General features: G+C 35.9%; 1 protein-coding gene and 1 long non-coding RNA gene across 2 annotated transcripts; both read left to right on the plus strand.

Moving 5' to 3' along the window:
• Positions 1-16257: 16257 nt before the first annotated feature.
• LOC114416749 lies at positions 16258-32652 on the plus strand. Its single transcript, XR_003667566.1, has 4 exons — positions 16258-16676; positions 16900-16948; positions 19531-19598; positions 26718-32652. It is a non-coding gene; the product is annotated as an uncharacterized LOC114416749 (long non-coding RNA).
• A 928-nt stretch (positions 32653-33580) lies between these two features.
• Positions 33581-34150, plus strand: LOC114416047. Its single transcript, XM_028380927.1, has one exon. It carries the CDS (start codon positions 33581-33583, stop codon positions 34148-34150), a length of 570 nt encoding a protein of 189 aa, XP_028236728.1.
• The last annotated feature ends 37939 nt before the right edge of the window (positions 34151-72089 follow it).

The raw sequence follows: 72089 nt of genomic DNA on the forward strand, positions 1-72089 counted from the left end.
CATCTTTCTCCTTCACTCGCATTAGTGCTTTCTTTCTCTCTCCTCTGTTCATGTTGACACTCTTTCTTCATTCATGTGTTGCTCTCTCTCTCTCCCTCTCCCCTTGTTGTTGCTATCTATCTCTCCTATGTTCATGCGTCGTCGTCTCCTTTGTTGCTTCACATTGGTCGCCGCTCACCACAACTACTCGTGGCCACAGTCTTCCTTTTCCTACGTTGTATCTTACTTTTTTTGGCTTAAATATGTTTTTGGTCTTTGATATATACCCTATTGTTGCATCTGGTCCCTGATAAATTTTTCCTTTGAATTGAATCCCTAATATTTTGAAAGTTTTGTCTAAGGTCTATGATATTAATTGGGATCCGTTAACTGCTTACGTGGCCTTAATCGGACATGTTGGCATGTGACGTGTGTGTACTATTTGGCTGAGTAGGATTATGCGAAGAATTTTTTTAAAACAAAAGTAAAAATGACATCATGTCTTCTTCCTCCTCCTACAACCGCTTTCTTCCACCACCCTTCTTTTTCTTCACCATCTGCGAAACCCATTTTCCTACTTTGTCACTTTGTCTTCATCTCTCCGTAAATCACAAAGTACCAGAAAACCCACCACTGACCAAGATCGCGAACCCACTGCAATGGTGACAAAATTAGAAACACAAAAAATCTTGAAATTAGAATCAAAAACACAAAAACAAATATTGAAACCCACCACTAACCAATGCGCGAGATGCACACCTCGGTGTTGAACATCAGTGGCGGCACAAATCAAGTGGATTGACCATTGCACAAGATGCACACCTCTGTGTTAAACGTCGGCGGCGGCGCGAAGTTCTTGGAGGAACTGGTGATAATGGCCGAAGGGGGTGGTGGAGACCGTGACATCTTGGAAATTTCTACCCGGAATTTTGTAAGCGTTATATTTTGAATAAATAAATATATATATATATATATATATATATATATATGAGTATTATTCAGTGTATATATGTGTATATACTCCTGGTAGAAGTATGTACGTTGGGGGAAAGATACGCGGGTTAGTCTATAAATTATCGTTTTGCGTGCAACATAAAATTTAACAAAACCAACCTCTGAACCACGCTCGGGGTTTCATTTTGAGCGTTTTGATATATATATCGCTTACTTTCGAAAATGGGCTCCGACGGGTGCAGAGAAACGCGAGGGACTGGAACCAGAGAAGCGACATGCAAACCGAGGCAGGATTTTAACATTCAAAAGGTAAAAAATTTTCTCTCATTGTGGATGAGTATGAGTTACATCAAGAGAAAAAGTGGGCCCTTTTTTGCTCCACTCAAAAGGAGACATGTGGCATAGCTTTTAGGAAAAAGAAAGAGGAAGCCTTTTTAAAATAAAAAGCCACGTTCTCTCTCTCTTCACCCACTCAGAAAAATTTAGAAGCTCTCGTCACCTTCTCACGTTGCTTTTCTTCTTCCCTTCTCATCCACCGTCGTTGCCCATTAAAGCTCCAAACTTTGCTCACCATTTCTACTCCAAATCACAAAAAGAAGTCATTTTCGGAGTCGTGAAGCGCACCTCTACATTGTGGGACTTCAAATTTCAGGTTTGGGTAGACTTCTTCTCACATGATTTTCGTTGGTATTGGGTTTTTGGGAGATATGATGGGTAGTTCTACTAAGTTTATGCCTTATGGTAGTTATTTGTGAAGGAATTTGTTGAAAGCATGCTAAATTTGTCATGTTTGATATGAGCCAAAATTACCCATTATGTTTTAGGGTTTTATGATGATGCTTTGTGATGTTTGTGTGCTGAAATTGCTAATGGAAAACTGGTAGAGATGAAAGGGAAAATTAACTTAGGGTTAAATGTGAGAATGACAATGTTGTAGGTAGAAAAGTGTGAGGTTTTGAGGGTTTGAAAAGATAAATTGGGGTTAGTGGTAATTGAAGGCTAAAGTGAGTTAATCCTAGTTTAAAATTTCATTTAGGACTTGTGGGAAAGCTTGGGCTGAGCAAATGAGGAAAATGAGTGACCAAAGTGAAAGCAAGAGCCATTTCTAGGGTAAATTGGGTGTTGAGGGGTCAAATTTTGAATCGGTGGAGTTTTCATCGTAAAACCAGTTTGAGAAAGTTTAAATTAATGTTATAGACTTGTTTGAGATGGGAGCTTACTCCAAAATTACCCCATTCTCATTTTCACTTCTCAAACCTTGAAAATCCACTAAATTGAGGGGTTTTAGATACCTAGATTTTGAATTGCTTTGGTCTGAAGCTTGTTTTTGGTTTAGATATGAGTTATACATGATTTAGGACTTGTAGGATGCAATTTGAGCAAAATTGGATGAAGGCAAGAGGGATTTCGAAAATCTGCACTATTATGCAAAAAATTGTTGTTGAAATGTGCAACAGAATTTTGTGATTGCGCAGAAAATGCTTGTGTATTGCTGGATATGGGAAATGTAGTACATATTGGGTTCTGGACGTTTTCTAGCAGATCCCAACGGTCAAAATGTAGACCTATGTACTAGGGACCTCCAGTAAACTTTTCGAGTCGATCCAACGGTTAACGAATCAGAATGAAGAGAATGTTACTGGGGTATTTGAGTAGGGAAAGCTGTGGTATTGGAATGTGTTTTGGGCAGAGTTTTCTGCCTCATCCCTGTTTTCTTAGTTTAGGATAATTCATGATGTTTGGATATTGAATTGCTTGGATGTTGTGGAAGCTTGGAGGGGTTGATGGGGACCCGGTGCTGAGAGGAACGAGGATAAGGGCTACGTGGGGGTACGCGAGCTCAGTTGATGGTGGGCAACTGGGGATGGTGGGTTCATGTTTGATTTGTGGATGTGGGAGAGTTGATTTGCACCATCGCCCGATCGCCACCTAATACCACATATGACGGGTACCCCATAATCCTACAAGCTTGGAGTGAGAAAGTGTGGAAGAGTCAGTCTTCCTACTTTTATTTGTTGACCACAGAGTGGTACCTGGAGATATGTCGTGGGGGTCAGGAGACCTTGGGGACGTCAGGGGGTGCTATTGCCCAAAACCAAGCTTGACCAATCCCGACCCAACCCGGGCATAGTCAGTTAGTGAGAACCTGTGATGCACCTAAACAGGCGAGCTCCTGGCAGTCAACCAATAAAAAAACAAAGACCACAAAGCAAGGAGGCTTGTGTGGTGGCTGGCCAGCTATGGATTTTGAGCGATATCTGGAATATGGCCTCTGGTAATCGATTTCCAAGGCTGTGTAATCGATTACAAGGCTTAGAAATGGAGACAGGAAGTTGAGATGGCCTCTGGTAATCGATTACCAAGGGTGTGTAATCGATTACCAGGCTTAGAAATGAAGATAGGATGTTGAGGTGGCCTCTGGCAATCGATTACCAATGCTGTGTAATCGATTACACAGAGCAACAGGGCACTGGTAATCGATTACTAGATATGTGTAATCGATTACACAGTGTAAATTGCAGGTTTCCATGTTCTGAAGCTGTGTAACTCGAGTTTGGCCTTTGGTAATCGATTACCAACGGGTGTAATCGATTACCAGAGAAGAAAACCCTTGAGGCATACCTTTTAACTACATGTAGCGGTTATGGGACGCATTGTGTTGTTACCCGTAGTTAGATTTCTCGTGAAAGAGTCTACCCCCTTTCTTTTATTTCTTGTAGATTGTGATGGCAGCGCAATTAATCCATGATTGAGTGGAGATGGAGTGCCTAGAGAAAGTTTGGGAGACCCTCGAAGGCAATGCGAGGTGCCGATTCCGTGGCACGATTCGACTCACGGCTACTTCATTGGTACATCCAGAGGAACCCGCACGCACGCTTCAGCAAACTGTGGAGTGGATATTACCTACACCTACTCCATATCGACTAGTGGAGCCCGTCCAAGTGATAGAGGTGTCGTCATCTGAAGAAGACCCTGAGGAGGACCCAAAGGAGTTACCTCCTGAGTCTGCTGTGGATGCTCTTGACTTTCCAGAGGGTGATGAGGACCCACTTCCTGATGTGGATTCTTCAGAGGACGTCATGTCAGCATCTGAGGCAGACTCTACGGAGGAGAGCGGCCCTAGAAGGATAGCGACTAGTGGAGACTCTTCATCATAGCAGATGGCTCCTTAGACTAGGTTTACATACTTTTTGGGGGTGGGTGTATCTAGTACAGACTGTTAGGTTTACTCTTTTGATTTTTGGATGGGTAGACCTATTGTATAGGAATTTTGATGATTGTATATATGTGGCTGAAGCCACCACAGTTGATACCTTTGCTCTGGATGTCACTATGTATTTTGCAAACTCCCATATTTTGGACAGTTTTAGATGATGAATGTAATTATGTTTAATCTTGTTATTTGAAAAGAAAGTGTTAACAAACTTTATTTGAAAGACATTTCACTGACCGCATTTTATTTCATTATTTTTCACGTGACGACCTAAAATAATGGCTGACATATCTTTTCTTTTTGAAAGAGCAAAATATTTTAGAGGTTATGAGTGATCAGAAAGAAATGACTCCAAATAGAGTTGTGAACTGGCCATTCAGGACTCTATAGTGATAATTTTCCTTCTGAACTTAATTACTGTGAAAAAGAGAGAGAAATGAAAGAGAAAAAGAAAAAAAAAATTCCCATGGTTTTTGTTATTTAATTTATTACTATTAAACCAGTCATTATTTAGGGACGCCACAAAGACGACAAGTGAAACCAGGTGGGGCTCTGCATTCAGGGAGAGCTTGGTGGAGGGGACTGTAGATTAATTTCACAATCCCAACCTTTAGATTCAAAGCCTCCACCATGGCTACCACCATCATTGCCCTTGCTACCACGGTGGCTCCCATCATCATTATCGGGGGTGGAAGAGTGGGGAGGGCCTCAGAGGACATGGGCATCGGCCAAGACCTCTTCGTTTGCCTAGGATAGTCTGTACCACTCAATTTTGAGGGCCCTATTTTTATGTGCACGAGGGACGATGATCTTGAATCTATACTTCAATGTACACCTTCTTCTAGATGGGGTGGTAAGTAGTTTTTTTTCCTCCATCAGGTTTGGTTGGACAATGGTGTCGGTATTAAGGAGTTGTTATTAGTCATGCAACAGATTTGGTGTTCTTCCAAAATGGAATGATGGAGCTGTGGCTTGAGTGCAAAGGTTTGGAAGATGCAAGCCAGGTGTTGGCTTATTTTGTTGTGTCCAATGCACTTCTGTTGTAGTTGCTAGATTAAATGTTGAAGGCCTCTCTTGCAAGGTTTCTTCTTTTTACTATCATACATACTAGTTAGCCCTTGGATTTACGTAAATCTTCAAATTGAAATCCCTTTGTCACATTAGTCCCTGCGATTAACTTGGTTGTCAGTTAAAATCATAGCAACTTTAGAGCCCAGGGAACTCTAGGTTCATGCCCACCAAGATGCGACTGGAGAGGGCCAGGCCCACGACGGTGACGGAGAACAACTACCTGTGCAATTCCCAACAACAAGAAAGCGAGAAGAGAGTCAACAGAGAAAAGGGTTGTCCAAAGGGGAAAATTGGGAAAAGAAAGGAAAAAAAAGAAAAGATTAGGAGGGATTGAGTATAGTTTTCCCTGATTTTGAGATCCATTATTTTTGTTCTTCATTGGGCCCGTACTCCTATAGTAGGCCACCCTGTCTCGTGAGTCTTCATCCCAAATTTGGCACATGTTCACCAATAGTGGAAACTAAAGAACAACTTGGTAATTTACAACTTGCTTCACCTCAAGTCGCAAGCTGTTCAAAAACTTGACACATTTTGAACTTTTGCCATCTCTTCCTTGATAATGAGGAAAGTACCTCACCAACTCCTTAAACTTGGCTGCATATTTAGCCACAGTCATGTTCCCCTGCTAGAGTTCTCGGAATTCCATTTCTTTCTTGTTCCTAACATCTTCAGGAAAGTATTTCTCCAAAAATACCCTCTTGAAGGTTTCCTAGGTCATATTTGGCCTCCAAGCATTGGCGAGTGTTCTCCCACCAATACTCAGCTTCTACCACTAGAGTATATGTACCAAAAGCAACCTTTTGCCCCTTCGGACACACCATCACTTAGAAGATTTTCTCAATCTCCCTTATCCAATTCTGAGCACAATCAGGGTTGTACCCTCCAATGAAAGCAGGTGGATTGTTTTGTTGGAAGTGGTCCAACCCTTGATACTCAACAGCTCCAACAACTTCTCCCCTATTTTGATTCCCCATAGCCTGAGCTAAGGCTTGGAGAGCATCAACTATCGCACGATCATTACGTCCAACCATCACTCCCTATACACACCAGGAAGTCAGAACACGGAAAGAATACACAAGAAAAAAATAATAGAACAAAATCACACTTATCTGAAGTCCATACTTAGTTACTTTTGAGAGTTGATGCTTTGAGAAATTACTCCTCTTAAACAGTACTTTCTCAAGAAATTAACACTCACTTTCCATCCTTTGTATTCCTGATCGCTTACCATATCGTCATATTGCACTTCACAAATTATACAGATGGCTAGTCTGATAACTCATGACAAGGCATTGAAACTCATGGTATAGCAGACATCAAGGATATAAACATGTTATGACTACACCAATCAGATCTCTATAACTCATGGAAACCCAACAAGGTGAGTAAGTTCCAAACACAAACAACTAGAGTAACTATCAAACAATTAGGAGCTCAAACATTAGACATTTAACAATGCAACCTCAAAATGCATAGAGAAACATGGTAGACTAACAACTCACTGACCGAAAGGTTCGACTGGCTCTGATACGACTAATGTAACATCCCACCTTATCGCTATGATATCACTACTCTAAACTGTGTTAATTTCAATTTTTAAATGAAAACTCCACTAATTTGCTTATGAAAAATGTGATTAAATTTTTTTGTGATATGCGTTCACCAAACAACACACAAATACTTAAATGAATATATATAGATATATTAACTCAATGTACATCATTCACATGACGGAAGGTAAATTAGTTCATACATATAATTAAATTTGTAATTTACATCCTCAAATCAAAAAGAATTATAGAACTAGCTACGGAGGAGTTGGTTACTGTTGCAACCTACATCACGACAGGATGGCGAAAGAAAATAAATAAAATCACATTCGTCTCCTAAGGAGAAAACGAGTGGGATTCGCCACCAACGTTTATTTAAGAAAAACGTTAGAAAAAACCAAAAAGAGGTCTGCGGATTTTGAAAAGAAGGGTTCGGAAGTTGTTTACGCATAAGGAAGGTATTAGCACCCTACACGCCCGTCACAAGGGACGATAACCTTTAATTGAGTGCGCAAAACATGAATTCAAAATTATTTATTTTCCCCCTTTTGATTATTTTTTTTCCGAGTCGATAAGGGTGTTGCCCTTGCTCCTACGTATCCCCAGGTGCGATGAGGAAATCAGACCTACGTAGTTCTTTAAGTCTGAATGTTTGTGTGTTAAATTGATTTTATGTTTTTTGAAAGATTTATTTTAATTGAAAACAAAAGAGTCGTTAAGGCGTTGAACCTTGAAACAACGTTTTAAATATTGAAAAACAGAGAGAATTGTTAAGGCGTTGGACCTTGAAACGATCTCAAGTGATATTTGATGAAAAGAAGTTGGGTTGCAAATAGATTTTTTTCATTTTTGTTGTGTTTATTACCTTCCAGTCTCACTAAAAAACCAATTTTCATGACATTAGTGATCGACTAGAATTAAGCCTTACGAATAAAAGGAAATTACCAACGATAAGCGGAGAAGATAAATGCACATATAATGTCACAGAGGACCCATAAGGGTCCATAGATTACATCAATCTTAAGAAAAAAACTAACCGACTGTTGCATAGGGTACAAGGCTAGTAAGAGAAATGATGTAGGGAATGATCCACGGTTCGATTCGGTGGCGCCTCGACTTTTCTTTTTTGTTCTTCTTTTTTCTCCTTGTATTTTCCTTCTGCTCCTTCAAAAAACTCGCCCTTAAACCTTTCCCCCTGCATGGCTATTTATAGAAAAAGCCATTTGATGGAGGGAAAGCTCGCCTAGGTGAGTTGGAGCTCGCCTAGGCGAGCCAGTTGCTTAGGCTTGAAGGCATTAGCTCGCCCAGGCGAGCTGGAGCTCGCCCAGGTGTGCTGGGGGCTCGCCCAGGTGAGCTAGGTTCTTAAGGCTGAAGGTATTTCATGGCCCAGGCAAGCCATATGCTAGCCTAGGCGAGCTAGGGTCCAAAAAATTCTAGGAAATGACCATTTTTCTGCTTCCTTATGGTTTTTGTTTCTGGAACTGACAAACAACCATCAAAACCTGCGCGACCCCTTGGCCTTGCGCTATAACTGGTGCCAAACACTGTAGTTCGATTAGCAATGATCAAAACATCATATCTGAATGATAAAAACATTATAACCGAATGAAATTAGGGTATGACAATTACAAAAATACAACTTTCTCCCAAAATAATCCCAACGTCATCACGTCAGCTTGGTGACTCCAACAAAATAATCTCACTGCTCGTAATCTACCGTTGTCTATTTGCTCCGACGAACGAAGGTTCGCGATCATCACAGGCACCAACCATACGGTACAAAAATTGCAAGGGTGAATTTATTACAAAAGAAACCAACAATTATCAAATAACCATAATTAGTAAGAGAAACAATAACAAGTATCATGTTCATACACAATTATCAATCAATACAACATACACTTAATAACTATTAATCAAAATTTTCATAATTCAAATCAATCATGCTCAGTATGATGCATGCACCTGACCTCAACTCTCAATTGCAATGTGGTACCATTCATCAGGAAATAGTCTAAGCATGTCCACCCAACACTCTCACTTAGGAAAACTAGGCAACAAGTGTCGAGGTCACCATGTCGTGCACATGTAACTCCCCTCCCCCCTTGGTGATCAGCCTGAGTCTCAAGGAAGTTCCAAACTGAGTGACATGCCCCCAAGTACAAGTATTTCCCCTCATGAGAAACTACAAGTACTTACTGACAAATTTTATACTATTTCCATGCAATATGAAGTATGAAACATGAACATCATCAATGCACTGACCGTGGATAATTAGAGATTTGAAGCCATCCTCCTCCAGAGATGCTTAAAACTCTTTAACCACTTTATTTCTCCCACCAGGGATATCCATCATGGCCACTGCACCCCGCATGTACATACACAACATACATCATCACAATGACATTTTCAACATCAACAAGATCTCATCTCAATGTCATTATCAACATCAAGATCATCTCATCTCAATGACATTTTCAACATTAACATCATCTCATCTCATCTCATCTCAATGACATTACCAACATCAACATCATCTCATTTCAATATTATCATTAATAACAACAACATTCTCATATCAATATTATCACAAATAACAACATCATTCTTTATCAATATTATCATCAATAACAACATTACCTCATATAAAAATTACAATCAATAACAACATCATCAGTAATCACATCCCACAAATACATACATATAAATTTCATGTCTGAGATTCACACTTCCCAGGTCTTCAAATAACATAAGTCTAATACAACAACAATCTATAATATCATGAGACTAGTATTTTAGGGAAAAATTCTAAATTAAAGAGGAGAACTATGACTTACAAAACAAACTCGCATGCCCATTTAAAATTTAATAAAGGAGTAAATAGAAGAACAAATATGAAATTTTGGGCAGAGTCTTCTCTATAATTAAGATTTTTCCCAAAAATTCCAATCGTTACAACAACAACATCATTCATAATTTCATTCATGAATAACAAATATATCACATTCCATTAGTTGAAAACACAGTTTTTCTTGAAAACCAGCATGCAACATGGACAACCATACATCCCCATTGTTGGGTTCCCTTATCCTAACTATGGTATCAAAGCGGTAAATAAAAATAAACTTCCCTCACCTATTGTGAGCTCTCCATTAGCTCATCTCTACATTGCTCGGAGGCCTTTCTCGTTCCCGTTCGTCTGTCCAAATACATAGTTCTATATACCAAATCAAAGGAAATTTAGTATAGATTTCAAAAACAAAGTTAATAATAACATTTGGGATCAATTACCCCTGCCAAAACAAAAGTGCTAAGGGCTATTTTGGGTTCTACTACAAAGAGATGCCATTTTGAAATTTTGGCATGCTAATGCAATCGAGGTTCTGCAAAGGTCACAAAAATAACATCAATTTTATAAAAGGTAACTTCTTCAACATCTCATTTTCAAGGTTTTTTCAAAGGAAGTGTAACAACATTCTATTACGGTACCCAAAACACAAGGGACATTAAGAGAAGGTCAAACTAATTATGAGACAGGCATAGGAGTCAAGATTACCTTAGAGAAACTACGAAAGAAAGAATTGGGAGCTTGTTCTCCATCGAATCCTTGAGGTGGATTATGAGGATTTCACTCCAATTAAAGTGTTCCTCTCAGTGTAATGACTTAGTAGCAAGCAACGACAGCTTGTGGTGGCCATCAGTGGTCGTAAGTGGTGGAGAAGGAGTTTCTAGGGTTGTTTTGGCAGATTTTTGAGAGAGAGGTGTGGAATCGTATTTTTTACACTGAAGAACATATTTATCATTCATAGATCTTGATTAGAGATCTCATCTTCCTAAGCGAGAATCCACTTTTTGCGCTAAGCACGAAATTTCACACTTTGTTGTAATCGATTACTACAACTCTGTAATCGATGAAAACAAAGAGTTTTTGCCTCTGAAGAAATTTTTCTAACTTAGAAAATTTCCTTCACACACACTATGATGATGCACAATGCAACACATATATCAAATGTATTAAGATGCAGCATTCAAGTTAACAACCAATACAAATGTCACTCAAAGGAATTTGGCATGTAAAAGCCAAAACATCTTCTAAAGTTCCTTCAAGCTTTTCCTTGAGCTTCAAGCTTTAGCCTTAGGTTGTTCCATGTTGCTGCTCCCCCTATCTCTAACAATAAATTCAACCATTGCTACCAACAACTTCGTTATAGTAGCCACTGCCACACACATACACTCTTATAGCAAAGTTAGGACATTAAAAAAAATTGAAACCCAAAGAATGTATCAATATTAATTCAAACTCTTTCACTTGGATAACTTAATCAAAACATTTGACATGTGCATTATGCAGAAAGCGATTTACAACAGAATACAATGAAGATCCAAAAATCTGACTTCCTTTTTGGGTACAGGGAATCATCGTTAATTAACTTGGATCCATTCTGAAATAAGGAAAGAGATGTAATGATAAGTAAACTTTAACTACTAATAACTACATCATAACATAGATTTCATCAGTAAGAAGTAGCCAACTGATCCTTGAATTCCATAGTTTCCTTCATGTCATTATTTACAAATCTTTGGGAACCATACGTTGAATTATGTATTGCTATAGGATAAGTGCCTATATGAAACAAAAAAATCTTTACATTAATCATTGAATACATAGAAAAATGGCCATAAATTTAAAGTTATAAACATTAATTAACAAATAACCTCTAGGTTATTTGATTTTAGCTATACTCAGCAACAACAATACTGGCCCGACAACAAGCCTATCCAAACAATCCTTAAGCTCCATAGCTAGTGCCTCCCACAAAGTACAACTAATGATACTTCAATTGTGTCACATCAGGAATGAATTATAAATGCAGGTAACATTAAACAACGATTATGGCTTCCATGCATGTAATTTTAAACTAATGAATATCATTCATCTTTCATTGTAAAAACCACTTTCTTTGGCTTCTCATGCAGATTCTACTAACCAATTTCAACAACCTCACCAATAACATCTTCTAGGAAAAACCAAAATCAAACAACATAACGACATTAACATGTTAAAATTATCATTTCTCAAATATTCAAAAATTGTACCTGTTACATAGTCAAGGGTGGTAGAGCCATTTACAATGTTATCAAACATTGTGAAGTTGTACATTGTTCCAAGTATTTCGTGCGGCATAATTTTAGGTTCTTTCACAAAGTTAATTTTAAAAGCATGATGTGTAGCTTTATACTGACCACTATTCTTCTCTACTTCAAAGTTCAGAATGACATAAGTTTGACCAACTTGAAAATTTACATTCTCCATTTGAACATCAACATTCTTCATTTGAGCTAGAATTTTATCATCATGGACAATCAACATATGAAGTGATAGTTTACAAAAGATTTATTATATACAACTAACAACAACCAATGGATACAACATAGTCGGAAAAAAAAACAATTAACCTGATCTTCTTGTCAAGTAAAATTAGTTCAATAGTAAACTTAGGTGATCTTGGTATAGTCCACATCTTTATAAGTCGAACAACAACCTTCCAAGTTTCCTTGTGGTCATTTATTTCGGCTATGGAATTCAATCTACGAAATAATGCTAAAAAAATACACAAATGGCAGTTATTTGCAAATTCCATAATGGTTTCTGTTACGAAACAGTGCTAAACAAATCCAGAACACTGGTATTACATCAATAAGAATCACTACATTAGAAGAAAAAAATATCAGGTTTAAATCCTTACCAGTGGCCATTAATCTTTGCTCCACAACTGCAAAGTTTTAAAAAAATTAAATACTTTTAAAAAAAACACAATAATACAGAAAGAAGGTTGTTAGTAGTGATTAAAACGCCATTAATCTAACATTAAAATAGAGCATGAGACGATAGATAGGAAAATGCTTTCCAAAGTGAGGATGAGGTGGACCACAATTACTGACCCACACAAATCCCTCCGACGAGGTAACATTGCTCAATGAGGTGAGGTTTCTGAATTTGCACAAGTTCAGAAGCTTCCTAGAATGGAAAATGAAAATGTAGAAATGAGGTCAAGTTGCTCAACATGCAGTTGGAATGTAAATGCAAAAATGATATTTGCTTGGCATTGTATGTTGACGTGTAACAACTTCCTAGCCTGGCGACGTGACCTCATAGGTATGGAGGTGCAGAGGTAGGTACCTCGAACCGAGGAAGAAACCAGAATTTTTGGTTTTTAAAATTTGAAATTTAAAAAAAGCCGTGAAATGGGCGGAAGAAAAGAGAAGCAGAGTTCAAGCGTGTAACCAAAACGAAGGTTGATTATTTTATTGCCAAAAATTTGTGAGAACACCATGTGTGCACAGTGGTCGTTCTTTTATTATAGGATATAGATAGATTGGAAGAAAGAACATCCAATATGCACGCATAGACAACATAACACAACACAATCGATTAGGGGATTTTTTACTAAATGGATGCAAATTTTTTACTCTTTTTTCATATGGGGCCGATTTTAAATTATTGTCGAGAATGCAATAAGTTGTAGTAGGTGTTACAACTTATTAATCTTTTTTTAACTAAAGTTGTAAAAATTTTTACGACTTCAGTTTAAATTTTTTTATTTACAACTTCAAAGTCGTATATTTTTTTTTGTTACTTTAAGTGTAAAGTTTTTTTTAGGATTTTTTATTTTCTTTTGTTTTGCTTTCAATTTTTTTTAAAAATTGTAAATGATTTTATTTATTTAATTACTAAATAAATTATTTTAATTATACCTGTTGTTAATTTTATTTAATATCTTGTATAAATTTTTTATATGGTTTTATCTAATATGTTATATATTTTTAATATTATTTTATTTAAAATATTTTACATATTTTTTTATATTGTTTATTTAATATATTTTTTATATTTAAATTTTAGATAACTTTTTAATAATGTTATTGAATTTGATTTGTTTTGTAAATGAAATAAATCATATAAAATACTTAAATTTTACATAACTAAAATTTTAAAATAAATAACTGTATATTTTGTTACTAATATTAACTTATACTAAAAGTAGAAACTATATTAATTGTCTACTTGTTTCTATAAACAATTACTACGATCATGTTTTTCATTTTTACACAATGAGTATTTCTTAGCCATATTTGAAATTGGTTTGTCCATCTCACTATGTATACGAATATTGATTGATCTTCCCAATGTTTGTCGTCGTTTTCAAGCATCAGACATAAAATATGGACCTAAATAATATTATTTCATAAATTAGAAGTTTATATTAACAACAAAATATTTTAGTACTTTTTTTAACATTTTATTTTTTTATAATTTAAGTATTTTGTATTATTTATTTCATTTATAAAATAAATAAAATTCAATAACATTATGAAAAAATTATCTAAATTTTAAATATACAAAATATATTAAATAAACAATATTCAAAAAATATATAAAATATTTTAAATAAAATAATATTAAAAAATATATAACATATTAAATAAAATCATAAAAAAATATATACAAGATATTAAATAAAACTAATAACAAGTAAAATTAAAATGATTTATTTAATAAATAAATAAATAAAATTATTTATATATTATTTTAAAAATTGGAAGTAAAACAAAAGAAAAAAAATAAAATAAAAATTCCTAAAAAGAATTTTACAGGTAAAGTAAAAAAATAAATTACTACTTCAAAGTCATAAATTATATATAAAAAATTAAATTTACGACTTCAAAGTTATAAAATAAAAAATATATATAACTTTGAAATCATAAAAAAAAATTAAACTCTTAAAATTTTTTACATTTTTAATTTAAAAAATTAATAAATCGTAACAAACGTCTTTTAATCCAAAAGTGATAACATATATTATAAATTATCCCGTTTTTAATAATAATTTAAAATTAACCATATAAAAAAAAATCATAAAAAATTTAAACTCACTTGATAAAAAAGCCTGGATTGGGTAGCAAACACTCTCAAATCATTTCAACTCGACAAAATCTGACGCATCTCATCAATTCAACACAACAATTAATCATCTAATCATGTATAATCATCTCAGTTATTCTTGCCACGTGTTTCAGGCTTAATTGTAACATCAGTGATCGTAATATGGAAAGGGTTAATTTGTCTTACCGGTAGTGAATCACCCGTCGTCGTTGTTATCTCTGAAAGCATGGAACCTGCTTTCCAACGTGTCTGTGTCACTCTCTCTTTCCTTCCTTGTTTTTTTCCTTCTTTTTTTTCATTTTAATTTCAACGCTTGAGAATAATTTAAATGATCATGTTCATTTTCTTTTTACGTCCTTATTTTGTAAGCTTATGTTATGTAGATTTGTCTAACAAAAGCTTGTGGATCTTTTACAGGGCGACATTTTGTTCTTGCACTTGAGCAAGGATCCCATTCGTGCAGGAGACATTGTAGTTTACAATATAGATGTATGTAGTATCCTCCCTTTATAATTTTGTTATGTATTGATTATGAATTTTGAAATGCTTTCGAATACCAATCTATGAATTTGTTTTCAGTCTAATAATAAGACCCACCACCTATTTTAACTTAAATTTGTTTTCAGTCTCATGAAAATGTTACAATTCTTTGTTTTAGTTTCTAATAAAATTATTCATTTTTAATCTTTATATTTAAGATTTTAATCATTCTCTAGGAACTAAAAGTATGAGTAGAGACTAAAATCGTTTTCTTTTGTTAAATGTAGGAAATAACATGCATTGCTATATTTTAATCATTCTCTGTCGCTATTCATGGCTATTCATGTTTTGCTATATTGGATATGATTCTTATTTCTCTCCTACCTTGTTCTTTGAAGGGTGGGGAAAAACCATATGTTTAACGTGGTTGTCACTATAAATTTTGCTAACAAATGACTACACAACTTTACAGGGAAGAGATATTCCAATTGTTCACCGAGTAATTGAGGTTTGAATGACATTTATTTTTTTGCCCTTCATCATTTTAACTTCCATTCAATTCACATAATATAGATTTATTATAAGTTAATATGCTTAAATATATTTTTATTTCTAATAAATATCTGATTTTATATTTATTTATTTTAATAAATTTTTATTTTGTGATAAGTTTCTAATAAAATAATAATTTTATTTTTATTCTTTTGACACTAATAAATTAACAATTTTTGTAGTTGTTGTATGATAAATATTTATTATTTATTAATAATATAGACAAAAATAAAATTTGTTAATTTAATAAAAAGTAAATACAAAATTTTATAATTTATCAAGTAAAGTAATTATCAATGATAAAAAATAAAAATATTATTTTATTAAAAAATTGACGCAAAACAAAAATTTATTAAAAAATAATCATAAAATTTGAATATTTATTAAAAGTAAAAAGATATTTAAACCCAACAATATTATTCATTGAATCAGAGAGTAGGCACGCACATTATTGGGTAAGCGTTTCCACTGCACTGATGATATGGCTGCTTTGCACAAGTTAGTTGCCTTTGTTGGGAGAGTTCACGTATCATCTATTATGCAGATAATTAGAAACATATGAAGAAACACTACTAGAAAAGCTTCTCACGCGGTGACATTTTTATAATTAATGAAATTATTATTATTATCTACGTCGTAGAATCTAAGACGATTCCTTATAACCAACATGGAACGACGACAACGACGGTCTTGTTGATGACCGTCTTTGTTGACTGAATATTTACAAAAGCCCTAGCTACTGAAAGGCGCCCGAAAAGCTTCAATCTTGCCTCTCGGCCTGTGTCTCGCGACTCGCCGTCCGTCGTGCGTCTCTAGTTCGCGTGCGACCAGCAGTCATCCCTCTCTAGTTCGACGTGGTGTGGCTGGGTTTTTTTGGTGGCCTGAGTTCGGGCGCTACCAGGAGTCATCCCTTGCCTCCGTATTCACACAGGTAACGAAATGTCTTTACAATCCCTTGTTCGCACAAACCCTGTTCGCACACAAACAATTTTTAGTGTTTAGCTTGAACGTTAGGCCTGGGGTTTAGGCATATTCAAAATTTCTTAAAAGGCACTACAAACTTAGTCTGGGGTTATTAGTACCATGAAGAAGGTATGAAACAAGTGTTTTGAATGGCTTTGACTGACTTGCATTTACTTTTAAATCTCCTGCAGCTCAATACTTAGCGAGGACGAAAAGGCTGTAGAAAGTGCTTACTTTAAGGTAACCTCGATAGCTTGGTTTTATTATTGTTCTTTGGATTGAAATTTTTAGTTTTAGTCTTAGAAATATTGCCATTGTACCAAGTTTGTGTTTTTGTTGGCATTTTCATTCCCGTATAGTGATTCACTTAGTTAAGCATCTAAACCTAGGTCTTGAATGACATAGGGTCTTTTTGGTTTGTAATTGTCAGTCGTACCTCAACACTTTCGGGAACATTTTCCATATACTGATTCAGTATAAGCATGTACAGCTATGTCTTGAATGAATTAATGGTGTTTTTCGTTTGTAACTGTCAGTCCTACGTCAACACTTGCGGCTTAATTGACACACAAAGTAGCAACACTTGGTGCTTTTAGTTGAGTCTGATGCTTGTGGGAATTCTTACCCTATATGATATAGGGTCTTTTTGGTTTGTAATTGTCTGAATAAGCTGCCCTTTAGTATGCATTGAGAGTTTTTGGGTAAGGCCACAAGGTGTGTTGAGACCCTTTGGATATGGGAGTGTTTGAAATGGGGCATACATAAGGAAGGTTGTATCAAAATATAGATTTTTTGTTTGTCATTAGAAAAAGCTGCAATTGGTACATGGTTATTGAAGTAGGAAAACCATTTAGACTGAACTCTGCTTTATGATTTTGTCATTGGCAGACAATAATGTTTGATGAATGACTGTGTTCCTACAACCACATTGTTGGTGCAGAAATCATAGAGGATTCCTAGAACCAGATTGTTATTTACTAGTAGTAGAAAGGTGGATCTAAAGTTATTCTACTTACATATCCCTATATTTTCGTCGGTCACTGTGAACTCCTAAGCCTACATATTCAGAAGACATAGGACCCTATCCAGAGGCTGAGCATCAGCAATATAGGATTCCCTCGATCTAGTTCTTTATTAGATTCTGGATCAGCAATATAAGAGAAAATGAATGTATCTTTCTCCTTTTAGAAATTTTCAGTATTACCGAGTATTAATGCTACTTATTCTAAGTATTCATCTCAAATTTATTCTGAAACTCAATTAAAATAAGTTTTCCTAAAAAATCATTAATTCTTAACACTTACTTGACTGAGATGCACATTAGATCCAGTTTAAGAGAATTATGATATCTCCGAGATTGCCTTACACATAAAATCAAAGCATCAGTCTACTGAGTAAATATGAAGTCTAAGAAGTATCCACGTGTTATATATCTAAAAAAGACCTGACACACTCCATGACCGTTGGTCTTGCCTAAAGGTTTCAATATCCAAAATTTCAGTAAATATATGTTGATTGCAAAAAAATCATATGAATTCCCCTATAGTCTACATTAATTTATGCGATGAGTTAAACCATTCTGAAGTCCAAATTAATTTGAATGTGACTTCATTAACAATAGGCTTTCCCAGCTCAAACAATTAAGACTTAGAGACAGAGTTTAGCTGAAGAGTTTAAAAATTAATAGGAAGGGAAAATAATTTAAAAAGAATCACTTTCCAACTGTTATCCTCAAAAAACCTAGTTTTTATTTTTCCAACTTAAGAGGTAGAATATATGGAACCTTGATGAGAAAAGAAAAGGCTGACTTTGTTCTGTTATGTTGTTTCATATTCTAACTTTTAAAATCCTTTTAAACAAGGGAAACTATAGCTTTTAAACAAGGCTGAGTTAATTTTCTACTACACATTAATGTCTTATGCTACCAAATATCACTCCTACACTCACTTGCAATAAGGAACACTCAAAATCACTACTCACCAATCTTAAAGCAAGTTGCTAAATTGCTAATTATATGTATTGTGAAACTCTGAAGTTAGAATTTATAAGTAATTGCTAACTTTCTTTGCTACATTAGAAGCTAACTTCAACCTGGTGTTGTTATTAGCTTCCAATATTGTTGTGATTCTGAAATTTTTGAGTTGCTGGCCAAATCGTTCTTCTGCACCACCTTATTAGTTTGTCCTCGTTTCCCATCACTGATGGCAGACCCTGTTGGTGTTAGTCTAAACAACAATTATGTGAGTTCTATTTTATGGGAAAGAACTCCGTATATATATATGCAGAACATGAACCTAGCTAAGAAATATGTATGTATAAAGTGCTTAAGTTGACCATATTTATACACCTTGTTCATACTTTAGAATAAGTAATTTAAATGATACTCTCTCCTGTTCCAGGTTAGTAATAGTATAATATTAGTAATTAGATATTTTTGATAGTATTGTGTGCTTCAAAAGGAATTTAGGTGTAAGGTTTCTGAATAGGCAAGTCATGATGGGTAATGAATGACTAACGAGCAAGTGCAAGTGATGCTTGTTAGCTAATAATCAATTCCTATTTTTCTGTTGAAGCACATCATCATCCTATTTATCATTCTGCCTGCACCCTCATGCTTTCTTCCAAACACCCTCACTAGTCACTACTACATCCTACACACTGTCATTGTTATAGTTCATTGAAACAAGATTATGTATAATTTTAAAATTTGTAACAAAAAGGCATGCGTTAAAGTTCCATCATTTATAAACAATTTTAAGAATCGAATATAACATATTGTAGTCAGTATGAACAACATCTGAGATCATGGTTTGTACCTTCAGGTATAATTGCTTCTGAAGGAGACTTTTATTCAGTGGTTCCCATATCATGATTGGGCTTTTATTCAATTGTAAGTTTCTTCTTGACCTTACACCATACCTTCTGCTAAAGTATATATGCAAAATTTAGTAAAATTTTCTTTTATAATTCAAAATGATCATATTAGACTGCATAATTATCTCTGACTTCCTGTCACTTGAGTGCTACTCTAAAATCTGCACTTATTATGTAAATATTTTTCAAACTTTCAAATTATTAATTTGTCTGATCGCAACAATTTCACAAAGCCCAATTTTCGCATCCAACTTAAGACAGATATATGACTAACTATCTTCATTCTTTCACATCAAAAGAAATTCCAAGAGATCCATGAATTAAAATCCCATGACAACCATTGACTAAAAAAATAGAAGGCTAGATACACATGGAAAGTGATGATCGTAGTCCCCTTCAAGTATTGCAAATATAACCAGCAGAACTAATTACATACAAGTAGAGGGCATCTTATATACCAATGACTTAGACAGACTGGACAACTTGACAATTACAAGAGTCAAGTGTGCAAGGTCACATTAGTTATGCATATGCCCATAACCAATGTAACACCTCTATTCGCTAGTTATGCTTCTTTTAGCCTCTTTAAAAGTTGTCACTCTAGTACTAGCCACTATTTCATGGTAGAATGCTTAAATGCAAGGAAAACTAGGTTTAGAGATCTAGTTTAATGGACATGATAAAAAAAAAATTAAGCAAGGAGATAAAATAAACTTACTGTACATTGATACCATGCATATTCTTCTCCATTTGGACCTCAAACAACATAAAATGGTTTTTGAATATTTTTAAATTTAATATATTTCACATAAAAGAGCATCTTCTCTGTTGTACATTGTAAAATTTCTATCAGAACTTATTTACTTTAACTAGAAATCGAATTAGAAACTAATTACCCTACTGCATACTTGAGCACATTTCCTCCCCCACCCTCCACCCCCAATACCATAATAGAGTACTGTATACAGCTGAATATGATAGAGTACAAACATAAGAAGCCCCTACTTCAAATTCAAACAATTAGTAGGACAAACTAGATGTAACAAGCAAAATTAGTTTATTAATGTTTGATGTTATCAGTTTAGCTAGGCACAAAATGCTTGAGTGTCTCACATTCAGCAGATATATATATATATATATATATATATATATATATATATATATATATTTTTTTTTTATATACAGAAAAGGAGTACAAGAGAGTTCCTAGACTACGGTAAACACTAAACAAGTAATACTAGATACAACAAAAGTCAGCTCTAAAGTCTGAACAGACATAATAAAACTTTTCCAACAAATATTCCACCTATAAATAATTCATCATTTTTTAGTTAGAATGGTGTAAAAGATTTTAGTTAGAGCATTTTATCTTCATCAAATCAAAATATTGTTAATAATTTCTTGATTTAATATTGTTATACTTTTGAATTAAGTGCCAATTAAAACCACCTTTTCATCAATGCCAATTAAAACCACTGTTTCTCATAAAACCAATACCAAAACAACCTTCGATGCTTCACTTGACAGTTAGAACTTTGAGTTTGTCTGCAACTTAGTTACCTTCTTAGGACAAATGCGTGTTTTTCTGTGTGACCACTCCTTTGCAACCTTGATTAAGCTTGTTCAATGGGTTGGCCTTTGAGTATGCTCTCCTTCTACTCCTCATCATGTTCTGAATATTCAACTTTTAATTAGCCTTGTGTGTTGTGTCTCCTGAGTATACAATCAAAGTCTGATATCATTTTAATCAAAGACACTTTGAGAAGGATTTCACAATCCACTTTAATCAGTGGTCAAGCAATATTAGACAAGGTTTTTTGCTTATGTAGAGGGTAGTACACACAGAACAGCAATAGATGTACACCACACAAATAGTTCCTATTTGACTACTTCTGCACTACATATAATACTCAATACTCTTTGTAATTAGTACCTCTGGTACTCTATTTCATATTAATACAATTAACTTTGCTGATCAAAAAAAAATTTTAATAAACGAAGGGATTTTTATTGAAGAAACCTGAACCAGTGCCGACCCTGTTTGTCTTCACTTAAGCCCCCCCCAACCATCTCCTACTCTTCCTTCATTTCCAATCATGGAAGCATGCTGAGTCAAGAATTTCTGAACAAGCCATTAATTATACAAATAAAAAATAGTCATGGAGGATTGCTGACAACCTTATGACTTATTACTTGAGTTTACCCCTGCATATAGTAGCCGAAGCATTGAACACATCTCTGCTTTCAAATTGACAGGTGTACTCCAAAAAAACTTATTCACTACACTGACTTTGATTGGGCTTTGTAGTAGCCATACTAAACAGATAACCCATAAGCTCAAAATCTGCATTAAATAGTTGTTAGCAAATTTCACCTCAGCCCGTAGCTGGTCTAAAACTATGTGCATAGGAACCATCCAACATGTGTAGGATAACAACAATAGTCAGAGAGATTCAGAAGATTACACCAACAGGCAATGTATTGAAGATTACAGTTAAGTTAATAACTGCAGAAACAAGTCAGCACAGGTAAATTTAAAAATGTAACATGCTTTAAATTTGCAGTAGCAATGTTGTTTAGGCTAAAAAAACCAGAAGGTTAAATTTTTAAATAATACTATTAGAACTAGTGTTTTAGAAATTATTTAACAAATTTATTTACCAAACAATGAAATCAAATTTTGAATTACTAAAAAAAAATAAAAACGTATTAAAATAACTTATCCAATCTAACCTTAATTATTTAAACCCAATGATTTCAACATAGCAGACTTTCTGCCTTCTAATTCTAATTCTAAAAATAACAACACATGGAAACAAGTAAAATAGTATATGGGTGATTAACTATTATCCTTTCCGCCTAGTGCTGCCTGATACATATATTCTTTTGAGTCTAGTGCTGGCTGAACAAAACAGAAAGCAAGGCTTTTTTAGTAACCATTGTAACAAAGGGAACGAAGGCATGGGGACTGTTATGAATCTATCTATCTATCACAGAGTCTGCTACCTTCAAGGAAGGGATAAAGGGAGACCACAGAAATAGGAGTGGGACCATATGTAAGGGAATGGGGACACAGTGTATATATGTAAGGGGCACAGACACAGTGTGCGTGTGTATTGTAGGGGAAGGCAGAAAGAGTACAATATATTTGCAATACGCCAAATAATGGCAGCAGCATGCAGCTGGCTAGGTAGCTGTAGAAGCATATGTAAGGGAATGGGGACACAGTGTATATATGTAAGGGGCACAGACACAGTGTGCGTGTGTATTGTAGGGGAAGGCAGAAAGAGTACAATATATTTGCAATACGCCAAATAATGGCAGCAGCATGCAGCTGGCTAGGTAGCTGTAGAAGCATATGTAAAGTATGTAATTGCAGTTCCTTCCTTCGTTCACATTTTTCTTTTGGTAAGTGGAAGTGGAACCTAATGCAAGAAAAGGGGGAGATATGGACCAGAGTTTTGGAGTCGAAATATGGAGGGTGGAGGAGTTTTCATGAACTAGGGAGGACAGGACAACAATCTGTGTGGTGGAGGAATTTAAAACAAACATTCAATATTTCACATCAGGGAGACATTATTCAAAGCAATATGAGATGGAAGGTTGTAGGTGGGGACAAGATTAGGTTTTGGGAAGACAAGTGGAGCCAGCAACAGCAAACATTAGCAGAGAGATACCCTAGACTGTATCTAATATCATCACAGCAGAAACAAACCATCAGACAGCTGGGACATCATATAGATTCAGGGTAGGAGTGGCAATTCATTTGGAGAAGATCGCTGTTCGATAATGAAATTGAGTCAGCCATCAATTTCCTAAGGGAGATAGAAGGCATGGACATTCAGCAGCAAGGATCGGATGAGTGGGAATGGCTAGGAGATCAGTCAAGAAATTATTCGACACGCAGTGCATATAATCTGATTTGGGAAGCTACTGCAGGAGGTCAACAAGAGGAATGGTGTAAGGAATTATGGAAGATAAAAATTCCTAGTAAGATTGCGGTTTTTGCTTGGCGTCTGTTAAGGGACAAATTACCAACAAAGAAGAATCTGCACAGGAGACAAATGCAGATTCAGGATATGCGTTGCCCTTTTTGCAGAGGTGCTAAGGAGGAGGTATCTCATCTGTTCTTCCACTGCATCATGATCCAACCAATTTGGTGGGAATCGATGTCTTGGTTGAATATTAAATGTGCTTTCCCCCTCAGGCCTACACAACATTTTCTCCAGCATATCTTCATACAGACAGAAGGATTAAGGGGCAAGAGGTGGAGGTATTGGTGGTTGGCGGTAACATGGGCTATTTGGAAGCTTAGAAACAGAATGTTGTTTTCCAATGCAGAATTCGATGCTAATCGATTGTTTGATGAAGCTATTTTCTTGACCTGGACTTGGCTTAGACATTTTGAGAAAGACTTCACAACCCATCTAAATCAATGGTCAAGCAATATTAGACAGGGTTTTGTTTATGTAATGGTGATACAAATAGAACAAATTAGATGTTCTCCTAGTATCTAGAATACCATTCATCTCTGGTGTCTAGATATAAGGACTGTATATCCCTTTTGTATTAGGACCTCTGGTACTGTTTTAATCCAATATATATAATACATTTATTTTGCTGATAAAAAAAAACATTTTTCTTTTGGTTCCCTTCTTCCTTTAAAATACTAATATATATCTACCCTCCCCTCCCTCCCTTCAATTCAAAAGAAACCCCACACTAGGTCTCTAGTCTTTCATTACAAGGCCCTCACTAGCTACTACTACACTACCCTCTGAGAAAACCGTTCGCCTTTCTTCCATCTTGGGTCGCTTTCCAATCTTCAATTGCATATATATATGGTAGACTCTATATAACAAGTTTAGGCCACTAGGTAGGTGCGGCAGTCCCCCTTCCCTCCCATCTTCTCTATTATCATTTATTCATGTATATATTGCAGTGCAGGTAGCTTATGTTGCTTTTGTTGCTTTCCACTGCAAAATTATATGAGTATAAGTATGGTGGAGCCATCTGCCGAGCTGTATGCTTGCCAGCCCCAGCTATCCTGTGCCTTTGCTTTATGTTTCCTCATTAATATATAGTTCAATATCATTTCCCTTAGCTAGCCACACCTCCAATTTAATACTATTAACAACTCTAGATGTAGGTCAACTTTTGATGCACACAAAAATACGATCGACCTAACTAGCTAATTCATGTTGAAATACTATTAAAGATTCATTTCTTTCTTCACTTATGATTTGATCTTTATAAGCTGTCATTACGTTTTAGCTAGCCGTATCTGTAAAATTCATTAATATTATTTTGTTGTAAATCATATTCAATAATTTGCGTTATTATATTTATTTTTGAGATTACTTATTTAGAAGGTACAATTTCAAAGTAAGGGTTCTGCTTCTATCACTGCTGCTGATCCCAAAAAACCAAAAGCTGCAATTGCAACCTCATAAGATTCCCTATCCAATAACACTAGCACAATGGATACATACACACACACACACACACAACACAAACAAAAGCTAATTACTAAATGCTATGTTGGTGACTGACTGACATTTCTGCCTTTTATGTACACACAACGAAGTAAAAGGACAGTAAATTTTTTTATTAGATTGTTGGAGTTCGAGGTTCTTTGTTTACGTGGGCATCCCAAAATATTTGTGAAGAGTATGCAGATTCATTTGACCTTTGAATGACTTGAAGTGGTTGGTTGTTGTACTGGGAGGGGGGGTAAAAGCACAAAACATGCATCATATTGCAGTAATTAAAATTCAGTAAATGAAACCCGCATCAAGAAACTGTTTCATGACTACGCACCACATAGATTAGTGATGGCATTGGATATAGTCAAGGCTGCAGGGACTCCATTTCCTGAACCTGACATATCTTCTCCAAGTAACAATTTTGCAAACATCTTCATCAATTGAAGCTCTGGCACTGACAACCAAAATCATATTTGCAATCAATCATTGCCTTTCTCATATTTCAAATAAGAAACAGTGACTCTTCTGTATGTGACCCACAATCACACCCTCCTACATCACTCCAACTAATTACTTTGGCTACTTTTGCAACAAAAATAGAATCTTTATTTTGAGCATGATGCTTTTATGTGGTGGATAATTAATTCTACACACACACAGTCATTAGTCAGTGTAATTATAGTTCTCCTACCTAGTTGGGGAACTTCCTAGTTTGTGTTCTTGGTTAGGATCTTGGCAAAGTCAAGGGTCTTTTTTCCTTGTAAGTTGTTTGTTATATAGTGTTTACAAAACTCTCCATGATTGTATATTTTATACTTGCATAGGTGGTTTTCATCCACAAATTAGACTGAAAATTGTTCTTAACCATCAAATTAAAAGATAGTATGTTTTAAAAATATATATTATAATCAATAAAAGGTGACAGGATACTAATGTACAAATCATATTCTAGGCCAAAAAAACTGCAGCATTTTCTGCAATGCTGTCCAGCATCTCTGTCCATATTTTATTGATCCTAATATACGGAACTTTGTCAGTTTCTTTTTTCTAGTTGATCATCCCTAGACTCAGTTGTGTATAGGAGGCTTTCTCTTTGCTGGAGAATAGTCCATCTCAGTTATCTCTACAGGGTCATGGTAGTGCTCCTCAGGGACATCTTTGTGCTTCGAAGTGCTCAATGTATCCACATTTCTAGAATTGCCATTTACCGAGGGGTCAACCTCGGACTCTTCCACATTCTGTCCATGGAACACATATATAATATCAATAAGAGGAAAAATATAAAAAGAAATTCCAAGGTTTACATTTAAGTTGAAATCTACAATATAATATAGACAATATAATATATACACTGTTACTGCAGCACTGCACATGCAACATTCTGCAGCCTTATCAACACTTCTTGTCTGCTTTATCATACATATTTTTTGCATCATTAATACTTACAATTACTATTAGACATATCAAAGAAAAACAGAGTTTTTTTAATACACAACTGCTTCCTTAATGTGTTATCTTGAAAAGCCATATGCAGATCTATTTGTGTGTTTCAATTACCTTACAGCCATATGTTGTATGTGTGTTTTAATTTTTTTTGGTTGCAGAACTGTACTCCTATTGTGGTGTTGAATATTTTGTATTGTTTGTAGGTACCAGTGTTAAACCGTGTACCGTCTGTTATAGATAGGATAAAAGTACTTCCTGCTTCACTTAAGCTACAGTCGTCTATTCATCTCCAGCGTTAGTGCAAACAAACCTTTCATTAGTAGCATCTTTGGAGGTATGTATGTCATTCTAACACTTTTGTCGTTAATTATTATATTTTTGCCCCTCATGTAACTATTGTTTAGTATTATATTCTACTTCATTGAGCGAGCCATAGTTTTCCGTTTGAGATTCAATACAACGATTAATATGGAGAGTTTGGATTAATTGTTGTATTGAATCTTGAATTGTCCGTTTGGACAATTTGGGAAGACTAATTATTTTTACTTCATTTTCACTTATAAGTTAAGTATGTTGTGTTATTTTTGACTAAATTTTCGGCACTGCATCTTGCTTTGTTCTCCGGGTCCATACATGATCGGGGTGAATTGATGTCACCGCTTTCATGTCGTATACTTGGAGACCAAAGCGAAATGCTGTCGAAATTTTGTCAAATTACACCAAAGATGGATCGAAGTTGGATGAAAAGACCATGCATAACTCAAGAGTACGAGAATGAGGTTGAAGATTTACTTCTGTCCATGTGTTAAATGTTTGAATGGGCGACGACAATCTTTGGATGACATTAGAACACATCTTATATGTCATGGTATCTGTCCTATTTATACAAAATTGATATGGCATGGTGAGTTACCACAAATGTCGTCAACCCCTCCGACTGGTCCAGTTGACGAAGAAGTCGGTGATCGTATAGAAGACATGCTACGTGATCTTGGACAAGAGGGTTTTAGGCAAGCACATGCACCTTATTATGAAAAGTTAGATAATGATTCTAAGAAACCATAGTATATGGGATGCACCAAGTACACAAGGTTATCGGTGGTGTTAGCTTGGTGAATTTGAAAGCAAGATTTGGATGGAGTGACAAAAACTTCAACGAATTACTTTTGTTATTGAAGAATATACTTCCTGTAGATAACAAGTTACCAAAGAATCATTACGAGGCAAAGATATTATGCCATATTGGTATGGAATACCAAAAAATACATGCTTGCCCTAATGATTGTATTTTGTATAGACATGAGTTTGCTGAATTGCGCAACTGTCCTACATGTGGGGTGTCACACTACAAAGTGAATTCTGACGAATGCAGTCAAGATGCAAGCACATACAAAGATCGTCCATCAAAAGTGTGTTGGTATCTTCCAGTCATACCAAGGTTTAAGCGATTGTTTGCTAATGCATGAGACGCAAAAAATCTAACATGGCATGCTGATGGCAGGATCAAAAGATGGATTGCTCCGTCATCCTGTTGAGTCTCCTCAATGGAAGACAATTGATTAGTTGTATTCGGAATTTGGACAAGATCCCCGAAGTCTAAGGGTTGGTCTCGCTTCCGATGGAATGAATCCGTATGGAAACTTGAGCTGCAACCATAGTTTGTGGCCTGTTTTGTTGATCATTTACAACCTTCCTCCTTAGTTGTGCATCCAGTGGAAGTACATAATGATATGTATGATGATTGACGATCCAAGACAGTTAGGAAATGACATTGATGTCTATCTTGCTCCCTTAATTGAAGACCTCAGAAAATTGTGAGTAGAAGGGATTGATGTGTATGATGGGAATACTCAGGATACCTTCAGGTTGCATGCCTTGATATTTTGCACCATTAATGACTTCCCAGCATATGGGAATTTGAGTGGATATAGTGTCAAAGGCCATCACGCATGTCCAATATGTGAGAAAGATACAAGTTACATCCAATTAAAGCATGACAAAAAGATCGTGGATACAAGACATCGAAGATTCTTGAAACCTTTTCACCCATATAGGCGAATGAAGAAAGCATTTAATGGGACATCTGAGATTGACAGTTCACCAATTCCTTTGTCAGGTCTTGACGTTTTTGATTGGGTGAAGAATATCAGCAGTATGTATGGGAAGACACAAAAAAAGGATGGCTCCCACAACAACATTTGGAAGAAAAGGTCTATCTTTTTTGATCTGCCTTACTGGTGCGATTTACATGTGAGACATTGTTTAGATGTTATGCATGTTGAAAAAAATGTCTGTGATAGTTTGGTTGGCACGCTGCTTAACATTAAAGGCAAGACAAAAGATGGTTTGAAATGTTGTCAAGATCTAGTAGAAATGGGCATACGACAACAGTTGCATCCAGTGTCAAAAGGTCTTCGAACATATTTGCTATTAGAATGTCATACGATGTCAATGACTTAGAATTTTTTTTTCATTGTCTTAGAAATGTAAAAGTCTCACAAGGATACTCTTCAAACATCAAGAGTCTTGTATCTGTGACTGATATAAAATTGGTTGGGTTGAAGTCCCATGATTGTCACGTTTTAATACAACAATTATTGTCTGTAGCCATTCGGGGTATATTGCCTGACAAAGTTAGGGTTGCAATAACTCGATTGTGTTTTTTCTTCAATGCGATCTGCAAGAAAGTAATCGACCCCAAATAGTTGGATGATTTGGAAAATGAGACTTCCATTATCATTTGTTAGTTGGAGATGTATTTTCTATCAACATTTTTTGACATTATGATTCGCTTAGTTGTCCACCTTGTACGAGAAATACGGTTGTTCGGGCCTGTATATCTTCGTGGATGTATCCGGTTGAGCGTTATATGAAGGTGTTAAAAAGTTATACGAAGAATCAATATTGGCCGAAAGCAAGCATGGTTGAAAGGTACGTCGCCGAAGAAGCTATTGAGTTTTGTTCTGAGTACATTGAAAATGATGCACCTGTTGGACTTCCTAAAACCCGCCATGAGTCTACACAGCAAGTTAGAGGCACACGAGGATTCAATGTTGTAATCGTGGATTGCCAGCAGGTCTCACAAGCGCATCTATATGTACTAAGCAACACTGCTGAGGTAATACCATACATAGATGCTCACAAAGAATATGTCGCAGCTTGTCACCAAAACATGAATATGATGCGGGTGTTGCAGGAGCACAATAGGAGTTTCATTAATTGGTTTAGAAAGACAATATTTGCTAATGGTAGTTGTTCTAAGACATTATCATTGTACAATAGGAGTTGGCCCAAATCTAAATGTCTTCACTTGGAAAGGTTATGATATCAACAATTATTCCTTCTACACAAAGTCAAAGGATGATAAAAGTATCGTACAAAACAATGGAGTGTCAATTGATGCTCATTCGGACCACTTTAGTAGTGCATTAGATAACCATCATATTTGAGCGTCCATGTCGTATTATGGAGTCATTAAGGATATCTGGGAGCTTGATTATGGTGAATTTAGAGTGCCCGTTTTCAGGTGCGACTGGGTTAATGGAAATGCTGGTGTACGACAAGACAAAATGGGGTTTACTTTGGTTGACCTTCAATGGGTTTACATGTGAAAGTATTATTTAAATGTTAGCTTAAATAATACTTTCACATGTAAGTATTATTTATAATGTTATCTTAAATAATGCTTTCAACAATGCTGGTATTACAACATTGAATCCCCGTGTGCCTCTACCTTGCCGTGTAGACTCATGGCGGGTTTCAAGAAGTCCAACAGGTGCAACATTTTCAATGTACTTAGAACAAAACTCAATAGCTTCTTCGGCGACGTACCTTTCAACAATGCTTGTTTCTGGCCGATATTGATTCTTCGTATAACTTTTCAACACCTTCATGTAACGCTTAACTGGATACATCCATCGAAGATATACAGGCCTGCACAATCGCATTTCTCGTACAAGGTCGACAACTAAGTGAATCATAATGTCAAAAAATGTTGGTGGAAAATACATCTCCAATTGACAAATGATAATAGAAGCCTTATTTTCCTAATCATCCAACTGTTTGGGGTCGATTACTTTCTTGCAGATCGCATTGAAGAAAAAACATAATCGAGTTATTGTAACCCTAACTTTGTCAGGCAATATACTTCGAATGGCTACAGGTAATAATTGTTGCATTAAAACGTGACAATCATGGAACTTCAACCCAACCAATTTTATATCAGTCACAGATACAAGACTCTTGATATTTGAAGAGTATTCTTGTGGGACTTTTACATTTCTAAGACAATGACAAAAATTTCTTTTCTAAGCATTGATATCGTATGACATGCTAAGGGCAAATACGTTCGAAGACCTTTTGACACTGGATGCAACTGTTGTCGTATGCCCATTTCTACTAAATCTTGACGACATTTCAAACCATCTTTTATCTTGCCTTTAATGTTAAGCAGCGTGCCAACCAAACTATCACATACATTTTTTCTCAACATGCATAACATCTAAACAATGTCTTACATGTAAATCGCACCGGTAAGGCAGATCAAAGAAGATAGACTTTTTCTTCCAAATGTTGTTGTGGGAGCCATCCTTTTTTGTATTTTCCCATACATACTGCTGATGTTCTTCACCCGATCAAAAACTTCAAGACCTGACAAAGGAATCGGTGCACTGTCAATCTTAGATGTCCCATTAAATGTTTTCTTCATTTGGCTATATGGGTGAAAAGGTTTCAAAAATCTTCGATGTCTTGTATACACGGTCTTCTTGCCATGCTTTAATTGGATGTAACTTGTATCTTTCTCACATATCAGACATGCGTGGTGGCCTTTGACACTATATCCACTCAAATTCCCATGTGCTGGGAAGTCATTAATGGTGCAAAATATCAAGGCACGCAACCTGAAGGTATCCTGAGCATTCCCATCATACACATCAACCCCTTCTACCCACAATTTTCTGAGGTCTTTAATCAAGGGAGCAAGATAGACATCAATGTCATTTCCTGGTTGTTTTGGATCGACAATCATCATACATATCATTATGTACTTCCGCTTGATGCACAACCAAGGAGGAAGGTTGTAAATGATCAACAAAATAGGCCACGAACTATGATTGCAACTCAAGTTTCCATACGGATTCATTCCATCGGAAGCGAGACCAATCCTTAGGTTTCGATGATCTTGTCCAAATTCCGAATATAATTGATCAATTGTCTTCCATTGAGGAGAATCAGCAGGATGACGGAGCAATCCATCTTTGATGCTGTCATCAGCATGCCATGTTAGGTTTTTTGCGTCTTCTACATTAGCAAACAATCACTTAAACTTTGGTATGACTGGAAGATACCAACACACTTTTGATGGACGATCTTTGTATGCGCTTGCATCTTGACTGCATTCGTCAGAATTCACTTTGTAGTGTGACACCCCACATGTAGGGCAGTTGCACAATTCAGCAAACTCATGTCTATAAATGCAGGAAGATAAGGGCTCATTAAGGCATTATCCATTAGTATCAAGGCTTCTTGCATCACCTAACGGCTTGCCATAATGTCGAACTGCACTTAACAAATTATAGAGATGGCCAGTCTCATGACTCAACAATGGATTTATGGTATATAGCAAACATTAAGGATGCAAGACACATGTAAGCATTATTAGTAAGTCTCATTTGATCGTACATAAGAAAATACAAAATAATAATTTAAGCATGCTAAACAAAAGTACTAATAAGTAATCACACAAAGTGCACATCAGAATATGATAAGCACATAACACACTGCCGAAAGGTTCGACTTGCTCTGATACCACTAAATGTGACACCCTTTACCCTATACATATATGTACCAATAATAAAAGAAATAAGAAATCAAACTTAATTAAAAGTTTTTAAAACAAATTTAAATACAAGCCTTTCAAGAGGGTAGAAGGCTCACATTCACATTTCTAACACCATAATAAAACTTGTTCAAATAATTAATATATTATTTCGGCTCAAAACAAGGTTGTCCAAGACCTCGTACAATTAATATAGCAACTTATACCCTAATGTCACATCCTATCCGAGCATTATTTTCCGACGTCCTTCAACACAAGGTTCCTTAAAGAAATTCACCTAGTCATCTGCTCTCCCGAATACAAAGTTCAAGATCATCACAGGATCTAAACACAAACAACAGAGGGAGTGAGTTATCACATTACTAACTAATAGAGAAAAATAAGACAACATATAGGTATAAATATTATATAACAAAATACAATTTACTTGAGCATAACTCATGTTATTTCATCACACGTCTCATTCGTTTTCACAACATTTGCATACTCAATAGTCAAAACACAATATCATCAAATCAATCAATATAGAACAATACACAAGCGTTATGCAGCAGATACACTAAGACTCAATCCTATATGCAATGTGGTACCATGCTAGTGAAAAATCTCGTCGGGCGCCTAAGAGTACATGACAAGACAAACCACACACTAGCAAGTCAAGTCATTCTTGTGGCGTCCCTAAATGATGACTGATATTTTTTTCTGAAAAAGAAAAATAGTTTAGAGATTATAAGTGATCAGAAAGAAATGAATCCGAATAGAGTTGTGAACTGGCCACTCAGGACTCTATAGTGGTAAATTTCCTTCTGAAATTAATTACCGTGAAATAAATAACAGTGTGAAAAAAAAGAGATTTTTTTTTTCCCATGGTTTCTGCTATTTAATTTATTATTATTAAACCAGTCATCATTTAGGGACGCCACAATTGGTGCTATCAGAGCAAATGTTGGATTCTAGTGAACCTGTCCATGGTCTTACTGTGTGAATGTTGTGTATATCTGAAACTTGGAAGTAGGTTTCGGGGAGTGACGTTAAGTCACAAATTGTGTGTAATTCTACCCTCTTGTTTTAAGCAGGAAAGTGCAATTCATTTAGTAGAATTGTTGTGAGTGTGTATATATATATATATGGAGAGAGAGAGAGATATTGTTATAACTATCATAGCCTATATGGTACACTCTCTCAGTAGAATTTCTTGGATACTAATAGCTTTCCTACAGGTTAGGTATGGCAGGACGTGGTAGGGATCATAACCGTGATGTCCTCGACCGCATCACAGCTGTGCTGGAAACTCTAGTGCAGGAACGTGATGTGGAGCCGGCAGAGTATTGGGGACTCATGGCTTTCCGTAAGAACCACCCGTCGAAGTTAAGTGGGGACTATGATCCAGAGGGTGCTAGGTTATGGTTAGCTAAGACTGAGAAGATTTTCGAGGCGATGGGTTGTCTTGAGGAGCATAAGGTCCCTTATGCGACATTCATGCTCCAGGGAGAAGCTGAGAATTGGTGGAAGTTCGTGAAACCTACATTAGCAGCACCTAGAGGCGTTATTCCTTGGAATGCGTTCAAGGATAAATTCCTAGACAACTATTTTCCACGAGATCTCAGAAAGCGAAAGGCGAGGGAATTCCTGGATTTGAAGCAGGGAAACATGTCCGTTGGAGAATACACGACCAAATTTAATGAACTTCTACAATACTGGCCTCAATACCAAGATGCTCAGAACGAAGAGGACTTATGTGCTCAATTTGAGAATGGGCTTCGACTGAAGATTCGACAGATAGTTAGCTACATGTAGATTACAAATTTCAATCAACTGGTGACGAAGTGCTGAATATTTGAGGACAAGATGAAAGAGAGGCAAGCCAGAGGCTTTGGAGGACCACAAAGAAGCCACCCTTTTAGAGAAAACAGTAATAAGAGGAGGAAGCCATATTCCAGCAACAAGGGGAAACAACCTATGGCTACGTCCAACATGAGTCAGTCAAAGGGGACTAGGGTATAGTGCTTTCAGTGCGGAGGACCGCATCTTTGGAGAAATTGCCCACAACTCCAACAGACACAGGAAGATCGTTGCTATATTTGTGGCAAGGTAGGCCATTATGCTCGGGAGTGTAGAATGGCTGGGAGACCGACGGTAACTGCCAATTCTAACACAATCAACCGTGGATCTACTAATCCCATGAGGAGCAGTAATGTTAGCAACAACAATAACACTAGTAGTGGAAGACAGAAGGTACCCTCTCGGGTATTTGCTATGAGTGGATCAGAAGCTACTGCCTCCTAATGTTAGCAACAACAATAACACTAGTGGTGGAAGACAGAAGGTACCCTCTCAGGTATTTGCTATGAGTGGATCAGAAGTTGCTGCCTCCGACGATTTGATACAGGGTAAGTGTTTAATTGTTGATAAACTGCTAGATGTATTCTATGATTCGGGTGCCACACATTCGTTCATATCTCATGCATGTGTGGAGAGGTTGGGGTTATGTACGACGGAGTTACCATATGATATCGTGGTGTCTACTCCGACTAACGAGCCTGTAACCACCTCTCGGATGTGTTTAAAGTGTCCTATAACTGTTGTGGGTCGATCTTTTATGGCGGATTTGATTTGCCTACCTTTAGCTCATCTATATGTGATCTTGGGAATGGACTGGTTATCTACTAATCATATCTTTCTAAACTGCAAAGAGAAGATGCTAGTATTTGGTGGAAATGTAATTTCAAATGAACCATTGAAGGAGAATGCTGCCAACGATGGAGTGGGGGACGTTCGAACCTACATGGTGCTATTCTCCATGAATGTGGAGGAGGTCTCTGAAGTTAGCAGCATACTGGTGGTGTCAGAATTCCCAAAGGTCTTTCCTAATGACATTTGTGAATTACCACCTGAGGGAGAAGTGAAATTCATTATTGACTTGGTGCCTGGGGTGAATCCAGTGTCGATCGCGCCCTATAGGATGTCTCCTGTAGAACTAGCAGAGGTGAAGGCACAAGTGCAGGATCTCTTAAGTAAACAATTGGTTCGCCCAAGCGTATCACCGTGGGGAGCGCGAGTCTTATTGGTTAAAAAGAAGGATGAAAGCATGAGGATGTGCGTAGATTACCGACAGCTGAACAAAGTCACTATCAAGAACAAATATCCCCTACCGAGGATAGATGATTTGATTGATCAATTGAGGGGAACGACGGTATTTTCGAAGATCGATTTGCAATCGGGGTATCATCAAATCCGAGTTAAGAAGAAAGATATTCCAAAGACTGCATTTCGGACTCAGTATGGACATTATGAGTATTTAGTCATGCCATTTGGAGTGACTAATGCTCCGGCTATCTTCATGGACTATATGAACTGTATATTCCATGATTACTTAGATCAGTTCGTGGTTGTGTTCATTGATGATATCCTAGTGTATTCGAAGAATAAGGAGCATGAAAAACACTTGAGAATTGTGTTGCATATCCTGAGGGATAGGAAATTGTTCGCCAAACTGTCGAAATGTGAATTTTGGTTAGAGAAAGTGCAGTTCCTGGGGCATGTGATTTCTAAAGATGGGGTTGCGGTGGACCCGGTTGAAGTGGAATCGGTTATGGAGTGGCAACAACCGATAACTCCAACAGAAGTTCGAAGTTTCTTGGGGTTGGTCGGCTATTATAAGAAATTCATTGAGGGATTTTCTAAATTAGCACTACCCCTAACTAAACTAACTCGTAAGAATGAGAAGTTTGTCTGGAATGAGAAATGTGAGCAAAGCTTCCAAGAGTTGAAGAGGCGATTAACAACAGCTCCAGTGTTGATTTTGCCTGACCCTAAGAGACCATTTGAAGTGTATTGCGATGCGAGCGGGCAAGGCTTAGGGTGCGTATTGATGCAGGAGGGAAGGGTAGTGGCTTATGCTTCACGCCAATTGCGCCTTTATGAAGTTAACTATCCGACCCATGACTTGGAACTAGCAGTTGTGGTCTTTGCCTTAAAGATTTGGAGGCACTATTTATATGGCACTCGTTTTGAAGTTTTCAGTGATCACAAGAGTCTCAAATACTTGTTCGATCAGAAGGAACTCAATATGAGGCAACGAAGATGGATGGAGTTCCTCAAGGATTATGACTTTGGTCTTTCCTACCATCTAGGAAAGGCTAATGTAGTAGCCGATGCGCTGAGCCGGAAGTCCTTATATGATGTGAATCTTACGGGGCGGATCATTTGATACAGGCTACGAAGGTTTGGATGACGCCACTTCCAGTGAAGGAAGATAAGTCAGGGTAGACGCCACTTCCAGTGAAGGAAGATAAGTCTGGGTAAACGCCACTTCCGGTTAAGGAAGATAAGTCTGGGTAGACGCCACTTCCAATGAAGGAAGATAAGTCTGGGTAGACGCCACAAGGATTACCTTGATAAGTCTGATAATTGGTTCAACAAGGAACCCAGAGAGAAACTCTCACCAAATTTTATCAAAATGCCAAAAGTTTTTTTTATTCAAAACAAAAACCAATACTTATAGTGTATCTGAACTAAAAGATAAAAATAGACATGGGCCTTCTAAATAGTTTGGGTCAAAATTACAATAAATAAAAATTATAACTAAAAAACATATTTAACTTGGGCCTTCAGCAACAATTAATAGTCTTGATAGTGTCTCTGCCTCTGGGCCTTCATCCTTCTCCACTTGGGCCTTCATCCTTCTCCACTCGGGGGCTTTGTCCTTCTCCACTTGGGCCTTCGTTCTTCTCCACTTGGGCCTTTAGCCTGTATTTGGCCAGTTTCATGATTCTCATCATTCCCTCCTTCTTGGAAAACATTTGTCCTCAAATGTCTAGGATCATCACCGGATTCAAGTACCACTTCCTTCCTTTTCTTGTTGACTTGCTTGGCATAGCTTTCATTCTTCTTTGCAATTTGCACCTTCACTTGGTCATACAATCTTTTCACATACTGAACTTTGGCATGTGCATCCTTACGTTGAGTCTCTTGGGGATTGCTTTTGTAAGTTGGCCTGTTAGGCAATGAAGCTCCGGGGAGGAGATCAACTTGATGTTCTATGCCTCTTGAAGGTGGCAGTCCATGAGGAATCTCCTTAGGAAAGACATTTTTAAATTCCTGCAATAAGGGTTGAACACTAGGAGAAATAGAAATAGTAAACTCATTAGAATTATCAGTAGAAATTTTACTGTCTTTGCAATACTGTAGATTGAGTGGTTCATGAGCAGGTAACACTTTCCTCACTTCACTCGCCTCTGCAAAATAATTAAATTTTCTCTCATGTGTATCACTCTCTCTCTTATGTGTATCACTCTTTTCCTCGGGTGTATCACTCTTCTTTTTCATATTCCTTTGTGGTGCCTCACTATTTTCTTTCTCTTGTTCTCTCTTTTCTCTCATTCTGATTTGGTCATCACACACTTCTCTAGGGGATAGAGGTTTAAGAGTAAACGAGGAAGATTTGGCTATTCGTCTGTAGGGCTTTTCTTTGTTACGGTTCAACAAATGTTGCATTTGTGTAGTCCACACGTCCAGAAATAAGCGTTGAGATTCGTCCAGTTGATGATATACACCACCATTGTCACCAGCTCTTGCCATGATTAAGGAACAAAGAATTTTGCAGTAAATTAAAAAAAATTCAGGACCTCACCACACTCTACTCACGTATTTCTCTCTTTAATGGTAGTTCACTCGTGTTTGATGCTCTCAATATAGGCTTTTGTGTGATGTTTTCACTCTTGCCTTTTACCACTCACTCCCTCTTAAGTTCCTGGATGGATCGAATTAGACACACAAGGTAATATAAAATAAAAGGAAAGACAATATAATTATCAGAGTAACAGATTTGATTTGGGATAATAACTTGGACTTGATTTGGATAGCAGATTGGATTTGATTTGGATAACAGATTAGATTTGGATAACAAATCTGATTTGGATAAAAAATTTGATTTGATTTGATTTGGATAATAGATCAGATTTGGATAACAAATTAGATTTAATTTGGATAACAGATATGATAACAAATAAGATAACAGATAGGATAATAGATAAGATAACAGATATGACAATTAAACTTCAAATGCTCATAACTTTTGTTACGGTTGTCCGTTTGAGGCCCACTATATATCAAAACGCTCAGAATTCAGAGGAGAATCTAGATAAGGGGATTTGGTACACGATTTTCTGCCAAAAAAAAGCCTCTAACTGCCTTAATTTCGTGTTCAAAGATCAAACACCCACTTTCTCTTTTTTCTCTTTCTTCTTTTCTTCTTTTTTTTTTTTCAAAATTTCTGCAACTTTTTTTTTTTTTACTTGAAACAGAACCCAAACAATTTTTTTTTTGACACAAAGTCTGAAAGACACTAGAAACAAGAACACAAACGTGACAAGAACAAGAACGAAACAAAGACACAAACAAGAACGCAACAAGACGCAAACAAGAAAAACAAATAACAGAACAAGGACAAAACACGAACCAGGACAAATTACAAAGAAAAATAATAGGATAAGATAGAACCTGTATCAAGAGCCGAAGCTCTGATACCAGATGATGTGAATCTTACGGGGCGGATCATTTGATACAGGCTACGAAGGTTTGGATGACGCCACTTCCAGTGAAGGAAGATAAGTCAGGGTAGACGCCACTTCCAGTGAAGGAAGATAAGTCTGGGTAGACGCCACTTCCGGTTAAGGAAGATAAGTCTGGGTAGACGCCACTTCCAATGAAGGAAGATAAGTCTGGGTAGACGCCACAAGGATTACCTTGATAAGTCTGATAATTGGTTCAACAAGGAACCCAGAGAGAAACTCTCACCAAATTTTATCAAAATGCCAAAAGTTTTTTTTATTCAAAACAAAAACCAATACTTATAGTGTATCTGAACTAAAAGATAAAAATAGACATGGGCCTTCTAAATAGTTTGGGTCAAAATTACAATAAATAAAAATTATAACTAAAAAACATATTTAACTTGGGCCTTCAGCAACAATTAATAGTCTTGATAGTGTCTCTGCCTCTGGGCCTTCATCCTTCTCCACTTGGGCCTTCATCCTTCTCCACTCGGGGGCTTTGTCCTTCTCCACTTGGGCCTTCGTTCTTCTCCACTTGGGCCTTTAGCCTGTATTTGGCCAGTTTCATGATTCTCATCATTATATGTTGCGGCCATGATGATTTTGGAACAGAGATTGATAGAGGAATTCCGAGATCTAAATCTAGCAATCGAGATGCGACCCAAGAGCCTATTTGTGGGAGCGTTGCAAATCACCAATGAATTCGTAAATCACATACGCGAGGCTCAAAAGGATGACCAGTTTCTGCAAGACAAAGTGTTAGATGCAATGGGAGATAAGGATGTGGAGTTTAAAAAGGATACAACTGGGTTAATTAGATTCAAGGGGAGGATATGTGTACCGCCATTAGATGATTTGAAAGTTAAGATCTTGGAAGAAGCACATAAAAGCCGTCTTAGTTTCCATCCAGGGATGACTAAGATGTACCAAGATTTGAAGAGAAGTTTTTGGTGGCATGACATGAAGAAAGATGTAGCTGAATATGTAGCAAAATGTTTGACATGTCAAAAGGCCAAAGCTGAGCACCAGTGACCATCAGGAGAATTAAAGCCACTAGAAATTCCGGAATGGAAATGGGAGAGCATATCTATGGATTTTGTATCTAGTTTACCCAAGACGAGTCGTGGACATGATGCTGTGTGGGTCATAGTAGATCGAGTCACCAAATCTGCTCATTTTATTCCGGTAAATATGAAATATAAAATGGAGAAGTTAGTAGAGTTGTACATCAAAGAAGTAGTAAGGTTACATGGAATTCCTTCCAGTATCGTATCAGACAGGGACCCGAGGTTTACCTCGCGATTTTGGACAAGTCGGCATGAAGCATTGGGGACAAAGCTGAAGCTCAGTTCAGCTTATCATCCCCAAACAGATGGTCAGACTGAGCGAACCATTCAGACTCTAGAAGATCTACTCCGAGCGTGTATTATAGAGCAACAAGGCAGTTGGATGGAATGTTTGCCATTGATTGAATTTACTTACAACAACAGCTACCAGGTCAGCATTGGTATGGCTCCTTTTGAAGCTCTATATGGGCGGAAGTGCAAAACTCCTCTTTGTTGGTACGATAATGGGGAAGCAGTACTTCTTGGGCCTGAAATGCTACAACAAATTACCGAACAAGTGAAATTAATTCGAGAGAAAATAAAAGCATCCCAGGATAGGCAGAAGAGCTATTATGACAAAAGGAGAAAACCATTAGATTTTCAAGAAGGAGAACATGTGTTTTTGAAGGTTTCTCTTGTAATTGGAGTTGGGAGAGCTCTCAAATCTAGGAAGTTGACGCCCAAGTATCTGGGTCCGTATCAAATTTTAAAGAAGGTTGGGCCTGCAGCCTATCAGATCGCTCTACCTCCGAGCTTATCGAATCTGCACCCTGTGTTTCATGTCTCTCAACTGAGACGATACAACCCGGATCCATCACATGTACTTGCACTGGACGAAGTACAAGTGAAGGATAACCTCACCTATAAAGCACAACCTCAGAAGATTACTGATCGAAGAATGAAGTCGCTGAGAGGGAAAGAGATCGCGTTGGTGAAAGTGCAGTGGGGATCCGACGAGGGTGATTCAACCTGGGAGTTAGAGGATAGGGTGAGAGTTGTACCCAAGTTTGTTCCTAGAGTAGTTAATTTCGGGGACGAAATTCCTTAAAGGGTGAGAGTATTGTGACATCCTGGAATTTCTACCTGGAATTTTGTAAGTATTACATTTAAATATATATATACATTGGGGGAGAAATACGCGGGTTAGACTAATTAACGAAGAGTAACCCATAACTGGACAGTTATAAATTAATTCACAATTAATTAGTTTAAAAATTATCGTTTTGCGTGCAACTTATAATTAAACAAAACCAACCTCTGAACCACGCTCAGGGTCTCATTCTGAGCGTTTTGATATATATATATATATATATATATATATATATATATATATATATATATATATATATATATATATATTGCCTACCTTTGAAAACAGCCCCCAACGGGTGCAGAGAAACACGAAGAATTGGAACTGGAGAGACGACACACAAACCGAGGAAGGATTTCAGCATCCAAAAAGGTCTAGTTTTTTTTCTTCTTTTATGGCTAAGTATGTGGTCAAGTCAAAGGTAAAGGTGGACCCTTTTTGCTACAATTAAAAAAATGACATGTGGAATTGCTTTTAAAAAGAAAAAGAAAAAGAAAAGAAAAACCATTTTAAAAGCCAAATCTTCTATCTTTCTCCATAAACTTCCAACACAACTCTCTCTTTCTTCCTCCACGTTTCTTTTTCATTTTCTTCTCCACCATTGTTGTCTCTCTTCAAGCTTCAAATCCCCCTTCATTTCCACACCAAATTGCAAGATAAAGCTGTTTTTGGTGTCTAGGAGCCTACCTTTACCTCGTGGGACCTTCAATTTCAGGTAAGGGTGGACTTCTCCTCACTAGAAATCTATGGGTGTTGGGTTCTTGGGAGCTATAATGTGTAGTTCTACTAGGTTATTGCTTTAGGGTAGTTGTTTCTGAAGGAAATTGTTGTAATTATGCTAAACTTGACATGTTTAATGTAAGCAAAACTGTCGATGTTGATTTAGGGTTCAATAATGATGTTTTGAGATATATGTGTGCTTAAAATGTAGATAGAAAATTGGTAGAGAGGATGGGGAGAGTTAGCTTAGAGTTAAATGTGAGAATGATAGTGTTGTAAGTGGAAAAGTGTGAGATTTTGAGGTTTAGAAAGCCAAATTTGGTGTTAGTGTAAATTTGAGTTTAAAGTGAGTTGATTCTAGTTTAGGATGTCAATTAGGACTTGTAGGAAAGCTTGGTCAGAACAAATGAGGAAAATTAGTGGCAAATGTAAAAGAAAGGAGTCATCTATAGTGTAAATTGAGTGTTGAGAGGTCAAATTTTGAATAGGTGGAGATTTTACCTTAAAATTAGTTTGAGCAAGTCTAATTCAATGTTATTGACTTGATGAATATGAGAGTTTACCCCAAAATCACCCAATTTTCATTTTCACCTTTCAAACCTTGAAAATTCACTAAATTTGGTGGGTTTTGGATACCTATAATTTGCTTTACCTTGGTTTGAAGTTTGTTTTTGGCTTGAACATGATTTATACATGGTTTAGAACTTGTAGGATCCAATTTGAGTGGAATTGGATGCATGTAAGTTAGATTTTGAAAATCTACAAAATTATGCAGAAAAGCTACCCAATTATGCAGCAAATCTGCCAATTATGCAGGAAAAAAACTAGTTGTGCAGTGCTAGTTTCTGCTGTCACAAGAAAGGTAGTATATCTCGTGTTCTAGACATTCTTTAGCAAATCCCGACGATCAAAACTTATATTTATGTATTAGGAACCCCCAGTTAAATTTTCAAGGCGATCCAATGGTTAACGAATCGAGGATGAGGACTTTACTGAAGTATGTAATCGATTATCAGTGTCCAAAAACGAATTACAACAGTCATTGCACATTGGAACTTAAAATTTACACTGTGTAATCGATTACACATAAATGGTAATCGATTACCAGCAGCATATAACACTGTGTAATCGATTACACACAAATGGTAATCGATTACCTGCAGTTACTGAACGTTCTGTTTCAATTTTTAAACCCTGTAATCGATTACACAATGTCTTGTAATCGATTACCAGAGGGAATTTTTCAGATAAAAAACACAAGATAGATAGCTAGTCAGTCGCCACACAAGCCTCCCTGCTTCGTGGACTTTTGTTCCTTTATTGGTTGACTGCCAGGAGCTCGCCTGCTGAGGTACGTCACAGGTTCTCACTGGCTGACTATGCCCGGGTTGGGTTGGGATTGACCAAGCTTGGTTTTGGGCAATAGCACCCCACCTGACGTCCCCAAGGTCTCCTGACCCCCGCGACATATCCTCAGGTACCGCTCTGTGCTCAACCAATAAAAGTTAGAAGACTGACTCTTCCACGCTTTCTCACACATGGCTTATTGGGTTATGGGGCACCCGTCATATGTGGTACTAGGTGGCGATCGGGCGATGACACAAAACACATATCCCATTTCCACAAGCTCAGGCATAAGCACATCATCCCCAGTTGTCCACCTTTAAATTGAGCTCACGTACACGTATGTAGCCTTTCTCCTTGTTCCTCTCAGCACCGGGTCCCCATCAACCCCTCCAAGCCTTCACAATGTCAAATCAATTCCATTTGACATGAAACTACCTTGGAAAAAAAAATAGAGTGGAGACAGAAATCTTTACACAAGATTCATTCGAATTCCACAGAGTTTTTCCTACCAACATACCTCAGAAAAGTCTTCATCCCCGATTCGTTAACCATTGGATCGCCTTGAAAATTTAACTGGGGGTTCCTAATACATAAATCTAAGTTTTGACCGTCGGGATTTGCTAAAGAATGTCTAGAACACGAGATATACTACCTTTCTTGTGACAGTAGAAACTAGCACTGCACAACCAGTTTTTTTTCCTGCATAATTGGCAGATTTGCTGCATAATTGGGCAGCTTTTCTGCATAATTTTGTAGATTTTCAAAATCTAACTTACATGCATCCAATTCCACTCAAATTGGATCCTACAAGTCCTAAACCATGTATAAATCATGTTCAAGCCAAAAACAAACTTCAAACCAAGGTTAAGCAAATTATAGGTATCCAAAACCCACCAAATTTAGTGAATTTTTAAGGTTTGAAAGGTGAAAATGAAAATTGGGCGATTTTGGGGTAAACTCTCATCTTCATCAAGTCTATAACATTGAATTAGACTTGCTCAAACTAATTTTAAGGTAAAATCTCCACCTATTCAAAATTTGACCTCTCAACACTCAATTTACATTATAGATGACTCTTTTCTTTCACATTTGCCACTAATTTTCCTCATTTGCTCTGACCAAACTTTCCTACAAGTCCTAATTGACATTCTAAACTAGAATCAACTCACTTTAAACTCAAATTTCCACTAACACCAAATTTGGCTTTCTAAACCTCAAAATCTCACATTTTTCCACCTACAACACTACCATTCTCACATTTAACTCTAAACTAACTCTCTCCATCCTCTCTACCAGTTTTCTATCTACATTTTAAGCACACATATATCTCAAAACATCATTATTGAACCCTAAATCAACATGGGCATTTTTGCTTACATTAAACATGTCAAGTTTAGCATAATTACAACAATTTCCTTCACAAACAACTACCCTAGTAAAACTACCCATTATAGCTCCCAAGAACCCAACACCCACAGATTTCAAGTGAGGAGAAGTCCACCCTTACCTGAAATTGAAGGTCCCACGAGGTAGAGGTTGGCTCCTAGACTCCAAAAATAGCTTTATCTTGCAATTTGGTGTGGAAATGAAGGGGGATTTGAAGCTTGAAGAGAGACAACAATGGTGGTGAAGAAAATGAAAAATAAACGTGGAGGAAGAAAGAGAGAGTTGTGCTGGAAGTTTTTGGAGAAAGAGAGAGAAGATTTGGCTTTTAAAATGGTTTTTCTTTTCTTTTTCATTTCCTTTTTAAAAGCAATTCCACATGTAATTTTTTTAATTGGAGCAAAAAGGGTCCACCTTTACCTTTGACTTGACCACATACTTAGCCATAAAAGAAGAAAAAAACTGGACCTTTTGGGATGCTAAAATCCTGCCTCAGTTTGTGTGCCGCCTCTCCGGTTTCAGTTCTTCGCGTTTCTCTGCACCTGTCGGGACCCGTTTTCAAAGTTAGGCAATATATATATATCAAAACGCTCAGAATGAGACCTTGAGCGTGGTTCAGAGGTTGGTTTTGTTTAATTATAAGTTGCACGCAAAACGGTAATTTTTAGACTAATTAATTGCGAATTAATCTATAACTGTCCAGTTATGTGTTACTCTTCATTAATTAGTCTAACCCGTGTATTTCTCCCCCAATATACATATTTCTACCAAGAATATATATATATATAATTATTTAAATGTAATACTTACAAAATTCCGGGTAGAAATTCCAAAATGTGACAACTCTCACTAAGTAATATCATAGGAAGACCAGTCAGGGTCAGTGTTTTGCGAGAATGCTTCAACCATATGGGATCAACATAGGCTTAAAGGAGCACTCAAATCGGGTGACCCCCAAGGCCTACACTCCGAAGAGACCGTCAGGGCCTCTCCCTCCTGATTTAGGTCCAACCCAGAAAACATTTTAGCACACAGACTCTATCTATAAACTGTACAAAACGCATGACTCCCCAATTATTCTCAAAATAGTTTTAACTCATTGCCCTTAAAGGGTCTTAGCATTAACTCACCGCCCTTAAATGATCTTATAATTAACTCACCGCCCTTAAAAGGTCATAATTAACTCATCGTCTTTTAAAGATCTTATAATTAACTCACCGTCCTTAAAGGGTCTTAAAGTCGTGTGATTGTACAAATAGTTCACAACTCAATGCAAACAACATCACAATCACGAACGTATTCAATTTATCACACGCATTCGATCTCAATCACAATGATTTAATCTCAATTTAACACGTTATCACACTTCATGAATCACATACACTTTACCTATGAACCATGCAATACACACAACTACTCAATTGTTTTTAAAATCATTTTAACTCGTTGGGTTTCCACAGTGGATCTCATCACAATACTCGTCGCCCTTAAAGGGTCTTACAATTATGTGATTGCACAGTTCATAGCTCAACTCAATACACACATCTCAATGCACATGTATTTTACCATTAATCACAGGTTCAAATGATCACAACATGGGGAGTAAAACCCCTCAAATAATTTCACACAATTATATCAAAATCATGGAATCAAAACGCAAAAACATCAAAGGCACTCAAGTTTATCAGAACATCAATTGGTACATAAAATGCAATAATATTGTATTTATAATTTCCAATCTTGAGATGTCAACTTTTGACATAGGTTGAGCAAGCAGAACATTAACAACAACTTCATCGTCAGTTGTGACTAGATGAGAGTGCAAGGGTTCAACTCCAATGTCTGTTTCAACATAGTTTGAAACAACATTATTAGACCCTTGCAATAAAATGTCAATGACAAATTGAATCACTGCAACATCTAGAGTCTCTCTTTCTTCTTCAGTTATTTCTTTTTGCACTATAGCTGGTTAGAGCTTTGTGTCTCTTTCAACAGACATTGTAGAAAATATTTCAGCACTTGTTTCCAAGGCTGATTGAACTTTGGCATCTAACTCTTCCTTTTGCTATTCGTCTTCAAACACAACAATGATAGCATCAAGCACCACTTCCTCTAGCACCTGATCACTAGCAGTTGCCTTTTTGAGCTCCTCTTCTCCTATCATGGTCTTTAGAGATTCTATTATAACTTCTTTAGGAATCTCTTCTGAAGCATGTCCTTCAAGAATAACAACCTTCTTTGCTACTTCTACTTCTGCCTTTATTTTCATGGCCTTCTCTATTCTTGCTCTTCTCTTAGCATTAGCAAGAGAGCGTTGTTTTGCCTTGGCAATGACAACAACTTCGGCCTTACTGAGAGAGGGTGAAGCAGATTTGGGCATTTATTGGGAAGAAAAGGCTAAGGAAGGTGAGGGCACATGGGTAGGTGTTTCTATGATTTCCACCTCAAAAGACGGTGTGGCTTTTGATTTCTACCTCAGAAGATTGTGTGACTGGTGTAGTTTGGGAAGGTTTGGGGTTCTGAACAGGTTAAGGGGATGATGGCAAAGGTTTAAGTGTTGGTTGGGTTGGAAAAGGCTTGACTCTAATGGTAGGCTTTTTGGGCTTGGGCGCAAGGTTTGAGTCAGATTCTGAACCTTTTCTCTTTTTAGGGTCAAATAGAGGTTGGGTTCTTTGCTTTTTGGTTAAGGATCGTGGTTGGGGGTCAGAAGATGAAGGTGATATTTTCTTTTGATGGGTAGCTTGTGTTTGGGTTGGCTAGGCTTGGCTTGCTCCCCCTGCGTTTGTCAAGAAAACGCTATAAACTCAAGATCTAAAGGATTAGTTTTAGTTCCTACAATCTGATAAGCATTAGACAAATGAGTCTCAATCACCTCTGATGGAAGATTGCTTGTGGGGCTTCTATGGAGGCTGGATCTTTGAGCTTCAACGATGTCTTTTAATGGTGATTTTCCACCATGGAGATGCAGCGAAAGACAAAGGAGAAGAGGTGAGAGGAGGTGCCATCCACTAGGGAATAAGCCATGGAAGAAGGAGTTTCACCACCAAGATGAGCCTTGGATAAGAAGCTTGGAAGGATGCTTCAATGGAGGAAAAGAAAGAGGGAGAGAAAGAGAGAGGGGGGAGCACGAAATTGAAGGAATAAAAGAGGGAGAGAAGTGGAACTTTGAAGTATGTCTCACAAGACTCTCATTCATCAAAGTTACAACAAGTGTTACACATGCTTGTATTTATAGACTAGGTAGCTTCCTTGAGAAGCTTTCTTGAGAAAACTTCCTTGAGAAGTTTCTTTGAGAAAACTTCCTTGAGAAGCTAGAGCTTAGCTACACACACTCCTCTCATAACTAAGCTCACTTCCTTGAGAAGCTTCCTTAAGAAGATTCTTAAAGAAGCTAGAGCTTAGCTACACACACCTTTCTAATAGCTAAGCTCACCTCCTTGAGATGAGAAGCTAGAGCTTAGCTACACACCCCTTATAATAGCTAAGCTCACCCCTATGCCAAAAAAATATGAAAAAAAACAAAAAAAGTCGTTGCTACAAAGACTACTCAAAATGCCCCGAAATACAAGGCTAAAACCCTATACTACTAGAATGGCCAAAATACAAGGCCCAAACGAAGGAAAAACCTATTCTAATATTTACAAAGATAAGCGGGCTCATACTTGGTCCATGGGCTCGAAATCTACCCTAAGGCTCATGAGAACCCTAGGCCCTTCCCTTGGATCTTTGGCCCAATCTACTTGGAGTCTTCTATCCAATGCCCTTGGGGGTAGGATTGCATCAACCTCCTTCTTCACTTTTTTTTCTTTATGTGCCTTTGCATATACTCTGGGAATTTTTCAGCAATCCCCATCTTTACGAAGGTAGCCCCCTTTCAACTGAGAGGCTCTAGATGATGGCTCTATGAAAGAAATCTCCACTCTAGTAAGCCTCTGGATCTAGGTGAAAAGCATTCCATGGGGAATAGCATTCTTCTTCACCTTGGGGTTGAACCTATCCTTGAATGCCTACATCTAGTGGAAGAAGATGATCTTAGGCAAATTCACCTTCTCACCTACCATAATCTTGTGTATGTAGAAATGATCTTTGCAGCTGACATAGTCCCTTGAACCTATCCTGAAAAAAGATTATGAAACTCACAAACCAAGAGGGGGGAGGGGAATTGGTTTCTAAATCAAATCAAACTTAAAAAACACGAGTTAAAAAAAAAACCTTCTTTTCCAAGGACCATATCACAAACTTTTGATAAACCAATATTTAATCAATCACCCTTAACACAAAATCTTTTGTTAAAGTTCTTTCTCAAAAAGTTATTTTCTTTAACCTTCAGTAAATTGATCAAGACTAGAATGAGAAAGAAAGATAAGCTCAAGAGAAAATGTACACTAATTTTTATATTGGTTCACTCTATTTCTAGAGAAGCTAATTCAGTTATCTAATCTAACCTAAATTAGATTTTCACTATGCATATAGAATTCTTACAAGCAATCATAATCTATCTTAGTTTCTACACCAAAAAATAGAGACTAAGGCACCTAACCCTAGGGTCCTTTGTGAATAAGAGCCTAAGAGAAGTTTACCCTTAACCCAAACTAGAAAAACCTATTCTAGCATGCCTTCATAAATTCATGCATATGATAACAATGTGTAGAAACACACAAAAAACAATGTCAAGGCAAGACACAACTTGATCAATCATATGCAAGAAACTTGCTTGAGAGAATGAGTGTCTTCTTAAAATCAAGAGAAACTCACAACTTACTTTTCACCATGAGATCTTCAAAAATGAAGTTTAGAAGTTGTAAATTGCCCTTTTTCTAAGTACTTAATCTTCTCTCTTTAATTCACTTATTTTAGCTCGCACTTTTCACTCTTTATACTCAGAAGTGAGAACACAAGGTGATTATTTATAGAGAAAATAGTTATAACTGCCTATAATTGATTAAATAGTCAATGTAATCGATTATTTCAAAGAAGTAATTGATCATATTATCATTTCAATCGATTAAAGTGTTCTTCCCAAAATCTGGAAAACTTTCAAGAACAATGTAATCGATTAGATTCTTGACGCAATCAATTAAAGTGTTCTTGATCACTTTTGGGAACACTTTTAAGAATAAAGTAATCGATTACGATTATTTGATAATCGATTAAAGTAGAGACTCCTATAAAACCAATCACTGTCTCAACTGAACATAGTAATCGATTACAATTAACTGGTAATCGATTAAGTCGATACGAAAATCTCTCTACAAGCTATAAACACTTATGTAATCGATTACAAGAATCTCTCTACAAGCTATAAACACTTATGTAATCGATTACGATTAGCCTTGTAATCGATTAAAACAAAGAATTTTGTGCACTGAAAAAGTTTCTAACTTTAGAAACAATCTTCTTACTCCTACAGGATGATGCATGATGTACATATGAAAATATAGAGACTTAAATGCAACGATCAAAACATCAACCAATAAAAATGTCACTCAAGAAAGTTGGGCATGTAAAAGACAAAACATTTTTAAGTTTCTTCAAGCTCCAAGACTTAGTCTTCATGTTGCTCCCTCTATATCTAACATGCCATAGGCATGACTATGTTGAACAACACACCGTGGATCATTCTGCACCTATAGGTCAAGTTGGTTATTCTTAAGAAGGTGTTGAGAGTCTTCTTGTCACCTTTGTCTGGGTGAGGTTTTCCATAGAACAACTTGTCCATAATTTCCTGGGTTATCTCCTTCTCTCAGTCTTTGCTCATGGTCTGATAATCTAGAGCACATCCAGAGGTAGCAACAATGGTGGTTGGAGAGATTACCACCTAAGTCCCAGTAACAGTCCCTTTAATGGTTACTCCATCTTGTCTAACAATTCTTCAAAAAAGAGGGTAGGGGCTATAGTGCTTGGTGTTGAACTTTTCAAGAAAATAAGTTTAGATATCAAACTGTAGAAGCAAATAACATAAGAAAGGAGGTTGAATTGTGTTTTTAGAAATTTTTAAAAAAATTCTAAAACAAAAGGTACGTTTATTGTCTAACGTAAAAAGACCTAGACCACTTAGAGATCAAACTATGTTAGACGATGATAAAAATAATTTTCTTTGTAAAACAATTAGGATATAAAATCTAAAAATAGATCTAAACCCTTTGTCAGTTCAAGCAAAAAAGAGAAGCACACAAAGTATTATACTGGTTCGTCTTAAACCTGAGACTACGTCTAGTTCTTGGCAACCATCAAGTTTCCACTAACTCATCAAAGTTACAAGTATTGTTTATTGCCACTATTGGCTCTTACACTTGCAAGTTCTACCCTAAGCTTGACTTAAACCAAATATTCTTTGTCCTACCAAGCCATTGTTGGCTCTAAACAAATCAATAACATTTGTTGGAAGTTTACACACTAACTATAATATATGACCGTCTTACAGATGTATATATCACTCAACACTTTTAGTTTTTTCTCTCAATGTATACAAGGTGTTTTGAGAGCTTTATATCTTTACAAGAATTTACAGAAAACTTTACAAGAAAGAATGAAAGAATAATTCGCATAGATTCTTTGTATCTTGTTTCTTCAAAGCTTCTTCAATATATAACCTTCATCTTCAAGTATTCATTGTCTGACAACGGTTAAATTCTTCACTCTAATGCTCGTTTGAAGTCTTGAGTCTATTGAAGCATTTAATGCTTGCATTAAATGCATGTCCCTTCTTCATACAAAGTCTATGCCGATAGGATAACGTATGTTGTACTTCATTAGGGAAGTCCCTTTTTTCATCATTGCAGGTCTACAACAATAGAGCGTGCCTTTTGATGAGAATTAGTATCTTCCAGACATATTTCATTTATTCTTCATAGGACTTTGACAGATCCTAGGAGAATATTTTCTGCATGAAAGAATCTCAGACACAGAGTATTAATGAGCGTTTTAAATGCATTATTTAAATGATACATTAGATCTTCTTTTGAGTGCATCGTTTGAAAACTTCAAGCGCATAGATACAAATCATGATTTGATAATACATCAAACATATTTTATAATTTGTATTTAAGACATAAATGTCTTTTAACTTAACCACAAAGAATGATGAGGACTCAATGAACAACCTACGTTTACAATATAATTTTGAAGTTAGTTTCAAGCCTTGCGCAATTGTGAACGTTGAATGACTTTCAAAAACCTGATTAATGTTGATGGCATCAATGGTGGTGTCGATATGGAGGAGCATGACACGAAGGAGCTAGTGGGCAAGGTCAACCTTGCAGATCTTGCATTGAAGAAGCAATTGCATAAATGCGAAATGAGTCCAGATATAAAAAATAGAATCACTTTCAGAGAGTGAATAACAATCTAGAAATAAAAGAACTTTCGAAGAGTGGATCACATATCTGAAAAAGAAAAACAACACGTACAAAAGAAGAAAACGAAAGATAAAACTGAATAAAATAAAATGAAACAAAATAAAAGATAAAAAATATGCACCCTCCATTTAAATATTAATAAATCTGAACGGTAAAAAAAGTTTCCCACAATGGGAGACATATTGAAGTTTCCCACACTAAAAGTCATCAGAAAAAGATACATTGAAGCTCTTTTTGAAGAAAGTACATTTTGACGTTAACCCAAACATAAACTAAGTATTTCAACTACATATGATTTCATCTTTTATGTATATGAAATTTCCTTACGATTGTCTTTTCTGCAAGTTCTTGCCTTATGTTGATTGGGCTACAATAATAATGATTGGAAAGCCTATTATCAAGGTTCGTTCTTTTGGGATACAGTTTAATAAATTAGGCTAAATTACTATTTTGAGCCTCTAATTTATTTTCAAAGTTTGATTTAGCCATCTAATTATTAAATAATTCAATTTGGTTCTATAATTTTTAAAAGCATTCCAAATAAGTAATTCAGTCGAAATTAAAGTTAATGATATTAATGAATTGGAGACAGTGTTACATTTTATGGTAGTTTAAAAATGCCAATAAGTAATTTTTACATATTGGTAGTTTTAAAACCGCCACTAATTGTTTTAAAAACAAAGACACAAATATTACCATTCACTCTTATCATGACACCCAAAGCACCCATTTCATAACCTAAATTCCACACGCTGCCAACAAACTTTGATTTCGGGGGTTTTACCAAAAAGGGGTAATTTTTTTTTTAAATTACCAAAAGAGGACATATTTCGAATAAATACCCATTTAGGGTTAAGTTATAAATGACAATATAACTTTGCTTACATAAGTCATAAAACCTTTATCGACTTCTGAATTTTTTTAATTTTTCATTTATTCTTGTCAAAATCGTAAGAATTCCTACAACTTTCTCCTTTTTTTATATAGGGAGGCTATGGTGGGAACTAAACAATTTCCCCATGGTGAGAAAGTTAATTTTTGTTTGTTAGATATGACGGTTTTGAAATCAGTGGTTGATATTTTTTTGTTATTTTTAATTTCTTTTTATCATATTTAATCTTTCTTTCCCAATTTGTTCGTGGATATCTCCTTTCTCTCTCAATCTCCATATCCTTTGTTGTCTCTCTCTTTGATGTCAGGAACATCATTGCTTCCCTTAGCCGACAACACCATTCAAGCAAAGTGTCAAAGCCATCAATGGCTTCCATAGAAACAAGAAACATCCATATAACCAATTACACAATGAAAAAGAAAAAAAAAAAAAGAAAATAAAGCACAAAACAAAAAATCCAAAAAAGATAAAAAGAATGTTCAAATTTGAGAAACTGGTACAAAAGCAACAATGAAAATCCAAAATATAAAGTGAAATGCGAACTACAGGAAAACCCTATTGCTCCCACCAAAGCCAAACATGCACAAAACCAGATCACCACCTTGAACAAAAGCAAATTTCACAATGAAACCCTAACAAAATCCTCTGCGAACCACTACAAAACCCACATTGAAACAACTATGAGCCAACACAAAATTGCATCACCGAAGCAATGAAGCTAAATGCATTGCATCCCCCACACCCACCAAAGCCAAACGTGAATGATCAACCGTAGATCATTCTCCTTCCCTCTCGCTCTACATTAGGTATTCTCGTTGATGACAAAAACGACCATCATAACAACGGTGTCACCATCTTGCGGCGCGAGTTTGAAGAAGGTGTGGCGATTGCACATGATTTGATTATTTGGAGGTGATGGGGTTGGAACAGGTTGGGGGTAGTCAGGTAGATATAATTTTGGAAAAAAATACTAAAAAGAGAAAAAAAAATGAAAAATGAAAAGAAAATCTTAGACATAAATTTAAAAATGAGAAGATCCAATGGTGTAAAGAAAACTTAGCCTCTGTCTTTTTCCAAACCCAAAGTCATAAATCAATTAAAGACTTCTATAAATCAATAATGAAAAAAGTTGAAAAAGACGTAGAAATCCTAACGAAAACTTCTACTAGAACAATTTAAAAAAATGCAAAATTACAAATTTGGTCCTCTTAGTTATCTCCAATTTCGATTTTGGTCACCCTTTAAAATTATTGATGTATTTTGTCCTCCTTTTTTTTATCCAATCACGCAATCTTGGTCCCCTAGTCCAGATTTGGACATTGACCGTTAACAACTTACGTTGACTGACATGTGTCAACATCTAAGGACTCTGTGAAACGGTTTGCGATTTTTAACCAAGTGACATTTTTACCCCAACCCTGAATGGTAATATCAAAAATCCTTTTGCTCCCTGAAAATCCCAAATTGGAACCGCGAACCCTAAGGAAATCTCGTGTGCGTGAGGTGTCGTTGTTGATTGTTGATGGTGGTGCTCGTGTGCATGAAGTGTCGTTGTTAATTGTCGTAGGAAGATGGAAGTGCCTTTTGTTTGCAAGTAAGTTAGGTTATTTTATTGAAGTTTTCTTTATATTATAATGGCGGATAATTGTGGTCCATTTGTTGGGTTTGTTTGTTGATGTGGTCCACAGAGTGTTTTTCAATGTGAATTTTTATTAAGGTTTTGGGGTCCACGGGGTGTTTAGTGCTTCTTTTCTGTTGTGGTGGTCCCTTATGTCTTCTTTGGTGGTGTAGTCCCAATTTTTTCTTCCAGAGGGTTGAAGCCACTTAATTGTGACTCTGATATTTTGCAATTGGCTGAAGATGTTTTTGGCTTTGATGTGGTTTAAGTGTATGTGGATCGGGGGCGGGGGGTGTTTGAAAAATCTGAAAAAAAGTTGAATGATTTTAAGGGAGATGAGGTTGTTGTAATTGATGGAGTGGAAGTTGAAATAGTGGTGAAGGGTGAAGATGAGACTAAGGTTCAGGTGGATGAACAAGGTTTAGTGGAGGTTCAGGTGCAGGGTGAAGATGAGGCTGGTGTTGTAGATGAGATGGAGGTTGTTGTTGAAGGTGTGGTGGAGGATGATGTTGAGGCTGAGGGAGATGATGATGATGATAATAGCAGTGATTGTAGTGAAGTTTCAGATAATGACTTCGAAGAAAGCTGGGATTGGACAAAATGGTTGGACCCTCATACATTTAGTTAGAGTAGTGACCCCATATTTGATACTAATGAAGTAGACTCAACAAATTCTGATTTTGATGATGAAGATGGATATTCTGATGAGTTGGATACTCCAGATGGAAGTGAAGATGAAGGTCCTCCAATAGTCAGATTTCCTCATTTTAAGGTGCTAGAAAATGATGAAGATGTAAAGTTTGAAGTAGGGTTGCAATTCAATAATAAGAAACAAATTCTAGAGGCTATCAAATACTTTGCTATAATGTCTAAGAAGAATCTGAAGGTTAAAAAAATGACAACAAGAGAGTCATTGCAATTTGTAAACAAAAGGGTTGTCCCTTCTACTTACGAGTTAGCAAGTCCATTCAAGCGACGTATTGGCACGTAGTGACATTCAAAGATGACCATTGTTGCTTTAGAACTGCCAGAAACAGCCAAGCTACACTTGATTGGGTGGCAAAAAGGTTCATGTCTTTATTAATGCATACTCTCGACATGAAGTTAAAAGCTTTAATTGCTTACGCTATAGAAAAATGAGGATTCAGGTTGACTATGGATCATGCATACAGAACAAAGGTTAGGGCAATGGAAAAAATTGAAGGTGCAACTAGAGATCATATAAACATTTAAGAAGTTATGCTACTGGGATAATAGAAAAAAACAAGAACAACACTGTGAAGATCAAATGTGACTTAACTCCTCATGGTCTTGTGTTTGAACGTATCTATGTATGCATGGAGGCTTGTAAGAGTGCATTTGCAACCACTTGCAGGCCTTAGATAGGATTGGATGGTTGCTTTTTGAAAGGAGAATATGGTGGCCAATTGTTCTCTGTAGTAAGTAAGGATGGAAACAATCAGTGATGCTTACACCAGTGATGGATCGAACTTATGGTTTCCTTTACAAACACCAGTGATGAGGAGAGCTCTTGGAAGACCAAACAAAGCAAGGAACAAGAGAAATGATGAGTCTACGAACAGGTTCAAGCTCCCAAGACAGTCAAAATTAGTTGTTTGTAAAAAATGTGGGAAAATTGATCACAACAAAAGGACATGTAAAGGAAAGACGACTACAGATAGGAACATTCCAAAAGGGGGAAATAAGGTAATTTGCCTTTAATATGTGTTTTCCATTGCATTTAACAAAGTTTGTGACTTTAACCATTCTTATAATATTTGCGTTCAATATTAACAGAACTTGAAGAGACAAACAACATCTCCCACCAATGTTGTAACAAAGAAACAAAAGAATGTTTCATGTACAAGTGGGACTACATCTGCAGGAATTCAAGGAGGTGCCAGTACCAATGAAACACAAAAATCATGAATCAGTTAAGGGAGTCGACAAGGAGGACTTGGGAACAAATGGATTATTAGTTTAATTTTTTAGGATGCAGAACTTATATATTTTGTGCCTATGTTCAATAAGGCTTTGTTATGCACTCTTTATCTAATTAATTATTCAGTGTATGTTTAAGCAACTATTTAAAGAGGCTATGTAATGCACTCTTGTGTTCTTAAAATTATTTAGTTTAGTTTAAGTTACTACTTAAATTTCTGTTCTTAAAATTAGGTTTTTGTCTCTATTTTGTTCTTAAATTTTTGTCTCTATTTTGTTTACTGAAAACAAACCACTAATGAGTGGGTAGAGTAAAAAAAAACAACTTATCACCATTTGTACAATTTGTTCAATTAGGCTTTTGGAACTTGCTTTTAGCTTATCACCATTTGTACAAAAACCAACTGCACAAACCACTAACGATACATAATTTGTCAAATTTCAGTGAGAACAAATTTCAAAAGCTGAATACCAAATGAATACCAAACCTCAAAACCAATGAAATATTCTTTCATTAACATAATTCAGCAATTACAGAGAGTGTACAAAAAACCATCATATCACTATTACTTTCAAACTAAACCATTACAGTGGGCAGAGTATAAAAAACCAAATTACCACCAATAAATCACATTCCCCCGCAACATAATAAAAACACCAACAAGCAAACACAAACCCAAGAAAAAACCAATCCAATTCCTAAAAATTTTCCCTTCATCTTCATGTCACTGATCTTGGTTTGCAAATCATTTTCCCTCAAGTTCAATGCATCATCCTTCTTCATCAATGTTACAATGATCCTCTTCTGACGACTGTTTGCAACTGGATCGCGCCACTCAAAATAATTCATCATTTCCTACCTATAACCTACATGCCCGAAATAACAAAAAATAATCAACAAATAAACCATAACATAACCCCCATGATATACATTATTCCTTACCTTGTATAGACCACGACCAAAAAGCCTCCCTAGATTATCCTCAGTCCACGATGGCACCAGTGGAGCCTCTACATTACACAACACATCACGTGACTTCAAGCCTCTGAGGTGTACGACGAGGAACTCTTTTCCATGGGAACGACGCCGCCGATGACGTGCTTCAAGCGACGACCATGTTTTTCAACCACCACCTTTGATACCCAAACAGGACGACACTCTTGCTTCTACAAACCAACCAAGCGACGACGGCGAGGCAAAAAGCTTACGGGTTTGCGATTTCCACAACCCAGAATGTTAGTGATTTGCCTCAAAGAAATGAACCAGGCAGCGACGAACAACAAATGAACCCAGAAGGGTGCTTCAAGGGTTGCGATTGCTTGAGAAATCATGCGACAACTTGGAGGTCACCTCCAAGAATCCATAAGCTTTGTGAGCTTCGTGGTTGCCACTGGCCGCAGAAAGTTTTAGGGATTTTGTGGTATTATGCTTTTAGGTTTTAGGGTTACCATAAAATAAAATTTACCACACTCAGTTAAAAATCGTGAACCATTTCATGGAGTCCTTAGACGTTGACACGTGTCAGTCAACGTAAGTTGCTAATGATCAACGTTCAAATCTGGACTGGGGGATTAAGATTGCATGATTGGATAAAAAGGGAGGACAAAATGCGTTAATCACTTTAAAGGAGGACCAAAATCGAAATTGGAGACAACCAGTGTGACCAAATTTACAATTTTGCCTTTAAAAAATTCAAAAGTTGAGTAAAGTTTTAAGACTTCTGCACCCAAAGTTGTGATATTATTTATGACTTACTCCTAAACAAGTATTTATTCAAAATGTGCCCCCATTTGGTAATACTGATAATTTTTTACCACCTTTTGTTAAAAAAAGGCCCTCTAATTTCGATAATTAATACAATCATAGTTTCTACACTCAAATTCAATCTTACATTCCCTCACCCCACCATTATCAAACCCCAAATTCCTCAACGTACACCATATTTCCCCACTGTATTTGAGTTAAAATCCTAAATGTTTCTACAAGCACCAAAATCAAACACCCTAACATTGACTAATGAGTTATATAGATCCGTGATTGAGAAATGACTTGGTTTTTTTGCATGAAATTAATAAATTAACAAAAATGGGTAAATTATGGTTTTAGTTATTAAACTTTCAACAACTTTTATTTTTAATTCTTAAACTTTTATTTGACTGGTCTTGGTCCCTAAATTATTCATCACCAATGTTTTCAATGCGTAACGTTAAGTCTAATAGTTGAGTGGTGATGCAATAGTTACATTTTGTGAAAGTTGTTTTTTTTTAACATTTGAAAGCCGTCATAAGTTAATCAAAAAAGTATTAAACAATTTCTAGTGATTTATAACCCGTGAAATTCCTTCAAAGAGAAATTGCTTCAATGTTCATTGCCCAAGCATAAAACAAAAGAAACCAATACAATGCTTATTAGTATTCCCTGTCTGAGTGGCTAATTACATAATGAGACAAAAGTGTGTATTATATTCTCACTTTTTTTTAAATACCACTCTCACTTAAGTTTTTTTTTTAATTTCATATATTACATGCTAAACTCCTTTTTTAATAAAGTTATAAAATAATTCAAGAAAAAATAATAAAGATAATTGAATTATAATTAAGTTAGGAAAAATTAATAAAAATAATTAAATTTTACCCACACATATTACTCATGGAATATGCATTCGTAAAAAATATAAATTTTACCTACGGATATTACCCACGAATAGAGGTCTGTCATCTTATTACGAGCTAGTGAATTTTTGGGTCGGCATGACCAATTTTGAGACGAGTCAAATGGGTTAGCCCATAAGCTCATTCATTTCTTTAAATAATAAAAAATAAATTATTTTTAGAAAATATTTTATTATTTTTCATATTTTAATATATTTAAATTGAGCTAAAAAAATTAACTAGCAAAATGCTTAATTTATCTTTTGGGTGTTAAACTCAATCATTTTTATTTATTTTAACTTTTCATTTTAAATATTTATGAGTCATTGTTTATTAAGAAAAATAATATATTACCGGCCTGCAATTATGTTCTGGCTATTCAGGCCAACTCATTGGACCTATCCATTTTTTACTGCTCTACCAATAGATTATGTATCTGAAAGGATTAAAATTGACTATCTGAGTCTTAGAGCTCATTTTGTGACACACTCATTTGCTATTACACTCAAATGCTCATTTGAATATTTGGTACAAAATATAGTATTAATATAAGTTTTACAAGAAAATAGTTCAAAATTCAAACTTTATTATTTTTTAATTTATTATATTTTTATAATCTTATATTTTATTTTTTAAAATATAATATATAAGATTAAATTCTATTTTCACATAAATTAGAATATTTATACTTATATAAGTTTTATTTTTTTTATTATATTTATCATAGGTAGTGAATTTTAAAATATAGGGGGACTCAAATAATTAATTAAAATAGAGGGACCGATTTGGTGAAATAGACAAAATAGGAGGATCAATTTTACAATTTAGCGAAAATTGTATATATAAATTAAAATAATTATCTCGTGCGGAAGTGTTTTTAACTATTTTTCTTTGATGAGAATGTTGTTAGAAATTTTCTCAACTTGTTATCTTTTGTAACATGTTATTTACATTTCTATTTCTAAATTACATTTGAATATATTTTTAAATAAATTATCAATAATTAAACTAATTTTACTATGAAATATTTTGCCTAACTCTAAAAGATAATTTATATTTAAACATATTTATCATCTCAAATTTTATACATTAATTTTTAATTCAAAAAATTTAATATTTTAATAATAAATATGATGTTAGTAAATCATAATTTTTTAGAAGAAATATTTATTATGTTATACTAAAAAAATAGTAATATAGTAATAGATATATAAATAAATAATTATGAATGTGAACAGTGAACATGGGAATAGTAAATAAGGGAGAAAAAATGACACGTCTTTAATTCTGTAGTCCACACGCTTGCTTTTTCTGCAATTTCCCTTCACTTCACAACTTCTTCCATATACTTCCCTCTCTCTCTCATCCCACCGTTACCATTTTCCATTGTTTGTTGGTTGTCAGTTCAAGGAGGATTCTTGCCCAAGTCCTTGTTTTTGTGATCGATGAGTTTCTTTGTGTCCCACTTGTCACTTTTGTTTTTTTTTTTTTATGCTTCAGAAGTTCTATTTTTTTTATTTTATGACTATGTGTCATTTTTTTTATTCTCCCCCTAAAGAGTGTATTCCTTTCAGCTTGTGATTTTAGTTACTATTTGTTGTAATAAAGTGAACAAAGAAAAAAGGCCAAAGGGAATAGAGAAAAAAAAAATAGAATCTCCAGATTTTAGTTTTCTATTTTGTTTCTTATTTTTTTTAATTAGTAAATATTTTTCAACAATATTTGCCAGAAGCAATTGTGGAGTTGATGCAAGAAGTTAATTTTTTTTTTCCAGAATTATATGCTAAGGCAAAATCATGTAAATGTAATAATTTGGTCTTAACATTTTTTGAAAATCTGTAATGCTCGTCAGTTTTTGAAGCCAAATTGAATGGCTGTTAATGGGTGGTAATGGTCACTAATGATTTGTAACCGCCAATAATGAGTGGTAATAGCTACTAAATGCATTCTTGATGATAGAATACCTATATAAGCACATGATTTTGGTTCCTGAGCTCATCCCTTTCGACTTCAGTCTGATACACCATCTAGAGAAAGAAAGAGAGAGAGCCTGGAATAACCAAAAACAAGAAACTCTTCATGGCAATGGCTGGAGGTATGATTTGATCTGTATTTTCCGCATTTTGTTAATAACTTGTGTTTCTTTTGTAGTTTGTAATATCACAGGTTAAAAGGTTTAGTCAAACATTTGGTATCAGAGCCACATTGCCTCTACCTTGTCCATTTTCGGTTTTCGGTATTTTTTCGATTTGATTTCGTTTATGGTATGAAGGGCCTTGTTTCTTAAAAATAAGATTAGAAATCTTTATTTTGTTCGATTTCCTTAATTTTGGCTTTTGAATCGTGAAAAATGGTGTCCAAATGACTTAAAAACGATCGGGTCTGCGTATGGGTCGGGTTTGACCCGCTAGAGATTGAAGATGATGAATAGTGTTTACAAAAAAACAAAAACGAAAACTCCTACATTTTATGTTAGCTGGGTGTCAAACCCTTGACTCCAAGAAAGTTGTAGTATATACAGACCACTAAACTAGTGAAGCTTTTCTGACATGCAGTCGTTTTTCATACATTATATACTCATTCTGCTTTACAATTTTTGGAATTTTGATTTATTTTATGCATGAATATATTCTGGAAAATTTTTATTCTATGCATATATATATATATATATATATATATATATATATGAAATCAAATGCATAATATTATGTTTCAATTATAAAATTATATGAGAATCTTATTCATAATTATATTGTATCTTGATTTCGAAATGCAAAATACCATTTATTCTCATATAATAAAGTTTTATGTCTAACTGATCTTTATAATTTTGATTAATTATGGATTAGCCACAACATCTATATTTGATTAAAATTATATATTAAGTTGGTTAAAGATCATATAAGGAATTGGACATAATATTGTAATTAATTATACTTATATAATGAATTTTATCCCACAAATTTTTTTTATTATATCTGTATAATTAATTGGGATAAAATGACGTATTATTTTTCATGGTTTACCCACAGGCATCATGATGTATGTATAATTTGTCGATTTTATCATAAAGTAAATATTTACGATAAAAATTAAATTATTTTCATGTTGTACCCATAAAGCATGAATTTGAACAAGTAATTTGATTATTCTGTCATAAGGTTTAATTGTTTCTTATTGAATTAAAAATTTAGCCAACTGACAATTTTTATGTCACAAGATTCAATTTTATGGTATGTTTACATTGGTAAAAGATACAATTAAGATTAGTATGCCTCAAATTTTGACATAAGCCTTTGAATTTTGCAGCTTCTCAAACTATTAGTTTTTCTGATATTCAATGTGATGTTCCCGAACTCAAAGGAGATAACTATAAGATATGAAAGGAGAGAATTCTTCTACAATTGGGGTGAATGGACATAGACTATGCTATAAGGAAAGATGAACCACCTGCAATCATTGATGAAAGTAGCCCAGCTGACGTTGCACTATATGAGCGGTGGGAGCGATCCAACCGGCTCAGCGTGATGTTCATCAAGACCAAAATCTCGGCTGAGATATGTGGTTCTGTTGACCAGCATGAAAAGGTCCAAGACTTGCTTAAGGCCATTGATGACCAGTTCATCACTTCAGATAAGACTTTAGCAAGCACCTTGATCATGAAGTTCTCTTCTCTTCGACTCACCAGTGTGAAAGGTGTGCGTGAGTACATCATGAAAATGCGAGATATTTCAGCTCAACTTAAGAAACTAGAGGTTGATATGTTTGAGTCCTTCCTAGTGCATTTCATTTTGAACACCCTTCCGCATGAATATGGGCCATTTAAGATTTCCTACAACACATATAAAGATAAATGGTCTATCAATGAATTAATGACCATGTGTGTTCAGGAAGAAGAAAGGCTTGTAATGGAGATGGGTGAGAGTGCATTACTGACGACTGCTTATGGGAAGAACAAAGCAATTAAGTCTCAAGCTAATCAGAAGGGGAATGGTAAAATACCACCTCAAGTTGATATTAAGAAGGTGACAAAGTGTTTCTTTTGCAAGAAGAAGAGACACATGAAGAAGAATTGCCCCGAGTTCCAGAAATGGCTTGAGAAGAAAGGTAAATCAATCTCATTAGTATGTTATGAATCTAATATGGTTAGTGTTAATATTAACACCTGGTGGATTGATTCTGGATCTACTATTCATATTGCAAATTCTTTACAAGGTATGCAAAACCTAAGGAAACCAGTGGGAAGTGAGCAAAGCATTTTATCAGGCAATAAGCTAGGCTCACATGTGGAGGCCATTGGAACTTGCATTTTGACTTTAAGTAGTGGCTTTATTTTAAAATTAGAAAGGACTTTTTATCTACCAAGTTTTTCCCGAAACTTGATTTCTATTTCAAGACTTGTACCGTTTGGATATTCCTTTAATTTAAAAGACACATCATTTGAGTTATTTTATAATTCTGAATGTGTTGGGAATGGTATCTTGTCTGATGGTCTTTATCTTCTTGGTTTACAAAATAATGCCACTTATAGTTCTATGCATGTTCAAACTGGTATTAAAAGGTGTAATATTAATGAGAATTCCTCTATGTTATGACACCGGAGATTAGGACATATCTCCATTGAGAGGATTAAAAGGTTAGTGAAAGATGGGGTACTCAATACTCTAGATTTTGCTGACTTTAAGACTTGTGTGGACTGCATTAAGGGTAAGCAGACCAACATGTCTAAGAAAGGTGCTAACAGGAGTTCAAACATATTAGAAATAATTCATACTGATATTTGTTGTCCAGATATGGATGCACGTGGTCAGAAATATTTTATCACCTTTATAGATGATTATTCACGATATATGAATGTTTATTTGCTTCATAACAAATACGAAGCATTGGATGCCTTCAAAGTTTTTAAGGCTGAAGTTGAGAACCAATGTGGCAAGCAAATAAAAATAGTGAGATCAAATAGAGGTGGAGAATACTATGGCAGATATACTGAGAATGGACAAGCACCTGGTCCCTTTGCAAAGTTTCTTCAAGAACATGGGATTGTTGCCCAATACACTATGCCTGGTTCTCCAAATCAGAATGGTGTAACAGAAAGAAGGAACCGGACATTATTGGACATGGTGCGGAGTATGCTTAGCAACTCCAATCTTCCTAAATCCTTGTAGGCTGAAGCACTAAAGATGACAGTGTATATATTAAATCGTGTTCCAACCAAGACTGTCCCAAAGACACCTTTTGAGTTGTTTAAAGGTTGGAAACCGAGTTTGAAACATATGCGCATTTGGGATTGTCCGTCTGAGGTGAGAATATATAACCCACAAGAGAAGAAACTTGACCCGAGGACCATTAGTGGGTATTTCATTGGATTTGCTGAAAGGTCTAAAGGTTATAGGTTTTATTGTCCACATCATATTACTAGGATTGTGGAATCAAGAAATGTCAAATTTATTGAAAATGATTTGATCAGTGGAAGTGATCGATTGAGGGACTTAGGTTCTGAAATTGATTATATAGAATCTCAACCTTCCACTTCAAATGAAAGATTGGTTGTAATTCATACCCCTCAAGTTCAAAGGGATGATGAACAACACATGATTGGCATTCCACAAACTGTTGTTGATAATCCAGTAGATAAAGTTGATCATCAAATTCATGAAAATGATGAACAACCAGTTGAACAACATGATCCCCAAGAAAATGTTGATGCAACATTAAGGAGGTCTACTAGAGTACGAAAATCAAGTATTCCTAGTAATTATATTGTATATTTGCAAGAATCTGACTATAATATTGGAGCTGAAAATGATCCTGAAACTTTTGATCAAGCCATAAGTTGTAAAGAGTCAAATTTATGGTATGATGCCATGAAGGATGGGATGAATTCCATGCAGAGTAACAAAGTTTGGAACCTTGTAGAGTTGCCTAATGGGGCAAAGGCCATTGGATGTAAATGGGTCTTTAAGACCAAAAGAGATTCATTAGGCAACATTGAGAGATACAAGACAAGACTTGTTGCTAAGGGATTTACTCAAAAGGAAGGAATAGATTACAAAGAGACTTTTTCTCCAGTATCTAAGAAAGATTCTCTTCATATAATCTTGGAATTAGTTGCTCATTTTGACATTGAGTTGCAACAAATGGATGTGAAAACAACTTTTCTTAATGGTGATTTAGAGGAGGAGGTTTATATGAAAGAATCTGAAGGTTTCTCCTCTAATAGTGGTGAGCATTTGGTTTGCAAGCTTAATAAATCTATATATGGTTTAAAACAAGCTTCTCGTCAGTGGTACCTTAAGTTTCATGGGATAATTTCTTCATTTGGTTTTGATGAAAATCCCATGGATCAATGCATATACCACAAGGTCAGTGGGAGTAAAATATGTTTTCTTGTTTTATATGTAGATGATATTTTACTTGCAGCCAACGATCGGGGTTTGCTACATGAGGTGAAACAATTTCTCTCTAAGAATTTTGACATGAAGGATATGGGTGATGCATCTTATGTCATCGGCATTAAGATTCATAGAGATAGATCTCGAGGTATTTTGGGTCTATCACAAGAAACCTATATTAACAAAATTCTAGAGAGATTTTGGATGAAAGATTGTTCACCAAGTGTTGCTCCCATTGTGAAGGGTGATAGGTTTAATTTGAACCAATGTCCAAAGAATGACTTTGAGAAGGAACAAATGAAAAACATTCCTTATGCTTCAGTTGTTGGAAGCCTCATGTATGCTCAAGTATGCACAAGGCCTGACATTGCTTTTGCAGTTGGAATGTTAGGAAGATATCAGAGTAATCCAGGTATTGACCACTGGAGAGCTGCTAAGAAAGTGCTGAGGTACCTTCAAGGGACCAAAGATTATATGCTTATGTATAGACAGACAGACAATCTAGAAGGGATTGATTATTCAGACTCAGACTTTGCTGGTTATGTTGACTCTTGTAGATCAACATCTGGGGTACATTTTCATAATGACTGGTGGAGCTATTTCATGGAGGAGTGTTAAGCAGTCTTTGACTGCTACTTCTACCATGGAAGCTGAGTTTGTCTCTTGTTTTGAGGTTACGTCACATGGTGTATGGCTTAAAAGTTTCATTTCTGGGCTAAAGATAGTTGATACTATTTCAAGGCCTTTAAAAATTTTTTGCGATAACTCAGTTGCTGTCTTTATGGCTAAGCATAACAAAAGTGGAAGTCGAAGTAAGCACATCAAAATTAAGTACTTAGCAATTAGAGAAAGAGTAAAAGACAAGAAAGTGGTCATTGAGCATATAAGCACTGAGTTGATGATTGTTGATCCTTTAACTAAGGGCATGCCACTGTTTAAATTTAAGGATCATGTAGAAAGAATGAGACTTGGTTCCACTTTATGATTGTATACTTATATGTTAAAATTGAAACTTTTATATTATGATATTTTCTCATATTTGGGTGCATATTGATTTATTTGAGAAAAATTATGTTTTGGACCAAGAATACACATTGAGTTTATTCATTAAGTTTTATTACCACTTTGAGTGTATTGCTTGGGAAATTGAGTATATTGTAATACATGGATGATATTACTCGTTATAAGAGAAACTATCACTATAATTCGTATATTCATTTCTTAAGAAGATTGAGCATTAAGTCAAAATGTTTGGACCAAGTGGGAGGATGTAATAATTTGGTCCTAACATTTTGAAAATCTGTAACGCTCGTGAGTTTTGGAAGCCAAATTGAATGACTGTTAATGGGTGGTAATAACCACTAATGATTTGTAACCGCCAATAATGAGACTAAATGCATTCTTGATGGTAGAATGTCTATATAAGCACATGAATTTGGTCCCTGAGTTCATCCCTTTCGAATTTAGTCTGATACACCATCTAGAGAAAGAAAGAGAGAGAGCTTGGAATAACCAAAAACAAGAAACTAAGAAACTCTTCATGGCAATGGCTGAAGGTATGATTTGATCTGTATTTTTCGCATTTTTGTTAATAACTTGTGTTTTTTTTTGTAGTTTATAATATTATATGTTAAAAGGTTTAATTTAACATTAAATGGAAAAAAAATTTCTTTTTTTCGTTGGTGCCTATTTCCCCTCTTTTTTTTTTATTTGTTAAAAAATATGCAGTTTCTATTTTTTATGTTTTTTTGTTCTATCGGTGTGGGGCTGTGGGCATACCATGGTTGGTAAGTATAAGATAAGATATTAATTTAACTACAATTTAAACTCAAAATTAAGAACTCATATTTCAAATTTAACTACTATCGGTGTCGACTAACCTTGTATTATTTAAATTTATGTTTAAGGCGGAATAGATATTATAAATATATAGTGTTTTTCTTCACTTTGTTTCAAATCAAGAAAAATAGCTGTTACTGGAGGGTGCCGTGTGGAGCCCCATATTTTGCTGCCATTTCAGTTTTAAAAATTGTTAGTATGTGAACTCTTTTTTCATTTACCCTTTGCTCCCTCGTGCTGAATTCTCCACCAATCTATTCTTGTGTAGCTCCATTCCCTTTATATTTATTATTATTAGCGGGAACGTGTTTGTTTTCGGTTCTTCGCGTTTGCGTTTCTGTCGCGGAGAAAGAAATTCATGTTGCGAATCCTCGAAACGGTGGCGTGTGGTTGCTTGTTTGTGTTCTCAACAGTTTTTTTTTTATACTGAAATTGGTTACTTAGAATGGGACAGTGGCAAGCAAATATTCACGCGGAAGCATTGTTTTTAATGTGTCAGTGCATCATCTATTTTCTCTTTAATTTTTACCATTTTCATTTATTTTTATTGGAATTTAAATAGATGCTTCTTCACTGTCTCTTGCGGTGCAAATTAGAGTCGGAAATATCATTGGAAAACAAGGTTCCTTTGCCTTTTGGGTTATTGAATTTTACACTGATGATATGATTCAATTTGGCACGTGTAGTTATGTTATGCTTTCTAACAAATTCACTTTGCATTCTTATTGTGCTGGACATGTTTGCTTCCAGGGTGCTTTTACGAGGCATTTACTGCTTATTACTTGGCCAATATATTGCCAAATAGTATCAATTAAATCTTGTTATCCAACACTTTTTCTTCATTAGGTTCTTAAAGTAGATCACTCTCGTGAAGAAAGAGGAAAAGACACAATCAAAGTTTACTTTTTCCTTATCTTGATTTACTTTTTCCTCAATTTGTATTTGAAATGGAATATTGTATATTTGTATTATGTGCTCATATGCAACATATCCAACTGCCTTAAGTAAGGAAAAGAGAATTAGCATAGTGGGGCAATATCTGCTTTTTCCAATTAGTGTTTTTGCTAAGGCTCTTCACACCTGGTGGTAATTGACTTGTAATACTTCCATGTGCTTACCGATCACAAATTGTTGCTGGGGTCTATGTTCAGGAAAAGACTTTCATGTTTATGTGCATGGATAGTGATGGAACTGTAGTATTGGTGGAGTGAGTTTTTACATCTTTCATCCTATTTTGCTGCCAGTATATCATTCTAAGCTGTCAGGGGCAAGAGATTTTTGTCGAGCAAAGTTATTAATGTTGTTTCTCTTTGTAATTGTGGTCAGCTGATAGGAAGAAGCTGCAGCAGAAGCCCATGACAGCAGGCCCAAGAGGAGCACTAACAGACCTTCATATCTTGATGATTTTGTGTAGCCTCTGTAGGATCGAATAGCAGTAGTGCTGTTTCAGGATAATGCCAAATTCTGTTAGAAGCTGTTAGTAATATTAGTGGAGTATGAAGTCTGTTATTAGTGGAGAATCAATTCTGTTAGGATCACAGAAGCTTGTTATTACCTATATAAACATGAGTAAATAAATGAATCAGCAGAGATGAATTTGAGTAAGAATACTTAGTGTAGTAAGGAGGCCCCTTGTCCTTGAAATCAAGGTCTCTTTCTTCCCTCTATTTTTCCCTCTGCCCATAACATCAGCCCTGACACCTTGGATCAAATTGATGTTTCCAAGGACTTGTTCAACAAGGATTGTTTATATCTATGAGGTGGATAAAAACTAACACTGTTCAATCCTTGATCGCTGCTCTTTTTCTTTCAATTTATTTGGAACATATAGAGCTTTTCAATTGTGCTTAGTGCTCATAATCTAAAAGATACTATGATAACAATTTATATGGAACATTAAGAGCTTTTTGACTGTCAATTTATATTGTTAACCTACCAATGTGCCAAAATTTATTTTTTCTGATTGTCATTAATGCTAATAAATTTTTATGAATTATTGGAAATTCCACCTTTTTTTGTGTACATATCAAATCCACTATCTGATTGCTATATAATGAATGTGATGACTGGCTCCCAAGTGTTTCCCTATATTTTGCATGACCAAGTGTTGACTTTCTCCTTAACTTGGAGTGCTATTGTTAGGGTTCAGAGCTGTCTTTCTATAGCTTTGTAACTATTAAGTATCTCCTCTGTGTTTTGTCATCTCAATGCTGCCATGATGCAAGACATTTAAAGTTTGTTATAGTCAATGTAGTGTTTTAATCACATTCTTGATCACTATCATTAGTTGTCTTATTTCACCCCATGTTCTCTGTTGTATTTATATGGTGTCATTCTCTCATTTTTCAACTCATCTGGGGTTTTTTCACATATTTTATTGGAAAAGCTTTTGTAGCTTCCCTTTGTTGCTGTTAAGACTAAATTTTGGAGAAGATTGAGTTAATGGAAACCGAGTTTCTCTAGCAGAATTCAGCTCCTTAGATGAACAAAACAGAAATACAAATGGAAAATACCTACAGCAAAAAATTTCCTAACCCAGTCAAAAGGCTACCCAACTGCCAAACAACCGTAATTCTTGAATATCCATTACCATTCCATTCCTTCTCCTTTAAGCCTGCTCTTTTTAATCAGTAGCAGAATCCCCTTTCTTCACTCCTCTCATGCCACCTGTCCTTTCTGTTATTTTCCCCTCTCTCTCCTCTACCAGACTCTGTTCCATGCCCCTCTTAGCCTGATTTAACTGCCCCTTTCCTTTTTTCCTTCTCCTATATGCCTGTGTTAATGGCCTATTAGTGGCTCTGCATTTATGGACAAGTTCGTTTTCTACTTTTTTGTGCCTTCAAAACTCTTCCTTCCTTCCCTGCCCTTTCTCTTCTTGCTTTTGTTATCTTTAGGAGGACCTTATTCTCCTTTCTCATTGTATTTTCTCCTTTGTTCTATCTAATAAAATTTCTCTCCTCTAGTAGTCACAAAGTATCAATTTTTATTTTCATAGATATAACTCGGACTTGGTTCAATCTTGCCTTCGATTATTAGTTGATTATCATTTTGTTTCTTGGTTGGCAGATTAAATGAAAGTTAAGGTACAGTTTTATGATGACAAACCTTTATCTGCATCAGTTCCAAAACATGTAACATGTATTGTCAAGGAAGCCATTGCAGCCACTTCGAGGTATGTGTCATTATTCATTATTTGTACTTAAGGAATATACTTGATATTGTATCTTCCCACTTGCATTTTCTCCTTTTGTTTTTTGTGAAAAGGAGAGGGTTGTGTTAGGCTTTCGACAGCCAACGTTAAACTTTGTCGAATCTCTATGACATGGATCAATTACGTAATAATGTGAATGCTAGGTCGTTGCCCGGAAGCAACGCGTTGTATGGCTCGAGTACAGTGTCAAAAGAGCAAGGGCCGCTGCATCGCCGCCCGGATGTAGTGAAAAGTAAGCAAGGGTTCCCACATTTTCGTGAACGGGTGTGGGTAAAGAAGCTAGTTCATGACAGGAGGATTCACTTTGGTACATGGAATATAGGCACACTTACTGGAAAATCTATGGAAATAGTGGATGTTATGGTGAGGAGGAAGATCAATTTTATGTGCCTACAAGAAACTAAGTGGACAGGTGAAAAAGCGAAAGAATTAGACAACTCGGGATTTAAGTTGTGGTATACGGGAAAAATCAGATCAAGAAATGGGGTAGGGATTATTGTGGACAAGGAGTGGAAGAAGGATGTCGTGGATGTAAGAAGAGTAGGAGATCGTATCATAGTCTTAAAATTGGTAGTGGGACAGGACACCTTTAATGTTATTAGTGGGTACGCACCTCAGGTTGGGTTAGCAGAACACTTTAAGGTAAAATTTTGGGAGGATCTAGAAGGGGTACTTCAGGATATACCCCAAGGAGAGAAAGTTTTCCTAGGAGGGGATCTCAATGGACATGTAGGTAGCGTGGCTAGAGGTTTTGAGGGGGTGCATGGGGGTTTTGGCCTAGGGGAGATGAATGGGGAGGGTAAATCCATCTTGGAGTTTTCGGAGGCTTTGGATCTTTCTATAGCCAATACATGGTTTAAGAAAAGAGAAGAACATCTTATCACTTACAAAAGTGGAGGGACATGTTCTCAGATAGATTTCTTCCTTATCAGGAAGTCTGATAGGAAGTATTACTTGAACTGTAAAGTTATCCCGGGAGAGAGCTTGACTACCCAACATAGAGTGTTGGTTATGGATGTAAGAATTAGAGATAGGGCAAAGAGAAGAAGTCCTATGGTAGCACCAAGGATCAAATGGTGGCACTTGAAGGGTGAGAAACAAGGAATCTTCCAACAAAAGATATGGGAGGGTTGGTGTGGACAATCACAAGGAAGTGCAAATGATATGTGGAACAAGATGTCCCAAGAGATTATTAAAGTGGCTAAAGAGACGTTGGGTGAATCTAGAGGTTTTGGACCTAGGGGTAAAGAATCGTGGTGGTGGAATGAAAATGTTCAGAGCAAAGTTAGAGTAAAAAAGGAGTGTTTCAAGGAGTGGTCTAGGTGTAGAAATTCTGAAACTTGGGATAAGTATAAGATAGCTAGAAATGAAACCAAAAAGGCGGTGAGTGAGGCAAGAGCCCAAGCTTTTGATGGACTATACCAAGCTCTAGGAACCAGGGACGGAGAAAGATCTATATATAGGCTTGCTAAGGGTAGAGAGAGGAAGACTAGATATTTGGATCAAGTAAAGTGTGTTAAGGATGAAGAAGGCAAAGTCTTAGTGCATGAAAAAGATATCAAGGAAAGGTGGAAGGCGTATTTCCACAACTTATTTAATGATGGATATGGATATGACTCTAGCAGTCTAG

Source organism: Glycine soja, chromosome 6 (genome assembly GCF_004193775.1).
Source record: "Glycine soja cultivar W05 chromosome 6, ASM419377v2, whole genome shotgun sequence".
Lineage (NCBI taxonomy): Eukaryota > Viridiplantae > Streptophyta > Magnoliopsida > Fabales > Fabaceae > Glycine > Glycine soja.

Bases quoted from the DNA above. Each gene is read 5' to 3' on its own strand.
- LOC114416047 (XM_028380927.1), top strand. From the start codon at position 33,581: ATGGCAGGACGTGGTAGGGATCATAACCGTGATGTCCTCGACCGCATC.